At 31.7% G+C, this 71,722-nt stretch overlaps 2 protein-coding genes across 2 annotated transcripts; both read right to left on the bottom strand.

The window, feature by feature from the left end:
• Positions 1–17,571: 17,571 nt before the first annotated feature.
• Positions 17,572–40,764, bottom strand: LOC134690020 (deleted in malignant brain tumors 1 protein-like). The gene is made up of 16 exons (XM_063549990.1): positions 40,587–40,764; positions 39,369–39,507; positions 38,183–38,370; positions 37,136–37,274; positions 36,202–36,389; positions 33,747–33,885; positions 32,849–33,039; positions 31,780–31,918; positions 30,531–30,721; positions 29,080–29,218; positions 28,234–28,424; positions 27,503–27,641; positions 26,641–26,831; positions 25,593–25,731; positions 24,174–24,361; positions 17,572–18,936 (listed from the first exon to the last, which is right to left on the bottom strand). The coding sequence occupies exons 1-16, from the start codon at positions 40,762–40,764 to the stop codon at positions 18,602–18,604; spliced, it is 2,814 nt and encodes a 937-aa protein (XP_063406060.1). The 3' UTR covers positions 17,572–18,601.
• Positions 40,765–41,229: 465 nt separating this feature from the next.
• LOC134690021 (neurotrypsin-like) lies at positions 41,230–46,534 on the bottom strand. Its single transcript, XM_063549991.1, has 4 exons — positions 46,462–46,534; positions 45,923–46,061; positions 43,003–43,190; positions 41,230–41,471 (listed from the first exon to the last, which is right to left on the bottom strand). The coding sequence occupies exons 1-4, from the start codon at positions 46,532–46,534 to the stop codon at positions 41,230–41,232; spliced, it is 642 nt and encodes a 213-aa protein (XP_063406061.1).
• Between the last annotated feature and the right edge of the window lie 25,188 nt (positions 46,535–71,722).

Consider the following 71,722-nt stretch of genomic DNA (forward strand, 5'->3'; position numbering starts at 1 on the left):
GTAAAAAAAAATACTAATTTGCGATTCATGACATTGCTATTCACAACATTATAAAAATCATCAATGATATTGAAAAGAATAATGTAACATTTTCTGTTTTAGTCTGTAAGTATCAAGTTGATGTTTGATGTAGAGAAGTATTTGTAATTTAAATTGCAATGCAATACACATAATAACTTTTTGGTCATTTATATTAATTTCCGGTTTACAAAACTTTTATAATTTCGTGAAACTAGGGATTATCTTGTCCCAGTAATAGATTACCTTAGCCATATTTGGCACAACGTTTTGGAACATTTGATCATCAATGCTCTTAAACTTTGTACTTGTCTACCTTTATAAATATTAAGACATGAGCGTCACTGGAGAGTCTAATGTAGACTAAACGGGCGTCTGGTGTACTTATTTATAATATATTTCCCCTCTTAATATCGCAATCATTATTCATTACTCTTTGGCCGTTGACCACCAGGAAAACGAACTGCAAATTGACACTAGATGCATGAAACCAGTTTAGTAAAATATACCAACGAGCTACATTTATGATGTTTTGAGTAAATGGCTCTATATGGTGTTGTTGTACTAGATAGATATGTAATTTGCAGTTCAAACATCCAAGGCATCACCAACGACTGCGTCATGGAAACTCTATATGTTTGATGCAAATATGAATAGTTGGACATGTATATATTAAAGACATTTCGTTATCATTATCACACATCAACATTGCTTTTTAAAAGACAATTTATTTCCGATAAACTGTATAAAATGGCATTTCAGTTATTACTTTAACCATTTAACAATATCTATAAAATTGAATACGGTTACATACAGAAATAAATTCCCTTATAATATATTAAGATTTCTTATTGACTAGTCGGCTGTTGACCACGAGTAAAACGAACCGAAAATTTAAAACATATTGGAAGCACCACAAATGTCTTTGTCAAACACAAATAAGATACACAATATAATATAAAAAACAAGCATCAACTGTTCTATAAAGTTGCAAAGTAAACAAAAAAAAAATACTTATTTTGCGATTCATGACATAGCTATACACAATTTAAAAATAATAAAAATCAATGACTATGAAAAGAATAAGGCAACTTATAAACCATTTTTTTTTCAGTCTAAACGTACCAAGTTGATGTTTGATGCACAGAAGTATTTGAAATTTAAATTATAAATAATTTGACATGTATCAAGTGTATTTAAGACATTTCGTAATCATTATCACACATCAACATTACTATTTTAAGAGACAATTTATCCCCGATTAACTGTATAATATGGCCATAATGGTATAACTTAAACTGTGAGGCAATATCTATAACAGTATATATGGTTACACACAGACATTTTAATTCATCGGGCGTTCAAAATAAACGAAAAAACTGAAAATTGACACATTATTTGAAGCATAACACATGCGTTTGTCACGCATACATACACTGTAAGAACAAATATCGTTATGTTCATCGTCATTCGTTAATGATAGTTTTAAACGACACATATGTTGCTATTCCAGTCGTCTATTTAAATCTAAACAAATGCTTGCTTCATCAAAACTTCATATGTATTTGCATTGCATATACACTTTGTTTGAATTTCATTAAAGATATTTCGGAATCTTTATAACTAACAAGCATAACTTATTAATTAGGAGACGAACATATACATGAATTAGCATAACCTGTTCTATGCCTTAATATCAAAAGTGAAATACCTTTTTGCATGTCATGACAAGTCAGACACAAAATTATAAAATTCACCAGTGATGGTGAACACACTAAAATAATAATTGTTTTTTTCTCTCAGTTAGTTAGTATCAAGTTTGAATAAGAGGAATATTTATAATTCTAACTGCAATGCAATACTCGGAAAAGCTGTTAAATCAAGAAATTGATTCCCCTTAAAAGTATTTCTATCATTATAGTTGACTCATTGGATGTTGACCGCTAGCAAAATAAACAGAAAGTTGAAACCATATTTGAAATTTAAAACCGTTCTGGTCAAGTATACGCAAGCTCAAGTACTATATTGTCTACAACAAAGGACTCAATATAGTTTTTCTCTGCATTACACATGCATTTATTTTCCTTTTCCAGCTCTCGAGGCAACACAAATGATTGATTCGTCTAAACATCATATTAACTTATTAAGTGCCAGTCTTTGTAAGAATCAGGCAATTTAGGTAAAAATTTAAACATGATCAGAAAAAAACCACTTAGCTAATCATGCTATTTAATACTAACCATCATCCTGAGTTAAAAAAGTAGTAGTCTTTCGTTTGTGTGTGTCTGGTAATATCAAACAACTTGGTTACAAAATTGGTTAAAATGATAGCAAATTACAGAGTTATCTCCCCTTATTCATTAATTTCTAGTGCATTTCAATCAACTTGTATCTATGAAGTTTTTGATGACATTTGACTACTTAGCATGAATGTTCAGTTTGTCGATGCATGCACTCTATGTTTCCTGCTCCTAAAACTGACTGAAATCCAGCCGAGTTTGTCAAATATCGCCAAAATCTCTTATTTTGACCTATTTGGAATGTAAAAATCTATGCGTTAGAATACAACTTTGACAGTTATAGTTCTATTAAACTTTCCCACATGTATTCAAGTCAATTTAAAACCTTTCTCGTTTTTTGCAACATTAGATTTTATAATCGGGCGAAATATGGCCTTTATTTTCTTTATTTTTTTATTTTTCTGTCAACCATCTAGAAAAAGATCTAGTCGTTTGGAACAAATAAGGTAACTTCACTTATAAAGTACGTGATAACACTAGATTAATAGAAAAAAAATCTTATTTTTTTAGCAGCTTTCCGTGCGGCAAGTGCAATGGGTAAGTGCCTTAGATATGCAACGAAAATGTTTTGTATCAAATACTAACAAATTATATTATCATATTACTAAGATGTAATCTCTCGTTGTGAAAAGCTTTTTCATGCAACGTAAACAATGTTTAAAAAATAATATATCAACAAGGTTTTAGGGAATTACCAATAAAACAAAATCAAATATTAAGCAGAGTAATTTCAATTAAAAAAAAACATTAACTTTTTCGTTCATTTGCATTTTTATATTTTCCGTGGTATATTTATTATCTGAAAAATATCCGCTCCGAAGTACTGAAAACCGTGTCACACATTTTTTTTGTTTTTGCTGAAAGTTTGTAAACAGTATGTGCTGTAATTAACACGCTTAAACAAACAAAAAGCGAATAATTTACATTTTTGTAGTATGAATTAAGATTAAAAAATGAAATACTAGAATATTTCCAATATAATTTCATTTTATAAAACGAGGATAATTATACATTACAGATGGATGTTATATACCAAAGATGTTTGAAAGAGTAAGGGCAACAGTACGACATTTATCCGAAATATAACCACAGTTTACAATGTTTTGTCGACTTACTGAATAAACTGGTATTAAAATTTAAATGATTAACATAATACTTTTGCGTATATGCAACTTTTAATTTTGCATTGAATATGTTGAATATGATAGCTATTCTAATATTGGCCTTTTGTTTAAATGTTGTTTGTTTAATATGTTTAAATTGTATGTCTATAATTACTGAAGAGTTTGAATTTAAAAGGGATATGTTTATGTTATAACAAAAGATTACTGAAATCCATATTTCATACATAATAAAAGATACATCATATTGAACATTTGTTCTGATTTTCTGCTAAATCAATCCAGAATTGATGATTTTCAAAAAGAAAAAAAAAGTGTACTTGTTTATAATCTGTGTCTCTTATCTTGCATATTATCATATACTCGATCAATATCAGATAACATACACCATGAATAAAAATTCAACATAGAAAAATCGTCGAAAGTCTTAATTTGAAGCAGATTATGATAAATAAATAAGATGTAAATTACTGCTTAATATACTTTAAATAGTAATACAAATTCCATGACTAAGGGAATTCTAGAAAAAAAATATACTAACATGTTAAATATGGACTAAATATTGCAATGCATGTGTAACTCACTATTGTCTAATAACAGCTTCAAATTGCTTTTGAGCATTTCCATATGCTCAAGTCAATGGGTGTTTCGGATAAGCGAGATTTCTGAAATAAGAATGTTTGAAGGCAACACTTTTTTAAAGATGAACTAAATACAAAACTGTATTCAGACCTAATTCTGATTTTAGATAAAACATTATTTAACTGTTAAAATAGCAGTAGTTATTTTATTATCGTAGTTTGGACAATAATAATAATAAATAATTGAAGTATCATCGTTTAGACATAAGGAGAGAAACTAATAATATCGTAATTTGGATAGAATATATAATACACTATCAAGGAATAATAACTGTTCTTATCCGAATTCGGATAAGAAAAGTACATGACGCACAGAGTTTAGTATGCAGTGTGGAGATCCTTATCCAAATTCGGATAAGGACTAGTATATTTAATTTCAAAATAACTTCGCCTTGGTCGTTATCCGAATTAAACAAATTGTTCAGGAGATTTATTTTTTTGATTTTCTTTTCCGAAATAATGTTACCAAACAAATCAATCATTGGGTTCTACAAGTATTTCATTTGTCATTGGTAAAGGCGAGTTTGTTACACTGCAGTAGAAAAAATACCTCCAACATGCGGGCCTTTTTTAGCTGACTATGCGGTATGGGTTTTGCTCATTGTTGAAGGCCGTACCTATAGTTGTTAATGCTTGTGTCATTTTGGTCTTTTTGTAGGTAGTTGTCTTATTGGCAATCATACCACATCTCTCCATTCATTTAATCATTTTAAGTAGCCTTTGACTATGAGTATGCATCATTTGGCTGTTAGTGGTTTGCCAGTAAACACATTATATATTTTTGAAAGTTTTAATATGTTAAGAAATAGATATAATTAAAGCCGTACGATAAGAGATTTGGAAAGGGGAGGGTAGGGAGGCGTTTCACCTCCCTAGAATATGTTTGGAGTTGAATAGGTAAAAGGTGTGGATGATGCAACATTATACAAAGCATCTCAAGAAGGTGGAGGTGATGCTCCCCTGCCTTAAATCCGCCTCGGAGTTAAGAAAAGTATATATGAGCACATTTTTTTAATTGAGTTTTGAATTTGCTTGTCTTTCTGTGTGTTTTTAAACATGACGATTCGACCGAATCTAGTACTTTAGTTAAGGTGCCGCATGTTGAGCAGGATCTGCTTACCCTTCCGGAGCACCTGAGATCACCCCTAGTTTTTGGTGGGGTTCGTGTTGTTTATTCTTTAGTTTTCTATGTTGTGTCATGTGTACTATTGTTTTTCTGTTTGTCTTTTTCATTTTTAGCCATGGCGTTGTCAGTTTGTTTTAGATTTACGAGTTTGACTGTCCCTTCGGTATCTGTGGTCCCTCTTTTACAAGAGCGCAATTATTTGTTGACATTTTACAGGCAAGTTTTTTTTACCTTAAGATGGTACTCAGAATAGTAACATTGAGAATGGAAATGGGGAATGTGTCAAAGAGACAACAACCCGACCAAATGAAAAAATAACAGCAGAAGGTCACCAACAGGTCTTCAATGTAGCGAGAAATTCCCGCACCAGGAGGCGTCCTTCAGCTGGCCCCTTAACAAATATATACTAGTTCAGTGATAATGAACGCCATACTAATTTCCAAATTGTACATAAATTGTACATAAGAAACAAAAATTAAAATAATACAAGACTAACAAAGGCCAGAGGCTCCTGACTTGGCAACTGTAAGGCCTTCAACACAAATGACAAAACAAGATGATATACTATCCTCTATAGAATGCTCGACATTAAAAGTGTGAAGCAATTCAAACGAAAAAAAACTAACGCTCTAATTATACATTACAAAACAATTTACAAATATCAAATACGAGTCGAGACATGAACCAACGACAAACACTTAACTGAAGGTTCCAGACTTGGGACAATCACATAAATCAATAGGACAGGGTTAAAATAAAAACGGGAAAGTGGCACCTCTTTACAGGAGACCAAGTTACACATAAATTAACAACTATAACCATTGGATGACCTTCAGCAATTAACACAGTTCAAACCGCATAGTCAGCTGTAAAAGGCTCCTAAATTGCAATTGTAAACCAATCTTGTTTTAATGTACCAAAAAAAAATGAACAACAAATGTGAAACGTACATGTACATAGCAACAAACGACAACCACGACCATCCTGACTTGGGACAGGCAAAGACATACAGAATGTGGAGGTTTAAACATGTTAGCGGGACCACAACCCACCCCTTAAATGGGACAGTGATGTAACAGTACACCCAGCCCTCTTCGAAGCTACGAGAGTGGTATAACAGTGCAATTCATCAACAATCTTCAACAATCATTTGCAATTATATTAACTCAAAATATCGATACGTGACACACACAAAAAAAAACATAGTCTGACAAACGTCTGGTATACATTGTATACTTGCACATAGATCCATATACAATAAAAGTTTTTGAAATGAGGTTGATCCAAAGGTTTCGGCCATCGAAATTTTGCAACAGTAATACTATTTTGGACCAGGAGATTTTTTTCGAGGACCGCAAGAGAAAATGATTCTGATATCTTTCCGATAACTGAATTACTTTATTTCAAAGAAATCCAGTTTGGTTGCTTAAAAACAAATTTGGATAGACACGATGTCCTTATTTATCATATTCCAGATAAACATTGACGAAATCGTATGCAGTTTATTATTCTTAAAAATCAAATTTTTGTTTAGGGGGGGGGGGGTAACCTGATTGGTTTAGCAAAATTGAGTTACAGGAATTCACAAAGAAATAATTACGAACACTTTTAACAGTCATTTCTAATGGACGTATCTTCCTTTTCTAAAAAAAATATTACCGTAAACTTCATTAATGACATTCAAAATAACAAAAATCCGCTTATATTCGACGGCAAAATAAATTTTGTTTTATTGATCTTCCGTAGATTTTTCCAGAAGAGGTGTAAAGATGCATTATATGTACTTCTTTTAACTCTTCACTAGAAGACATTCTAGAAATGTAAAGAAGAGACCAATAAAACACGCCCCAGTTATTCTACACAATTATTGGTGCATAGAGATACATGGTTAATACAAATATTTATATAAGTCTGAAAACTACTCCAAACAGTGTTAGAGTTAGATTTTCTACTGACATTTTTTTTTTGTTCGTCCCACAGCTGGATTCGAACTCACACCATTGATACACTACAGCATCAATCCCTTAACCTCATGTCCAGCGCTCTAGACCACTCGACCACTATATACATATATATACAATGCTGTTTGTAAAACTCTTTTTGTGTGTTTAATTTTTAATATATATATATATATGTTATATATCATGTACTGTAGTACGCCGCTAGATTAAAACTGACGAGGAAAGGTAACATATGGCCACCGAAAGCTCTTTTTTTGAGAGCCCAGGTGGTCGTGTGGTCTAGCGGGACGGCTGCAGTGCAGGCGATTTGGTGTCACGATATCACAGTAGCATGGGTTCGAATCCCGGCGAGGGAAGAACCAAAAATTTGCGAAAGCAAATTTACAGATCTAACATTGTTGGGTTGATGTTTAGACGAGTTATATATATATATATATATATATAGAGAACTCGTCTAAACATCAACCCATAAATATAAGATCTGTAAATTTACTTTTGCAAATTTTGGATTCTTCCCTCGCCGGGATTCGAACCCATGCTACTGTGATATCGTGACACCAAATCGCCTGCACTGCAGCCGTCCCGCTAGACCACACGACCACCTGGGCTCTACACATAATAGAGCTGTCGCCTGCCGTGTGTTACCTTTCCACGTCAGTTTTAATCTAAGGGCGTACTGCAGTACATGATATATAAGGCATGAAGATGTTATTGTTACAGATCAGCTAAAATATCTATAGTAAAGGATCCTACAAATTAATGTAAGATACAGTCACAGAAAAAAAATATATTTATAAGAACGTCTGAGTCAGTGACAACTCTACAACAGATGTATCCATCGGATCGCCATCAATGATGGTGATACATGGCTGTGTACATAATGTTTGTACAACTCGTCTAAACATCAACCCAACAATGTTAGATCTGTTAGTTTGCTTTCGTCAAATTTTGGTTCTTCTCTCGCCGGGATTTGAACCCATGCTACTGTGATATCGTGAAACCAAATCGCCTGCACTGCAGCCGTCCCGCTAGACCACACGACCACCTTGGCTCTTCAAATTATAGAGCTTTCGCTGGCCGTATGTTACCTTTCAACGTCAATTTTAATCTAGCGGCGTACTGCAGTACATGATATATAAGGCATGAAGATGCTATTGTTACAGATCAACTAAATTATCTATAGTGAAGGATCCTACAAATTAATGTAAGATACAGTCACAGAAAATAATTATATTTATAAGTACGTCTGAGTCAATGATAACTCTATAACAGATGTATCCATGGGATCGCCATCAATGATGGTGATACATGGCTGTGTACATAATGTATCTGCAACTCGTCTAAACATCAACCCAACAATGTTAGATCTGTAAATTTGCTTTTGCAATGACAATGAAACAACAACCCGACCATAAAGCAGACAACAGCTAAAGGTCACCAACAGGTCTTTAATGGAGCGAGAAATTACCACATCCGGAGGCGTCCTTCAGCTGGCCCTGAAACACATATATATACACTAGTTCAGTGATAATGAACGCCATACTAAACTCTAAATTGTACACAAGACACAAAAAGTTAAAATTATACAATACTTACAAGGGCCAGAGGCTCCTTACTTAAGACAGGCACAAACATATGGCGAGATTAAACATGTTTATGTGATCTCAACTCTCCCCTATACCTCTAGCCAATGCAGAAAATTAAACGCATAACCATACGCACATTAACATTCAGTTCAAGAGAAGTCCGAGTCTGATGTCAGAAGATGCAATCAAAGAAAATAAACAAAATGACAATCATTTATAAATAACATCAGACTACTATAAGTTAACTGACATACCAACTCCTGACCTCAATTAAACTGATTGGAAGATTATGGCTTTATCATATGACAGGGACAATGCTTTCCGTGAGGGTTTTAGTATCATTCCATCATAACATATATGAGAAAAACACAACCCATGTCATGCCAACAACTGGTTATAAAAACATGTGTTTAGTTCCGATGAAAAGACCCTATACTTGAATCGACATAAACGCCAACACATGCACTCTTTAATGAACTGACAACAGTATCGTAACTATATCCCTTCTTAATATGTCTATTTAAGGGTTTTGTTAGCTTCTGAGGTGAGTACTTAAATTTTTGTGCTTTTAAAGAATATTTTCATAAAATATTGAATGTGAAATACCTAAACGTATACATGTAGTTAAAATCTAAAACATTGTTACATACACTAGCGAATCTGTTCTTATCTATACCATCATACTTTGAACGACTAAATTATTTTATTTATTAATTTTTCTTTTACTTATGTATTTTGTCATACTTTGAATGACAAAACTATTTTATTTATTAATACTACTTTACGGTTAAGTTTGTGTTTTGATATATCTACTTTACGTGACTCTATTTATGTATCCCGTCATAATCTGAACGATACAATTTCTTGATGTCTACCTGTGCTTATTTCAAACGCGCAATTGTACACTAGTACTTTTAAAACCTATCATATTTTCTGAGTGGACATTTCACAGATTAATTATATCGTATTATAAAAGCAAAATGAGGATGTTAAATTTGATGTCTGCCTCTTTGCCAAATACGGCTAAGGCAGTTTATACTTGGGATAAGATTATTAATCCATAGATTGAATCTTTGCTAAGTACAATAATGCTGAAATGAACGATATTAAATATTCTAATGCAACAACTTTTGTACTGTTCATTATGGTTGGTTAACGTCACTTTTTTACATGACATTGACCTATATTGGTTTACTATTATAAATTGTTACTTGTATGGAGAATTGTCTCATTGGCACTCATACCACATATTCATATATCTAATTATTATATGACAGGTTCTTTTGGTTCATATAAGTAGGTCTTTCACCTTTCGGATGAAAGACCTATTGTTCTTGTTCTGATTATTTATTTGTTTTCCTTCCGCCTAATTTCTTTCTTGCGTAGTATTGTTGTTTCACAAGATGTGGCTTAGATATTTGGAACATGATATCCTAAAGTGTATACTGACAACTGCGTAACCAAATACTTTACGTTGCAAGAGTTACCTCCCCAAACACTGTGTTTCTTGTGGCCACTACTTCTCCGTAACCGTAAAAGATTACGACAAATTTGTTTTACCAATTTGCTTATTACGTCTTCAGGATTAGGATCTTAAATTGACCGAAGCTATCCGGAGACTCCATATGAGAGTTATTTCCCCTTTTGCATTTGAGATAAGTGATATGCATATGAACTCAATAACCTTTTGGCGTATAAACCTAGAACCGCTTTATTTGCTGTCCTTGGGTCCCAACTTAAAAAAAGAGGTCAAGGTCAAAGGTCAAAGTCATGATCTAAATTTTGACATTCACTTCAAACTGCTTTTCTTTGAAAAAAGTTAGGGGTAAATTTGAAAAAAAATGTGAGAAAAATGTTAGTCGCTTAATTATTTATGTCGTGAAATTTTGTCGACAAAATACGCGTAGTATTTTGGGTGTTTTCATGCCATTGAAATGGGAAAATCAACAAATTGACTAATTATAGCTCCAAACTTTACAGCTCTCATGATGCGTACATGCAATTTGTCTTTGTAAATCATACAATCATGCAATGCCCAGACACAACTACCCATCTGGCCCCTCCCGCCTTTTTTATGAATCTCATTTCTATTCTATTATAAAAATGCTAATCCATCTTTTTTATGAATAAATTACTTTCCGAAATGCAAATCTTATCCTGCAAAATGAATTATCTGCTCCATATCATGTACATGTATTTCTGAAAATTAATCGATAAACGTTTTGTTAAAGTACTATATAACACCAGCATTATTTTTGTGTGCATGCAATGAATGAGTCGACCAGTGGTCAGCGGTCAGTGATTGGACACTAGTCTACCTGTAGAATAAATCGAGAACATATATTTTCCGTTAGCAGTATAATTCACGTGCAGTCCGCTTAACGTTTCAATCTGGATTGAGAAATTAAAATCAATGACGTAGAAATCAACCCAAAGTTCGTAAATAGTAGTAAAATCCTAGATTCAAACTTCTAAACAAAAAGTCATGTATTAAAAATCCAAAATCTGTGGTCCCGTTGATACGTGTACGAAAAAAGCATGCATGATCCGACATCAATGACCTGTAAGTGAAGAAAATTAAATCCGTTTGCACATTCTGCATACACAGTTGTGATCAGGACGACGTTTCTCTCTGCAAAGGATTATAATAATCTGTTTGACTATATCAGCTTGGTGACGTAAAATCGCTGCATCCGGTACTACCTAAAATGAAAAAGGGGTTTTCCCCTTTTTGAAAAAAATTAAAATGTGCACGTACATTTCAAACCATGTAGGTCAGGTTCGATTTACTTTAAATACAAAATTGAATACAATGCACACACACTAAGATTAATAAGAAAAATAAGACACATATCCTGGGAAACCCTATAAAAAAAACATGTACAAAGGAAGATGCAAGGATTTTTTTTTTATAGTCGTGTATATATCCTTGCGTGTTCCTAAAAATATCATAATTTCAATACAAACTAAAATGTTGCACGAACCCGTTTTCACGTGTTTCTAGAGGCTAGGTATTAAGTGTTTAAACACGGACACTAGGCTCTCAACGCCGTTTTCAAGTGTTCACAGAGGCTAGGTCTCAAGTGTTTAAACACGGGCACTGGGCTCTCAATGCCGTTTTCAAGTGTTCACAGAGGCTAGGTCTCAAGTGTTTACACACGGGCACTGGGCTTTCAATGCCGTTTTCAAGTGTTCACAGAGGCTAGGTCTCAAGTGTTTAAACACGGGCTATGGGCTCTCAATGCCGTTTTCAAGTGTTCAAAGAGGCTAGGTCTCAAGTGTTTAAACACGGACACTGGGCTGTCAATGCCGTTTTCAAGTGTTCACATAGGCTAGGTCTCAAGTGTTTAAACACGGGCACGGGGCTCTCAATGTCGTTTTCAAGTGTTCACAGAGGCTAGGTCTCAAGTGTTTAAACACGGGCTATGGGCTCTCAATGCCGTTTTCAAGTGTTCACAGAGGCAACTCAAGTGTTTAAACCTCTCTCTGGCGCGCGCGATGTACTTAAAATAAGTTAAAAACTTTCCAAACAAAACATATAATCAATTTCAAAGGGGGAAATACCGTGTACAATTGCTTTTTGAAAGCAATTGATTTATATTTTATTACTTGATTTTGCTTGGTCTTATGGATTTTTTCTTTAAATAAGCTTGATATTTTTGTTAATATTTTTTTTGGCATCTCACATGACTGAAGTACAAAGTGAAAGGGTCAGCGCTAAAGAAAAGCAGGTTGAATCCACCATTTTTTACATGTGAAAACACCTGTACCAAGTAAGGAATACGACCGTTGTTGTCCATTCGTTTTTGATGTGTTTTGTTATTTTAACGTCACGTATTTACATGACATCTATTGACAGTTGATGCTACGGGACGTACGCGCAGGCGCAGACGGCATATGGCAGATTTTGAATACATTTTTTAAGGTTGTTTTCTGTCAGTTTCATTATAATGGAGATAACGATATTGCATTTTAAGCTCAGACAGCATCAATTGGGGATTTGATGGTGGCAAACTAAGTTTTCTGGTGACGCGTAATAGGTAAATACATTACAGTTATCTCCTAAATATCAATTGAAATTAGTGTTATTGTGGAAGAATTTAACAAGTGCTGGACTTTAGTTCATACAACTGTGTGTGTTCTCAGAACTCGCATGGCATATGTATTTAATACATTTTACTCTTATTACTTTTATGAATTGTTACTTGGATGGAGAGTTCTCTCAATGGCACTCATACCACATATTCCTTTATCTTATTATTATATGACAGGTTCTTTATTGTTCATATAGTTAAGTACTTGATTTTGCTTGGTCGTATGGATTTCATTTGTCTTTTAATAAGCGGAGTTTGATATTTTTGATAAAAAAAGAACTACAAATTTAAGAGACAACAGACACGGCTTCCACCGCCTTTTCTTTTAGACTTATACCTCTAATTTGACACAGACAGTCATCTCAGTGCCAGCATCTATGACAGACAGGATGGTTTTAATTTTGAAATTGCCAATGAGACAACTATCCACTAGTCAACAAACCGTCTTTTTACGGATTTACGGAAATTGTAATCGCATCGGTTTTGATTAATATTAAAAAGAAGATGTGGTATGATTGCCAATGAGACAAATATCCACAAAAGACCAAACTGACACAAACATTAACAATTATAAGTCATCGTACGGCCTTCAACAATGAACAAAGCCCATACCGCATATAGTCAGCTATGAAAGGCCCCGATAAGACAATGTAAAACCATTCAAGCTAAAAACTAACGGCCTGATTTATGTAAAAAAATGAACGAAAAACGAATAAGTAACACACAAAAACATACGACAACCACTGAATTACAGGCTCCTGACTTGGGACAGGCATATACATAAATACTGTTGCGGGGTACATGTGATTATTGACTTTCCAAATTGATTTTCCTCTGAGTTCAGTATTTTTGTGATTTTACTTTTAAACATGTTTGCGGTATCCCAACCCTCCCCTAACCTGGGACAGTGATATAACAGTACAACATAAGAAAGAACTATACAAATCAGTTGAAAAAGGATTAACTCATCAAATAGACAAACAAATAAAAGTGGACGTGGCCGGGTACTTATACATCCCGACACAAAAAAGACACAATGAACAGATCTGAGAGTACTCGCAGTTATCTGACAGCTAGTTCAAAGCCATTAACATGATTAACAACTAATAAAAAAAATGCCTCTAAGACTAAGCAATCAATCCGTACACATCTAACATGCAATGGATTTAGTATAAAGACGTCATAAACAGCCAGAGAAAAAAATGTGTCTGTTTGTGTTGTGCAAGTTGACAATTTGATGAAATTTGATGCGACTGTCATACAAGTGGGAGTTTAGCTAGCTATCAAACCAGGCTTTAATAACTTAAAACAATGTCAAGATCATACCAAATTGGAAGTCTTCGCCTTTACTTTGATATGTACTGCTGAATTATTGTTCTATTTATTTTCCTAATTATTTTAATTCTTTTTTCTATCATCAATGTATGCATATAAAACCTATCAGTTGTCATAACACAGATTCAATCCATGCAGATCATTACAAACAATCATAATAACAAACACTCTTTTTCTTTATACGTTCTAGTTTAAAACTTAAAGTAAAACATATATATACATTACATGTAAAATAGAGCCAATGAAACCATAGGCAAAATAATTCGTTGTTTCAGAATCTGAAGAACTATGGGTACTCTCAAATGTACATTTTGTACACCAAAAGGAAAATAACGTCATGTCATTGGTTGAATATCAATAATTTAGAACGTGTTTAACCAATTGCAACATTTTGATGTACATTTTTGAAAATATTACCCAGAATACTTTAGATTCTAATACGGCGAAATAAAACTGAGCACTTGAAGAGAAACCGTCACCCTACTAACTTCTTTATTTTATATTTGATTAATTTACGGACCTCAACAAATTTGAATAACTTGCATTCCAATTGTGCCCTATTCTTGCAGACTTGTTTCTTTATTTACAAGAGGCTGATTTCATACATGAACTTCTTAGGAAGAAAGATAAGAAGTAAGCAACATCCATTAAATGTCCGCTATATACATGTGTAGTATGGCTCTCACTAAATAGTTCAAAATTTGGTGACTATGTTGAACGCATCTATCCTCTCGAACTAGAGATAAAGGATACAACAGACACAGTTAAGTCGGACTCATATTTGACTTACATTTTGAAAATGACAATGAGGGTCGGTTGAAATAAGAAAATTAACGACAAAAGAGATGACTTCAGCTTTCCAATTGTGAACTTTTAATTTGTAAGTAGCAATATTCTGCATCACCTGCATACGGGGTATATATCTCCCAATTGATACAATATTCCCGTGCTTGTATTTCTTATCACGATTTTCTTGATAACGGATTGCTGCTCACAAAGAACTATCAAACGAAGAGTTTTATATGGTAAAGTTAAAATCATCCATTCGTAAATTTTACTGACGCCATCACGAATTGGTTGACCGTTATGGAATAACCGTTTCACAGATGATGTCGAATTGTTTGCTTACGTTGTAACTACAATCCCCTTCCCTTTCATGAATGTGACTTACACCACTTACTGAATTACACTATTTACCGGATTTGTTATAACAGGAACCCCCAAGGGTGATTGGGGTATAGACATATGGTCACTTGGTCTTCTCCCAGCCGGCAGTAAACAGTTTGCCGAAGTGGGGCGTCCGTTTGGCTGAGCGGGATGTATCAAGATCGCAGTCACGTCCGGTAAGAAGGTGGACTTTAAATCCGATGCCTCGTGTAAGGAGAGTGTCACGCTCTTTGCACGTTAAAAACCCTTGCAACAACTCTTTTGATGGGTCCGTAGGTGGCCTGTTGCAAGGCAAAATGTCTGTCCCTATCCAAGATACCTTAATTTTCAAGTGGCAGTCCGAATTTTCCCGACCATCATCCCATATGGTCTATATTGTATCAACCTACCTATTGTATTTATTGTGAACTTGTTCTCGTCCTGAATATGAATGAGATATTTGCCACTGGACGTTTAGCAACCAACAATCAATCAATCAATCAAGTTATTATAACAGGATCAACACATCGGGTGCCACATGTGAAGCGGGATCTAGATACCTGTCCGGAGCACCTGAGATCACACCTAGTTTTTTGTGGTGTTCTTGTTGCTTACCCTTCAGTTTTCCATGCTGTGTCAAGAGTATTTTTGTTTGTCTGTTTGTCTTTTTAATTTTTAGCCATAGTGTTGTCAGTTTATTTTCGATTTATGAGTTTGACTGTCCCTCTGGTATCTTTCGTTCCTCTTTTGCAAAAATTGGCTATGCTAAGAAAACTCATACTGGATACGTTACGTGATAGGTTCTGTCAGGATTATCCCTTCAAAGTCTTCGTGTACACATTAGTGAAGTATTACCAATATCTTGTAGCAGCAAGACTTTGCATTGAAAAGAAGCATTAACAAATTTAATTTACTGTTGTTGGTATTGTATGAAAATGGTAACCGTCATTATCCGTAAAAGGGGTTTCTATGGGAAATTGCATTGTCAATACCTTCAGATATGCAACCTCATGGACAAATTTTAAATGTAACGTACCCCTCCCCCCCAAAACGGAAAACCATTTTCACGAAACCGAATAAGCAATAACTGCAACATTCCCGACTCGGCACAGACATTATCCGATGACAACGACGAATTCAACCATTCGGTACCAAGTTAAACATCCTACACACATGACTGTCACACATAGTTCCACGATATCGACTACTATGTGTGAAAAACGAAAATATGAAACACGTCAAAAATGTCAAAACGGGTACATCAGTCAACATTATGTAGTAATCATTATCACTAAAACAATACACACTAAACACAATCAACGTTGAAAGACAAATAAAACAAATAAGTACCAAAGTACAACAACCTTATCCCAGGATGAATAGTACCATGTCATGTACAATAGATAGTATTACAAGAATCTTAACCAAAACACTTATATTCACAAAGGCAAATATAGGATAACTCTAACACGTAAGTTAGATGATAAACCTAGTCAGTAATTTGATTCTATACTTGAAGATCATCTTGTATTATTTGTGAAGTTGTTACAGAACAGTTATTAAAAAGGGGTTGGTGTTTAAGATTGAATTTAAAAAAAAAGGTCTAAACAAAATGTTTCATGCTTGTTGTTCCTCAACTGTCTACGTATACAGTGGTGATGTTTAACAAAGTCTAAGAACAGCTGCAAACTCATTAATACTAAATTGAATTGCGTTTTGGGCTTAACATAATGCGATTACGGTTTTTAAAATTAAAATCGTCTCGATTGTCATGGATTAGGTTACTAAGCTGACTTATTGTGTCAAATTCGAGGAATGGGTCTGAAAATGAGACAAAAGAAGTCGTTTCTGTAGTTTCAATAATGTTTAGATCCAGAGGATATATCATTGGAACCCAATCGTTAAAGTTTGGATTGGTAAAAAATAAAGCATCATCAACCTCGATCAGAACTCAAAACAATTAATCACCAGCAAATGCCTTCCAAAACTGAGTAAGGTATCACAGAATTGTATAAATAATTACTTTATCTACCGTAGCAGAAACAGTTGAATGGTATATGCTGGAATTTGCAAATTAGAGAAAAAGTTAAATTAAAAACAAAGACATGCAATCTGTTTTTGAACGTCTAATGATATATTACTGTAACGAAATATTCGACACAAAACATGTTTATTAGCTAAAAAACTTTAGTAGAAGATATATGTTAATAGAAATTTTGACAGGCATATTGTCTACTGTACACTACAGGCAAAATACACATTGCTATCCTTAAATAATTAAAATCGTATAAACAATTCTTATTTACAGTTTAAAAAAATAATTGATTGCAAAAAGTACCAATGCGAAATGTTGGATAACAAGAAAAAATAATTGTATTTGTTAACATTGCGAACAGTATTTTAGTATCTTTTTCTGATACATGTATTCGTCTGGTCTTATGAATGAAAACCTATCATGCTGTATAATAAAGAAAAACAATCGAGGCATTGTGACTCTTACATTAAAAAAAAAAACTTTTTAATAACTAACCCAGAGGCATTGGAAACGTCATATTGATATGGTTGTTATCAAAACCAGGCAGATTTGTATTTTGAAACACTGTGAATTAACTATCAGTAATTGATCTATAATATGTATACAATCATTCACTGGTCATGTTCTTGTAAAGAAGCTACGCCGAAGATTGCAAGTACTGCATACTACAACATTTGTGTCGATAATTTCAGCTGAAGGAATTATGATCTACAGAAATATATGTTCAAGGATAGCTGCATCACGCCAATTTCATTTAATTGTCATTTGAAAATATAACACTCCCCTTTCCATCACAAAAAAAAAATGGCAACAAACATACATTAAAATGATAGGACAGTTATACTTGTCACTGTTCAAACACACGTATAGCCTTTCGATGTTCAAATAAAAGATCAACATGATCAACAACTGACAGTGTATCATGGAAATCGCACTTTAATATGTTACGACACTTATTATGATGAAATGCATAACAACCACAACAACAGATACATGTAGTACTTAGCATGATGGAACTTTCTTATTTACAAATATTTGACACAACATAACCTATTTGGCAATGTTTGACAATGTTTGCGTTTCAAAACTAAGAGGAGTACGTCAAAGCTAGTTTCTCAGGTGTCAATGGTAATTGGACGTACGAAGTCACTGTTTTGATATGTTAACTAGGACAATACATGTAGTTATCGACAATTTCATATTCGTCTTGATTTGACAACGATTGCAAGCTGTTTTGATCATGTATATGTATCAAGATTAGGATCGCTGATAACATATGTTGGTTCTCCCCTAGAAGCATTTAGCTCCAAATAATCTGAACTTGTATTAATTATATTTATTGTATTTATAGCATTCTGGTCTATATAGGCATATTCATGTTCCTGTTCTGTGTCTTGATGGTCAGGTTCTTCAAGGTATATTCCGGATCTTGAAGAACAGTAGCGACGTCGACCCAAGACGATAAGTATCACGACTACAGCAACAATTATAACAACAACAACACCAATTATAACAAAAACAACAGCATCCGCACCATTAGTTAGACTTCTGATGTTCTCATTCGGTGTGACACCTGAGGATTAAAAAGAAAATATTGTATGTTGAACTACCCTAAATAAGTTAAACCCACACCCTTCTTTCAGAAATGACACTCTTGATTTTGAGGACAAGCATCTTCGCTTGTCCGAGGTTACGGCCCCTTTCCTCCTCTCCAATCTTGGCGGATTCAGATAAAATTTTGGAGACACAAGGTAATAATTTTCATTGGTTGCAGTCGAAACTCGCTGCACTCAATCAAAAACGCTCAAAAGATGATCAGGTGTAAATGTAGAAAGTGTATATAAACAATTGCCACGTGCTTATTGTACAACAGGTCTTTACATCCCTAAACACACGACTATATTAAGTAAAAAATTGAATCTTTTTGATAAATTAATTTTAAAAGTAAGAATGCACAAATCTTGTGATTTAAAAAAAAATGCTTTGTTCCAGGTTATTTATCTGGTCATAGCTATGCTGGTGTACTGAGCATACTCGTGGGATGATTATAAAGCTCAAAATATTCCAAATATGTAGAAAGTGCTCACAAGGAACTAGCCATTTTTTTTTAAAACGTTGTCACAGCATTTAGCATTCAGAAAATCAATCAAATGCAAATTGTTTATGATGAGGATATTATCCATCAACAATTTGCCCAATTCATGTACATTATTATAGAAAGTAAAACGATACTATGATACATACATTAATATTAAGAATAATGTATTCTTTGGAAATCGACCATCGATTCCCATTTCAAGCATTTAATTCGATTTAATATTGTCACTTTATCTTCATCATTTTATTATTCTCATACCAAAATGAATTTGCTACATTCGGCATGTTCAGTGTCATAAGACATCTTATATACCTATATGGAGTTATTTTCTTTCAGAACGACAGGTCATTCTTTTTCAGAATCAACCCGGACGATACCATGTTTCAATGAAATATGTTCAGGGGCATAAAATAATGACCTGTGTGAGGTCATGATTTTCCTTGATAAAAATGCAATCTATAATTTACTTCAAAATTTTATTCGTCTGATAGTTTTTTGTTGCCGATTTGGAAATTTATATTTAAAAGTTCAATTGATGATAGATGTAAAAAAAATCCTTCATTGCCCGCATTTTAATTTTAAAAACAAATCGTGTGAAGATTTGTCAATCTATCGCTAAAATAAAGAAACATTATCATATATGTGAGATGAATTTTAAATATAGACTTTCATAAAGAAAAAGCCAGATTTAACATATTCGTGTGTAAGATTTTGAAAATCTTATTGAGTCACACTGAATAGGTTGGTTGATTTTTGGTTGCTTGCTTAACGCCCAGTGGCAAATATTTCATGCATGTTCAGGACGATAAACGCTGAAAAGGAAATCATACTGTGACCTACATGTATTTATATTCGTCTTCGTGTCAGTTCTTAACTTTTTTAAATTTATGTACACCTTTTACCCTATCAAATGGTCAGCTAATAAGATAATCTAATATTCTATTGAATAACATAAACGTAACTCAGAAAAGGGTCGGGTGCTGACGGTATACAATTATATCCTGATTATGTGTTAATAAAATGTATTGCTACTCAAAAGATAATCTTTCTGAATTTTTCATACTATTCAATTAAAATTGTTAATAAAAAAATAACCACTTTTCCGAGACAGAAATGAGATTACAAATAGAAAATAAACATACCCTCCCCCTTTTCCATAAACTAAGTGGTTCAATAAATTGTGTATGGATAATATTTTTTAAAAGGTTTATATTGAGATTAATTAGTGAGTTTTATTTCACATTCTAAATGAGCCATAGGGCGTATTAAAACATGAACGCATTAGAAAGGAATATCCCATTTAGTGTTGTTGGTAATATATGATACTATTTTTGCAAATCTTTATAAAAAAAAAAAATTTGACGGTATATAAGTCAGATAATGCATATCTTTAGGTTTTTCTTTTTTTTTTTTTATTTATTATTTAACTCTTTATTAAACAAAATTTATAAGTTTACGAACCTGGTGAATAAAACAAAGATGTCAATATATGTTTATTTCGAGTCCAACCATACGAGGAAATTAATGTTTGATTCCTTAGGGTTTCCTATTTTAAACCCTAAAAACACGTTTTGGTTGGACTTGTTTTATTCACCAATCAAAATGACTTTTAGAATACTTATTTTTTATAAGGACAGTTTCTTTTTTTTTAACACTTGAATATAAATTTATTGCACTAAAGCTGTTAACAATGACCTTACCGCTACAGCTTTAACTGTAAGGTACCCTGAAATTGTTAGTATCTATAAGAACAGGGTTTCATATAGATAAGTATTTTTTTTCTTAAATTTTATATAAGTATATTACAATTTAATACAATGTTCAATAATAATGTAATACAATTCAGTACCCTGATCTGAAATAAATGATGTATTTTCTTCTATACATGTAATCAAATTAAATAACTCCCATATAATACTCTTGTCCGAAATTGATTGTTTGGTGTCAATTATCTCGTTTAAAAATTACATGATTTAAGAGTGTGTGACATCGATTTTCTTGATCGGATGGTTTACTTTGTTTAAAGGTGAGAGAGAGCATGATTTTTAATTGATGTAAGTTGAATTTGGCTACTTTACTTCTTTTTTATTTGGATTTTAAACATTTTCGGTGAGTCTTTTCTTTATTTTTATTTATTTAGTTGAAGTGTTCCAGAGATATCTTCTTTAAGAGTGTTTTATTTTGGAGAAATTAAAGTTTGAAGCACTTGGACTGTAGTATATTCTTGTAGATTGTAGGATCTTAAGTATTCGTCCAGTTCAAATTTAAACAGATTGAATACATTAGTAGATTTATTTCTTTGATCGGATACATAGTATGATTTGTAGATAGCAAATCCTATAAGTGCCAGAATTATATTGAATCCGATATACTCATTATCTGTTATTTTGTAGCCTATTACAATGTCTTTTAAGTTAATGTTTTTATTAAAATTCATTTGAGATAAGATTTTATTAATGATTTCCCAAAATTGTTTTAAACATTTACATTCGATAAAAAAAAGTGTTGATACGCGTCTTTAAGTTGACAAAGTTGACAAAACGGACTAGTTACGATTTTCAATTTGTAGAGATTTTCTCTATTCGGTAAAATGCAAGTTATTAGTTTTCACCTAAACATTTTAAGTTTATTAAGTTTTAAATGTTGGTGTATAAACTTAAACATATATTTGGTAAAGTCATAATTTATTTCTAATTCATTTTTCCATTTATTTATGCCAATGTTTGGAGAATTTTTTTTTGAACGAGCAATTGTTACACGTTTTTGTTGCTTAAATTTTCAATTTTAATGTTTTCTTTGTTTATAATGATAAATAATCTGTTAAAATTTACTTCTGATTTGATGGATTCTTCCGTAGCTAAAATTGTTAGCCATGAGGTTGGAATTGAGTTTTTTACTTTTGAAATTTCTGCTATCCAATTTTTAGTGTTTCGCAGTTTTCTAAATATTTTATCTTGAGCAATTTTTCCCTTATCGTCAATAATATCGTTAATGTAAATAAAATCACTGTGTATCCAGTTATGCATAATAGGCGGCTTGTTTTGAACTTTTATAAATTTATTACCCCAAATAACTTGCTTTCTTATTTCGACAAAGTTTTTCAATTCTGTTATGTTCGTTTCATGAAATAAAATCCAATTTTTTATTATTTCTAAGTAAAATTCTGGAATGTCCTTAGTTATGTTATCTAGTTTTTTTAAAGTTTGGTTGTTTAAATTCATTCTAAAAATGAGGAAATTAGAACCTAATTTACTTAAAAATAATTTTGGTATCAATGTCCAATTTTCTTGTTTTGCCTGTAGCAATCTAGAGACCCATCTTATTTGAAGAGAGGAGAACTAGCTTTTTATGTCGGTCATTTTAAGCCCTCCCTGGTTATAATCTGCTACCAAAGTATGTCTTTTAACTTTGTCTTTCTTATTATTCCATATGAAACCAAAAATTTCTCTTTCTATATCAACTATTTTTGAGTAACTTAAAGCGGTAACATTTGCTAAAAAAGTAAATTGTGGTATAATGAGAGTTTTAACTATTAGAATTTTGCCTAAAATGGTTAAGTTTATTTTTTTCCACGATGTTATCAGGTTTCGACTCTTTTCAAATCTAGTATCCCAATTTAATTTTTCGCAATCTTTTTTATTAATGCCGAAATATATACCTAGCACTTTTACAGGTTTGTCCGTGTTCTCGGGGTGTCAGGATTGCTCAAAGAAACACCTCCCTACGGTCGGTCTTTCATTTGATCAATCCTGACACCCCTCGGTGTGTTCTACAACAAGAAAAACCTTAAAATATGCATTATCTATAACATAACATATTTTATTAGAGTTTATAGTTTTATACACGTTCCAACATTTATTGTTGATAACCAGATGTGTGTGTGTGTGTGTGTGCTAACTATTTCATACCATATCTTCCTATATCTATCGTGTTTTGTTAAAAAAAAAAGGCCAAGTGAACTTTTCCTTAAACTTGGTCGTCTCTCGTCGATATTTTTTATAACAATCTGCTCACCTAAAACTAATGGCCAACATGTAACCAAACGTAGGGTGTCTTTTTTCAAAAGTGTTCTTGATGACCTCCTTGCCTGTTTATTTACAAGCCATTATGACCAAAGATGCAAGAGGTGTTGAAATAGATATGAATAGAGTAAATTTGTCAGGTATTTTTACTATTAAGATCTACCTTTCATTTATATCGAAACAGACGACATCTGTAAGGCTGTATTACCCTTTAATGTCATGTTTTTTTTTTAATTTCTTAATTTTATCATTTCAGTTCTCAAACTAAAATGCATATGAAGAATATCTCAATAACACTATTTATTTGACTAACAGGATATACAAATATATATAATCCCTGTAATATGATCCCTTAAAACATACAGATTTTTTTTTATCAAAAGTATCAGGATTATAATTAAGTACGCCAGATGAGCGTTTCATCTACATAGGACTCATCTGTGATGCTTTCACCAAATAGTAATTCAATAATGAATAAATGGTTTGCCCCCCGTATAGACAATAAAAATAAGGTTTTGGTTTTAAATGTAAAAAAAAACCCAGAACATTTCAAAATGCCATTTCATTTATTCTTGAGTTTGTTGGATATTTTATTTGTTATTATACGACCATTGGTAACTTAAATGCATAATCCGATATTTACTAGTCATCTCACAATTGTTTGAACGTTTGTTTTGACCAAATGCATACCTGCATGTTCCGTTGAACAGTTGAGAAAGCAATGGATGCCAACATCATGATAATGACTACATGTTGATGTGTCTGTATTGAAGTTACAATGCAGTAGTTCACTTTCAGAGCCAGAACATTTGACATCATTCAACCAAATTGGACCGACACCATCCCGTATTAGAGATCTGGGTTGCATGATTCCAGAACTGTTAACAAATGAACGATACATTGGATTATATATTTTCTACTTTCCGGTCAGAGATAATGTTATTTCAGCAAATTTGAATACTACGCTGAATACAGAATAACAGTTATAGACCTGTTCGTCACTAGTATATGTTTGTAAAACATAAATGGTCATTTAAAACTGTATAACTCTTACATGCTTGAATGTACAACAACAAACTACGTCACGATCTGTTCCAATTATTAAGTATAGGTTCAGTACAATAGCAATCGCAAGCGATTAACTACTACAAATATATTCAGTTCTGGGTAAGGGAATTAGAAAAAAAACGCCTAGTAGTTTCCAGTTCTTTTCGTTGTATAAAAAACAAGGTTAGCATTGCATCCATTTCATTCGTAGTGGAAACGAAATCAAAGAACCACATATGACATATTGTAAAGAAATTCATAACTATAAAGAGATATAATCTGTATTTCATAAAATACGTGTGATCAACAAAGATTGACATAGTTAACAAACCTATCAAAACCACATCACAACTTAAAGCTTCTTCTGAGCATGTGAAGCTCCATGCTTTGCATTGGCTTAATAAACTACAGAAGATACAACAACAGTAAAACATCTATAAACTTGGCTTCTAGGAAGTGCTTTTCAGCTTTTCTCTCACTTAATTTTAACTAGTTGCTAAATTACTACCATAAAACTTAATATTACCTTTAAAATAACGTACGTGAAAATAGAAAAAAAAAAATACATTACCTGGACGGGTCTGCATGGATTAGGTTCACATTGTTATAAAGAAACTCATCGTTATTAAATTGAGAATGGAAATGAGGAAATTGTCAGAGACAACAACCTAACCATAAAAAAACAGCAACAGAAGGTCACCAACAGGTCTTCAATGTAGCGAGACATTCCCGCACCCGGAGGCGTCCTTTAAGCTGGACCCTTAACAAATATATCCTGGTTCAGTGTTGTTAATTGTTTTGAAATATAAAGGCTTTTCTACATCAGGCATATATTACCTGAGCTGTTTTTGTCAAAACTTTTAGAAATTTTATTCTTGAATACTCTAGAACTTCGTAATTTATTTGACCTTTTTAACTTTTTTGGATTCGAGAGTCAATGATTGGTCTTTTATAGACGAAACGCGCGTCTGGCGTTTATACTAAATTTAGTATTGGGTTTCTATTATGAGTTTATTAAAATGAATTGTGCATTTGATATCTCTCACTTAACGTAATACAAACCAATATCCAAGCTGTCTACATGCTATCTCTGCATCGATATTCTCAAATTGATTATCACAAACAGTTCCCCATTCACCTTTATATTTCATTTCCAGTCGTCCTTGATGCAGAGCGTAACCAGCAGCAATACGCAAACGACCTGTAGAGAAAGGTAATGAATAATTATAAATGTAATTTTTGTGAGAGGTGGTTAAAAGTGTGTTCATATTTTCTTTTTTTTCTTTTTTGACAAGGTTTTTTGAAAGCATTCAGATTAGATTATTTTGTGTTGCTAAGTCTTCAGTTTTTGATGTTATGTTGTCTGTACTATTATTTTTCTGTTTGTCTTTTTTGTTGTTAACAATGTTGTTCTCAGTTTATTTTCAATATATGAGTTTGACTGTCCCTCTAGTATCTTTTGTATCTTTTTTCTATAATAGTCGCACTCAATTCCATATTATACTGACATTGATGTGTAAAAAAAGTTAAAATATACATAAAAGGTTATATTATATAAAATGGGTATACAAGTCAACATTGTGTTATGATCTTCCGCACTACAAAAACAAATTACGTTCATAAAAAACAAGTTGTGCAATATTTTGTTGTAAAATAACTCATGTTTTGAATCGATTTTTATTTGCATATGTACAAATTCTTCAAATATGTAAAAAAAAAATAAAAAATAGAAAAACAATCTTAAGATTTTATTTGTAAACTATGAAATTAAAGTTCACTGTTACACAGCGTTGATTAATTAGACATAGAGTAAAAAAAGAATATACATGTTGCTTAATGTTTCAGTATACATGGTATACGAAAAAAACAAACAAAAAACATTGAACTTTTTGTAGCTGAGACTTGCGTCAGTTCATTTAATCAACACATATTGTATCCTTCATTGAAGGCATACTAATTCCATTCGATCAACATCGAGATAAAATGCAAGGAAAATGCAATATTTATACAAAACGCATAGTTTGTTGATGTGTTTTATGCCTTAATGAATTACTAAACCAAAGAGTATTCTTGTTTTCATTGCTTAAACAGTTTTATCTGAAATTCATACCTTCATCTTCTGTTGAACAGCTGAGAAAACAATGCACACCAACATCATGCCAGTAGTGTTCACATTGTAATGTTACATTATTGAAATTACAATCCAGTAATCTGCTTTCTGAACCAGAACAATTTAAGTCGTTTAACCAAATGGCACCTTTACCATGACGTATCAGATTTGCGGGCTGCATGATTCCAGAACTATGGACAAATGAAAGACGTAAAGATTCATATACTTTGCATTAGGTTCCATTCAGCAATCTATGTTTTAAACTCTTAATTTTCTGTAGATTGCAGAAGAAAGCTTTTAACACATGTTGATATAAAGAAAATGTTGTCAAGATATTAGACATGTCCACGCTATAACCAAATTATTCTTGTATGCTTGATATATTTCATATATTATTAATCGACTTTAACCTTTTCATTTAGTGTGTATGAGTAATGGAATAAAGGTGATTAACAAACAATGTTTTAAATTATGTGATATGGAAACAAAACTTGCATCACAGTAAAACAATGCGTTAATAATGGAATCAAACATATTATGTCATTTCTTTTTTATTACAAGAATATGCATTATTGAGATGACATTTTTTTGTTTTGTTTTAATTTGATATCAACGGCTTTTATATCTCCACTTGCTCTCTGCTGACTACATGTTTTCAGTGTATACTTTCACAACTAAACAACTGTAGTGGAATATCAAAATATTTTTTTTAAATGCGGCTATCCAATAGAACCATCTAATAATTTGATATTTCTTTATTACTTTCTGAATTCTAATCCGGTTCATTTGGACCAAAATGAAAGGAAGGGAGTTATTATAAATACACTGTATACATAGTATTCTTTTTAAACGTGATATATACCAATATCCGAGCTGTTTACATGCAACTTCTGCATCAACATTCCCAAAGTGATGTCCACAAACTGTTCCCCATTCACCTCTATACTTAATTTCCAGTCGACCTTGATGCTTAGCGTAGCCCGCAACTATGCGCAAACTACCTGCAAAATAAATGTTTTATATTCCGATGTTAGTGTTGGATAAACTTTTCTGTCTTCCTCATTTAACGAAAACGCATACATTTTCCAGACAGTTCACTTATATATGGACATATAATTGAAACATAATGCTATCATTATCGCCTATAGATGAGTAAACAAAAAAATAAACATGTATCATTTGTAGCAAAAGAGGAACACAATATACCAGAGGGACAGTCAAACTCATGAATCGAAGGAAAAACTGACAACGCTAGGCTAAATATGAAAAAAAGACAAACATACAAACATCAGTACACATGCAACAACATAGAAAACTAAAGAAAAAGCAACGCGAACCCGACGTCATTTTTATCGACAAACACATAGTAACATCAGTAAACAATTTTCTTGAATTACCAATTTGTAATATTTCTACTTCTAACATTGTATTCAAACCAAAAGCACGGAATTTTGCAAAGACAAATAAAATATAGATACATGACAATACTGCATGTTTTTTTAAGGTAGTTATGTTGCATCATAATGTCTATTTTTACAAAAAAGTATTCGATAAATATTTAACATGGATCAAACGTTTGATCAGCCTTCATACCTTCATCTTCTGTTGAGCAGTTGAGAAAACAATGGACACCAACATCATGCCAGTAGTGCTCACATTGTAATGTTACATTATTGAAATTACAATCTAGTAATGTACTCTCTGAACCAGAGCAATTTACGTCGTTTAACCAAATGGCACCTGTACCATGACGTATGAGATTGGCAGGCTGCATGATTCCAGAACTATGAATAAATGAAAAAAATACAGATTCAGGTACTATGCATTACGTTCCATTCAATGATTTATGTTCTGAACTCTTAATTTGCTGAAAATTCAGAATAAACAATTTTACGCATGTTGATATAAAGAAAATGTTGTCAAGATATACAAATGTCCACGTTATTACCAAAGTATTTCTCCAAGCTTAATATATGTTATATGTTATTGTTCGACTACAATAATTCAATTTAGTATGTTTGTGTCATGGAATATAAGTGATTTCTAAATTTTTTGTTTAAAATTGTTTAATGCGGGGAAAAAATTGAATAACATTCCCAAAATTCGTTAATGATGTAATCAAAATTATTATTTCATTTCTTTGTGATAACAAAAAATAGTGTTTAGAATGAATTTATAGAAACAAATCAAGACATTGTGTTGTTTCGTTTTAATTTGATTTCAACGAATTCACATTTCAATTATTCTGTTATTTCAAAACTGAACAACTCTAGTTCAATATGAAATCTTTTTTTGTTTAAATCATCTGTCAAATAAGACCATCGAATGGTTGAATATTACTTCTTGAATTTGAATCCGGTGCAATTGGACCAAATAGAAATGAAGAAAATTATTAAAATACACTGTCTTAATGGTTTTATGTTTAAACGTAATATATACCAATATCCGAGCTGTTTGCATGCTACTTCTGCATCAACATTTCCAAAGCGATTTCCACAAACTGTTCCCCATTCACCTCTATACTTAATTTCCAGTCGTCCTTGATGCTTAGCGTAACCCGCAGATATACGCAAACTACCTGCAATAAAACATATTTTATATTCAGAGGTTGGTGTTTGGGAGACCTTTCTTTATTACATTACTTAACGAAAATGCATATATGTTTCAGATTTTAATCCTATATATGGAGATTATAATCCTATATATGGACTCAGATTTGGAACATAATGCTACCATTATCGCCTATGATAAATTAATATCGCATACAGAGCCATATTTATAGATTTTCGTTGGTTATTTAAATGAAATCGAGTTGAGCTGACCACTGACAATCTGTTTATCGCTAATTTACATATTACGACGTTGATTGTTTCATTGAGAAATGTACGTGTGCCCCGAGTTTCTAGTAATGACTTTCATATTACTCAATGGTTTTAAGAATGAAAACAAATCAGTAAATAAAATCAAAGGAAGTTTAAGTAAAATAACGATAAACTGTTTTTAATTATGTTTACATGAAACATGTCAATGTAATTAAAAAAAATCACAAGAGCAGTTCTATAAAACTGTAAGTTTATGTGATCATCGGACTAACCGATAATCTTATCCAAGAATTAAGAAAAAACATATATATTTTTGCTTTTATTTGTAAAACAAAAACATGAAAGACATTTTTTTCAACACAAATCTACCTTATTGATTATTTAAATTCATATGAAACAAGTAACTAGTGAACAATTATGTTAAATAAATGTTGGAACCATTTTTTTGAAAATCTAAGTCTTCTGCGGAAATTTTAATCATTGTGTACGGATCACTAACGCATCCATATCGCATAATCGTCATTTTATTTTTGCACATGACTTTCAACAAAGAGTAAACGCGACTAATAACAAGTTTTATTTATTTCTTAGTTAAGTAAAAAAAAAACATTGATCATTTGTAGCAAAAGCGCGACGAAAGATACCAGAGGGACGAAATATACCATAGGAACCAAAGTTACCAGCGGTACAGTCAAATTCATGCATCGAAAAAAAAAATGACGACGCCATGGCTAAATATGAAAAAGACAAGCAGACAAACAGTAGTACACATGACACAACATTGAAAAATAAAGAATAAGCAACATGAACCCGACGTCATTTTAATCGACAAACACATAGTAACATCAGTAAACAATTTTCTTGAATACACATTTTGATATATTTCTACTTTTTACCACTGTGTTCAAATCAGAAGCCGGGAATTTTGCTAAGACAAATCAAATAAAGATACACGACATAACTGGAGGTTTTTGTTAGGTAGTTTTGATGTATCCTAATGAACAAATTTTACAAGAAAGTATTCGGTAAATATTGAACATGGATCAAACGTTTGATCTGCCTTCATACCTTCATCTTCTGTTGAGCAGTTGAGAAAACAATGGACACCAACATCATGCCAGTAGTGCTCACATTGTAATGTTACATTATTGAAATTACAATCTAGTAATTTACTCTCTGAACCAGAACAATTTACGTCATTTAACCAAATGGCACCTTTACCATGACGTATACGATTTACGGGCTGCATGATTCCAGAACTATGAATAAATGAAAGACATATATATTAATATGCTATGCATTAGATTCCATTCAAGAATCTATGTTCTGAACTCTTCATGTTCCATAAAATGCAGACCAAATACATGTCTTATTACATATGTTATCGATTGACTTCAATCACTCCATTTAGCATGTTTAGTGTGTCTGTGTTATGGAATATAAGTGATTACTAAATTATTTGTTTTGATTTTTTTTTATGCGGAAACAGAAATGTTATAACATTCCCAAATGTTTTAATAATGGAACCAAAAATATTATATCATGTCTTTGTCATAACAAGAATTTATGTTAGTCTTAATCATGTTTAGAAAAAATTTATAGAAACACACTAAGATATTTTGATGGTTCGTTTTCATATCAACGGCTTTAATATCTCATTTGCTCACTGCTAACTAAATGTTTTCAGTGTGTGATTTCACAATTTAACAACTACAAATGTATAGTTGAATATCAATCTTTTTTTTCATTCAGCTGTCGAATGGTTTGATATTATTTTTTTTAAATTTTAACCCGGTGCATTTGAATCAAATAGAAATAAAAAAAAACTGTCTACATATTATTCTATTAAAACGTAATATTATTAGTTACATAGTGTGTCAGTGATCTAGTCCGGCATTTATGGGGTCAGTCAATTCGATACGGGGTTCGCGCAAAGCTCCAATCCCCATATGAAATTTACTGACCCCATATATATCGTATAATGTCACTCGCACACTATGTAACGAATTTATCTTACAGACTATTTTAACGTGTGAAGATTTACAAAAGTGACCTATCGAAATGAGCAAGTCCTAAATACTGTCAGCATAAAGAAACTATATCTCAGTACCGTTTTGTTTTTATTATGGGACGCAACACCACTACAATCGTGTATGGAGTAAGCCCTGCCTCCCGTCTCACTAATATGGAACATAAAGGGACGCGGGTGCAATAAATCCGGCATCCCTACATACCTTATATGAAATATACACGGTCTCCACGCAGACACCTTTAATCAATTGTATTGCTAGAAGTGTAAAGGAGGTAAGATAAATACCAATATCCGAGCTGTTTGCATGCTACTGCTGCATCAACATTCCCAAAGTGATGTCCACAAACAGTTCCCCATTCACCTCGATAATTAATTTCCAGTCGACCTTGATGCTTAGCGTAACCCGCAGCAATACGCAAACTACCTGTAAAACACAATATTTTATTTTTCGATGTTGGTCTTGTGTAGACCTTTCTTAAGTTCACCAATTAACGAGACCGCTCGTATATTTTTTTCCGACAGTTATCCTATATGTGGAAACAGAATTAGAACACAATGATACGAATATATCGTCTGTAATAAATGAGTGGCGAACATAGAGCCATATTAATATATGATCGTTAGTTATCTAAACGCAATTGCCTTTCTCGCTTGAGCTGTGACCAATGATAATCTTGTTATCGCTATTTTATATATGACGACGTAGATAGTTTCATTGATGAATGAACTTTTGACTGACTGCTGAACAATAATGTTTAAAAAATTATTGAACTGATGGATTTATATACGCAAACCTTAATCTTATATGGAAGACTTGATAATTTGTTACGCATCCATACCGCATAATCGTCATTTATTTGTTTTAATGACTTTATAATAAAGTAATCGCGACTACTACACATATTTTGTTTAGTTCTAAGTAAACAAAACAAAACAAAACAGTTATCATTTGTAGCTAACATGTACGTCATTTTACTCGACAAACATATAGTACACACTTTTTCTTGAATACTCATTTTGTATATTTCTAATTTAACCATTGTGTTCAACTGAAAGCGAGGAGTTTTACGAAGACAAATAAAATATAGATACATGCCATCACATAGGGTAATTATTTTGCATCCTAATTTATATTTGTACAGAAAATTATTCGTTCAACATTAAACATAAATCAAACATATGATAAACCTTTTTATCATCATCTTCTATTGACTAAATGATAAAACAATTGATACTAACACCATCCCATACACGACGCACGTTTTGTTGATGTGTTTTGCACCTTTATAAATTACCTTACCAAAGAGTATTTGCATATGTTTATATTGCTAAAAAAATGATTTGACCTCCATACCTTCATCTTCCGTTGAACAGTTGAGGAAACAATGGATACCAACATCATGCCAGTAGTGTTCACATTGAATTGTTACGTTATTGAAATTACAATCAAGTAATTTACTCTCAGAACCAGAGCAATTTACGTCATTTAACCAAATGGCACCTTTACCACGATTTATAAGATTTGCGGGCTGCATGATTCCAGAACTATGAATATATGAAAAAACATACATACTTAGATACTATGCATTGTATCCCGATAAGGGATCTATGTTCTAAACTCTTCATTTTCTGTGGAATGCAGAAAGAACATTCTTACACATGTTCGTTAAAAAAAGTCTTTGATATCAAAAGTTCCACGCTATTACCAAACTATATCTGTATGATTGACTTATTTTATACGCGTTTAATCGGCTATCAATTATTTCATTTGTGTTTTTTCTATTCTGGAATATAAATTATTACTAAACTATTTGTTTTGAAATTTTATTGATGCGAAAAAACAAAACTAGAATAATATTCCCGAAAAAAAACGTTAATGATGATTTCACGACTAGTATATCATTCTATTGTGATTACAGTAATGTGTGTTATTCTTCATCATGTTTATAAATAATTTATAGAAACCAAATCAGACATTGTGTTGTTTACTTTGTATTTGAAATAAGAGGCTCTCCTATCTTCACTTGTTCACTCACTGCTGACTAAATGTTTTCAATGTGTAATTTAAAAAAATAACTATAGTCAGAAAATTAAATCTTTGTTTTTATAATTCAGCTGTCAGAAAAACATTTCATTGTTGGATATTACTTTTTGAATTTGATTGCGGTGCATTTGGACCATATATATATTCAAAAAGGAAATTATTATAAATACACTGTCTAACTGGAATTTCGTTTAAACACGATATATACCAATAGCCAAGCTGTTTACATGCTACTTCTGCATCAACATTCCCGAAGTGATTTCCACAAACTGTTCCCCATTCACCTCTATAATTAATTTCCAGTCGACCTTGATTCTTAGCATAGCCCGCAGTAATACGCAAATTTCCTACAAAAAAATAATATATTCGGATGTTTATCTTGGGTAGACCTTTCTTTATTTCATTACTTTATTCATCATTTAACGAAAAATCACATATTTTTCCGACAGTTATTCAATTTATGGACACACAATTGTAATTAATCGCTACCATTATCGCCTAGTATAAATGAATGCACATACAGAGCCATATTTATAGATTATCGTTGGTCATCGCAACACAATTGACTTTCTCGTTTAAGCTTGAACGACGAAAAGAAAAGAAAACAGATGGAGTTGAGATGACCAATGATAATCTGTTAATCGCTATTTTACGTATGAGGACGTTGTTTTTTTTTTGGACAATTGCTGGTGCTCTTAGTTTTTGGTAATACTTTATATCACTCAACTGTTTTGAGAAATGAAATAATCATTCAAGAAAATCAATGTTAATATCAGTAATATAACGATTTAAATAACTATGTGAAGCAGCCAACTATGCCATTTCAATTGAAAGAAAAATCATCGGAGCAGTTCTATGAAAACTGTAATTTTTTGTGAACATCAGGTAACATACAATTTGATAAAAGAATTAAGAAAAAAAAAAACAATAATGCATGTGTGTTTGTGTGCTTTTATTTGTGAAAAAAAATTAATAAAGTCATGTTTACAACACACATCAACCTTATTGATGATTTGAAGTCATATGCGAGTGACTCGTGAACTATTATGTTTACCAAATCAAAATTGAGAAAAAAATACCCGATTTTGCAGTATAATGATTACACTTTGAAAGCATCCAACATGCATTACCAACATTTATCACTGATAAGGAAAATTAATACTGTCATCAGGAACATATAGTTTGTTAGATATATTATTTCTGGCTGTCACATTGTATGACCTTTAAATTTGTCAAAAGGTAATTTTGAGTTTTTTGTACACAAAATTTTCTGCTTTTTCTTTCTTTTACATATATCTTTCTAATATATTAATTCTAGTGTTTATATTTATTAACCATGCATCGATGTATTTTGTCACCTGCCTGATTTTTTTTTTATTTGATCGTCAAAACCCTAAATTATCCTTATCCGCTTCCGGCATCGCATCCGATATTGTATTAGTCTGGCATGCGTTTTGTTTGCAATGTTGTTTTTGTCAGATACGATTTAACTCGAATTTACACATTATTTGTCGTCAATTTTCTGTATAAAGCTAGCGGTTGAACAACATGAACATCGCTGTCATGAATAATAATGTTGAAAATAAGTTTTGAGGTCGTTAATTAGGGGACTTTTGTAAAAAAAGGTTTGCAAAGTTATTTTTTTATTTTCTTTAAAGTGGAATGTTCGTCAGGCATATTGGGTGTAGCTAAAAACCATGTCGAAGGTTCAACGGCAAAACGTCTCCAGATTTGAAATTGCCGCCAACAGCATGAACAGTTGAATTTATATAATTGAATACTGACGTAGTTGACTACGTATTGACGACACACAAAATTCCTACGACTTTGGCCATTTATAAAATCTAAAATACTTGTCTTTAGAAATTTTCGGCGATTAAATATTCCATACATTTGTTCCTTGATATTTGATTCAAAAGCTCAGGGGATATGAATGAACGAATGAATATTTTATTTGCGAAAGCATCAATAATATGCTATAGCAATACATAAACAAGTATATACAATGTGACAATAATAAACAATATAAGGATTCATAATGTGGTCTACTTCCTATGTGCAACTTCTAAGCTTTTTGGTGATTCGACGATCTTTTAAGGTTTTTCTGGTTATACGTTTTGTAATCCAGAATTAAAAGTATGAGACAACTGTTCAATTAGTTATAAATAACATAATATCCAGCTAGATAATAACAATAGCACGTGTTTCAGCAATTATTGGGTAAAACACAAAACTAGGGCACTAGCATAAAGCAGCGTAACTGCCTAATGAAAACGTATTATAAAAAAAAACATATGCATCGTTTTGCTTTTTAATTTGAAGTTTCATATGACTCTAAACATAGAGTAAACGCGACCAATAAACATTTTCTATTTATCTTTTGGAAAAGAAAAAAAAAATAAACATTGATAATTTGTTGGAAGCATGTGTGTAATTTTACTCGACAAACAGACAGTAAACACTTGTTTTCTTGAATACACATTTTGTAATATTTCTACATTTTCAATTGTGTACAACCAATAGCGAAAAAATTTGCATAGACATATAGAATTAAGATTAAAGACAATGACGGAGGTTTTGGGAAAAATAATTATTTTGCATCCTAACATATATGTTTTCGTCGAATATTAAACATGCATCAAACGTTTGTTTTGTCTTCATACCTTCATCTTCTGTTGAACAGTTGAGAAAACAATGAATACCAACATCATCCCTATGATCACATTGTAAAGTCATATTATTGAAATTACAATCGAGTAATTTACTTTCAGAACCAGAACAATTTACGTCATTTAACCAAACGGCGCCATGACCATTCCGTATAAGTTTTGCGGGCTGCATTATTCCAGAACTATAAATAAATGAAAGACAACCAGAATAGTGAATATAAATAACGATTCAATTAAATATAAACATTTAAAAAAGAACATCAGATGTTAGTTCAATTCAGTAGAACATTCCAACATCTGCTCAATCAAATAGCAAGCACAAAGTTGCCCATATACATATATACAGTCCTTATGTGGTTTACTCAACTAGTAAATACTCTGTTAAGCAGGTGAACTATGATATAAAGATATTTGGTAAATAATTGTGCTAGCCATAAACTTACTTATCTTATGCAGAATCCCGGGTATAACACATTTTTTTTTGCGTTGGAGTGTGCATCTATCATGTCTATAAATTATTCATTATTTTTTTTATATGTATTGGTTTTGATATTATATTTGTTATTCTCATCCAATTGTGTCTAATATTCAGTCGGTTTCTGCGTGTGTTACATTTTAATGTTGTGTCATTGTTCTCCTTTTATATTTAATGTTTTTAGCCCCGATTTTGGTTTTTGTCCATGGATTTACGAGTTTTGAACAGCGATATACTACTGCCTTTTTTATATCATTTCATTATATAGAATATATAGGTTTTATCATGAAGGTATGTTTTTCTTAATCATTTTATGAAAGAGTTTAAAGAGTCAATCTTAAACAATTAATTTGTTTCGTTGCAATATTCCAGTCAAAGGCTTTCATATTTCCACTATCTCGAGGCTTTTTTTATTGCTATATATGTGTTATTCTGTTTTAACGTGCTACATACCAATATCCGAGTTGTCTACATGCTACCTCTGCATCGACGTTCCCAAAATGATTATCACAAACCGTTCCCCATTCACCTCTATACTTAATTTCCAGTCGTCCTTGATGCTTAGCGTAACCAGCGGCTATACGCAAATCACCTTAAACAAAAATTGCTACATGCAGCTGTTTGTCCCTGAGATATTTTTTTCATCCATTAATTAGCGAACACACACACTTTTAGTTGGCCATACTAAAAAGAAACACAGAACAATATTTGGACAAAAACAAAACAAAACCAATGTTGTCACTATGGGTATCATAGTAGGCTATTCAAGTATAAATAAAATTAAAAAAATGTATGCAATAGTATTTGTCATGATACTTTTTTAGTAATTGACTTAGCCTCGTCATTTGTGAGCTGAAACACGTACAACAAAGAACTCCCCACAACAAGAAGCTCTTTTGTCGAAATGTGGAAATAAGGACTTGTTGTATACTGAAACGGAATCAAGTTGGTTTATTGAAATCGAAGAAGATTAAAACCCTGACAATCAAATATATCAATATGTTTCTGCTTTGCTATACATAAATTAGTCCTGGTATCTATGATGAGTTTTTTTGCAACCACTGTTTATTTCTCCCACACGTAATCAGCATTTTTTGTGCTGAAATGAATTATCATTGATTGGTTATATTTATAAATTGCATGTTTACAAAATTTAAGTTTTTTGAAAGACTAAAGCTTTTCTATCTCAGGCATTGATTACATTAGCTGTATTTTGCAAAACCTTTAGTAATTTTGGTCATCAATGCTCTTAAACTTCGTATTTATTTGGCCTTTTTACTTTTTGTTGATTCGAGCGTCACTGATGAGTCTGTTTACAAAATTTTAGTTTTTTGAAAGACTAAGGCTTTTCTACCTCAGGCATAGATAACCTTAGCTGTACTTGGCAAAACATTTAGTAATGCATATCAAGTCATATGGTAATTTATTTATTTTCTACGACATTAGTATAGCATTTTGTTAACTCTTACATTGCTTCGAACGTTTGATCAATCTTCATACCTTCATCTTCTGTCGAACAGTTGAGAAAACAATGGATACCGACATCATCCCTATGATCACATTGCAATGTCACGTTATTGAAGTTACAATCCAGTAATCTACTTTCTGATCCATTGCAATATACGTCATTTAACCAAATGGCACCGCCACCATTCGAAATAAGATTTGCAGGTTGCATGATTCCAGAACTATGAATTAATGCAAACAAAGAGGGTTAGATATTCGTTAGGATTCATGAAGAATTATATATTCTTTCAAGAAACTTACAATTTTCAGCTGAATATAGAAGATTATTTTAAAACATGTCTGTGTAAATAACATGGTGCAATTTACGTCATTAAACCAAATGGCACCACGACCGATCCGTATAAGATTTGAAGGCTGCATGATTCCAAAACTATCAACAATTTTAAGACATACAGGGTTAGATAGTATGAAAGAGGGACGATAAATACAAGAGGGACAGTCTACTTTCAATGCAGGGATCAATATTATGTTAATAACTGTCAAGGTTAGGTTAAATGCAGATGACAATTTTGACACCTGTTTGTATTAAAAACATGGTGTCGATCTACCCAAAAAATTATAAAATCAGAAAAGTTATTCAATTTTACATAGTGATAGTTCATTTGTGTTTTAATCGACTTGCAAACCCAGCCTATAATGTGTTTTTTTATGGTAAATACATGTTCACTAAATAGTTGTAAATGTCTTTAAGTTGTCAGATGATGAACCCCGACAACCATCAACATAAAAAGGCTGATATGAAACGTTCACAAATTCTGCATGATGACATTTTATAGTATTTCATTGTATATACCATACGATTTATACCATACGAATTTTTTTTAAGAAAGTATGTTATCTATTATCATTTTCAAAAAGACTTGATAGATACCAAATCAAACAATAAATATATGTATTTAAAAGGCTTTCATATCTTCACTAGCTCACTCATAAATAAATGCTTTAGAATAAATTATTTCTAAATTTTTTAATTTTGTTTTTTGAAATCCTGATTTCATTTTATTTAAGCTGTCGAATGGAACCATAAAATCGTTAACTATTTTATTCTGTTTGAATATTATACACAACACTATCCGAGCTATTATTGAATATATAGATAAAAAGAAAAGATTTATGAAAACGCTGTCTAAGTGGTGTTTTGTTTAAACGATATATATACCAATATCCAAGCTGTTTACAGGCTACTTCTGCATCAATATTCCCAAAATGATTATCACAAACTGTTCCCCATTCACCTCTATACTTTATTTCCAGTCGACCTTGATGCTTAGCGTACCCCGGAACTATACGCAAAGTACCTGCAGAAAAAAGGAGAAATACAGCAGTTTTTCCATATTAAGGAATGATTGAAGACTTGTTCAGAAAGTCATATTTTAGATCTCCTAACTATTTGAAGAACAAAACAAAGGTTTTCAACATGGGGATAACAGTAAGGTTGTCAATTATCAAAAAAAAAATATAATAACAATAAAAGTGTATGCAATAGTCGTTGACATGATACTACTGTTAGTAATTGACTGAGCTCAACCATATGAAAACTGTACAATAAAGATCTTACAACTTTGTACTTGTTTGGGTTTATAAAAAGATTTGATTTGAGAGTCACTGATGAGTCTTATGTAGACGACACACGCGTCTGGCGTACTAAATTATAATCCTGGTACCTTTGATAACTATTATCAGTTATCAAAAGATTGTAAAATACTGAATTTTAACAAAATGTAGCAATTAAATAGACATAAGGACTTTGTGTTTGCTAGAACAGAATCACATTGAGTCTTGTGGGGTTGCCCAATATGTGGAGTAAAACTTACACTCTGCCAAATGAAACAGATCAAAATGTTTCAGCTTCAAAACGAGCTACCATATGTATCCAAACGTATGAGTTGAACAGGGGAACAGAACAAATAGCTACCATTGTTGCCTATTGCGTAATTTATTGTATCTATTTTTTTTAATCCGCCACATTAAGTAAAAGTAAAGATGTTTTCTAATCTATTTCTTGTGATCATCGGGGTTCCCGATAATTTTTTATCAGCCTGGGTTTGTAACATATAAAATTGAAATCCACTTTTACATGAAAAAACTAATAAATTGATGACGTAACTCGAAAAGCTAAATTGTATCTGTAGGTACCTTAAAAATGACGCTAGTAGTAAATACATGCGTCAGTTTACTAAATAAACTCCTAGTAAACACTTGTGTTTATTAGTAAGCATTGATGACTTCTTCTTTGACCCTGCGTTCAATGGAAAACGAGAAAATGGTTCGAAGGCAAATTCAATATGTAGACATATAATATAATATATGTATCTTTTCCAGAAATATTTTGTTAATGCTAACAGTGCTTCAAACGTTGATTTTTTTATCTTCATACCTTCATCTTCTGTCGAACAGTTGAGAAAACAATGGATACCGACATCATCCCCATGATCACATTGCAATGTCACGTTATTGAAGTTACAATCCAGTAATCTACTTTCTGATCCATTGCAATATACGTCATTTAACCAAATGGCACCGCCACCATTCGAAATAAGATTTGCAGGTTGCATGATTCCAGAACTATTAATTAATGCAAGACAAAGGGGGTTAGATATTCGTTAGGATAATGATGAGTTACATATTCCTTAAAGAAACTTACAATTTTGAGCTGAATGTAGAATATCATTTTAACACAGGTCTGTGTAAAGAACTTTGTGCCTGTATATCAAAATATTCACGCATTTATAAACCAAACCTGTATTATTTTAACTTACTCACAAATGCTCCTTATATTGTGTAAATGTGTTTTTGGAAATACGTGTTTAATGAATACGTGTTCTTATCCTAAAGTTGTATAATGCTGACACTCTACTGACAATCGATTTTAAAAATGCGTATACATTTGTATGACGCATTCACAAATTATGCATCATAATTTTTTATCTCATTTCATTGTTCATATACTATATGGGTTTTATCATAAATCAAACAATTATGAATTTTTATTCGAACGTTGAATCCTATGATTTATTAAATTAAACTGTGTGTGTTTGCAAGTGTATGTGGTCCAAATTGTAATGAATAAAATGGTTCGAATTGCTTGGCGCATTTGATATTCTGTTAGAACTGAATACACACCAGTAGCCGAGCTGCCTACATGCTACATCTGCATCGATATTACCAAAGTGATTATCACAAACTGTTCCCCATTCACCTTTATATTTAATTTCCAGTCGTCCTTGATGCTTAGCATAGCCCCGAATTATACGCAAATCATCTGCAGAAAAAAAAATGATGAAATTCATAAATTTGTCTTCGAGAGGTATTTCTTTATTCAGAAATTAGGGAAAATGCATATATTTGTTAAAAAAATCATATTAAATACTGTCGTTTAAGACTATTTGAAAAAGAATAAAACAGTTATGCTGAGAGTAACCAGTGGTTTTCCATACACCACCCATAGAAAAAAAATATTATTTATGAAAATCAGATGCTGGTCTTTGAGTGATTTTTTTGTATGCAGACATTAACAAAAATGCATAGATTTGTTTAGAAAGATATATTTAAGAAGATCGTTTAAGACTATTTAAAAAAGAACTGAATCGATATTGTAGTATAGTTCTCAAAAGAAGGTAGTGAAATATAAGCTAAAAAAGAAAAATCCATGTATTTGTAGTAAATGAGTTTAACCATTTGTGAGCATAAAACTGTTCAAAAAGATGTCACAGATTGAAGTAAACTAACATAACTTTATCCAGTTGTGCAGGGTTTGTTTTATTGACAGGTTTCGAAAGGCATTTGATAAGACAATATTTTAAGGAAAGCTTTGCAATCTATCACTTTTATCCAAGCAATTTTCTTATAAAATAAACCTATGTGGAATGAATGTAAAAACACTTTCAATAACTTTTTTGTTTTTATAAATTTAGCCAAAACAAATAAATCACAAAACAAACCCCCAGAAAATTCAAAACGGAAAGTTTCTAATTATATTTATTAAATAAAATCATCAAACGGATATACAACAACTGTCATATTTTAGACTTGGTACTTTCATTTTCAAATGAAGAATATGTCGATTGAACCTAGTTTATTACATGTAGCTGCAGATCTCTCACTTGTATGCCAGTTGCATCAAATTATATTGTATTTACAACGATGCGTGAACAAACCAGACAAAATAGATAAGATTGCCAAAAAAGGGGTACATTAGTTATCACTGTATCAGAATCTGAATTCGAACAAATATTTAAGAAAGAAGCACAAAAAGCATATGTCAAATTAAGCAACTACATTCATTGCTAATAATCTCGTGTTTAGGGGCGTCATGATTTCCGTTCCCATGTTGAGCGATTGGTTGGAAAACAATAATGCTATATCGCCTGAACGATTTTTTGGGCAAATTGAGTTATTGATATTCAGCACTTACTACATGACAGAATTGTAATTAAGTTCCTAAAGAACAAACAGTACTGCTAGTTTATCCTGCACCATAACTATCACTGAGATCACTTGATGAACGTTAATAGTGCATTTATACAGACGATCCTTTCAATCTGGCTAATGACATCATAATGGCGTGCATAATTGACGATTATTTTTCCGGTGACGGGCAGACTCAAACGTGGTCTATTGATTTGTTTTCGAACAAAAATCTTGTTAATTCCTTTAAAAAGTAATTATATTTAATAAGATTTTAACGGGATTATTTCCTAAAAACAGTTATCATATTAAATGCAAACGATTGTCAAATAAAAGCAAAAATAATCGAAACATATGAATGTTAATTTGATTAAAAGAAAACATACCATCATCCTCTGATAAACAGCTGAGAAAACAATGGACGCCTACATCATTATAGTGACGACATCGCGTTGAATCGGGATTGTATGTACAATGCAGTAATTTACTTTCTGAACCAGTGCAATTTACGTCATTTAACCAAATGGCACCCTTGCCATCACGTATACGATTTGCTGGATGCATAAGTCCTGAACTATAGATAAATTAATAATACATGTGGTAAGTAATTAATAATGCATCAAAAACTAATTCGAATCTCTTTAAAAATGATAAAGTAAATAATTTTATCATCAATGGCTTAATATTGGTCAAACGGTTACTAGAAGAAGAAATAATGTTGTTATAATTTTTATTAGATTATAGTGTTTGCAATAATATAAACCACGACTGAGGGCCCTGGTGAAGTACAATACCATAAATTTTGGTATAACACTTTCCGTTAGTGATATAGATATCAAGATCGAGGAAATGGCAGTGGTCATTGCTAGTATTAACTTTAATTAAAGTAAGTTCAACAGGATAAATGTCTTTAATATACATACTGAAGTGGCATTATTGAGAGCTAAAATATCATCCAAATATCTAAAAGTATTATTAGATTTGCTTATCAGATGTTGTTTCGACGGGTCTTTGCTGATTTTCGTCATCAATTGTAACTCAAAGCAATACAAAAACAGGTCCGAAATAAGTGATGCACAGTTACTCCCCATTGGAATTCCGATAACCTGACGATATACGGAATCTCTAAAGCAAACACAAATTGTATCTAGTAATTCAAGGGCAGATATGGTATCAAAGCATGTCCAATTGGTATAGTTTTTTGTTGTTTATTGCTCCTAAAATATGACCTAAATGAGTTTGAACTTATATATTCACATTCTGACTTTTTTAAGACCAATTTATTTAGGAGTGTGAATGTTTTCTTTATGAGAATATGAGGCAATGTGGTATACAGGGTAGACAAAATAAAAACTTTAAACAGATGAAAAATCACCAATAGAAGCATGCAATTTATCAAGTACTTCCAACGAGTTCTTGACACTCCAAAATGAATTAATTCCAATACTTTCGAAGGCCTTATTTGAACAGTTTATAATCAGGTTTTTGATTGTACTAAGTGTACGTGTAAGAAGAACAGACAATTTAGTAGTGGAACAATGGCTTGAAGACAAAATAAAACTATATTTGTAAGGTGTTTTGTGTGTCTTCGGGAGCCAATACATAGTTTGGAGGTTCATTGTTTTTTGGGGGTTCTGCTTGTAAAGTGATAGCTAAAAGTTTATTTTTGTTACAGTCGTCGTTTTCTAAACAAGGGGTCAGTTTGAATGTAGATAAATAGTTGATTTATTTTTTCAGAACCTCGATGTAAAATTTACGTCAGACAATAATTATATTGTAAGCAGCTTTATCAGCCGGGACAACGACAAATTCCTTGGCTAGCTCTTTCAGTTTATGTTTGATATGCTAAATTGGTTTATTGTGGTTAGTGTTAATAGGAAAGTGTTCTAAAACACGTATATCAACTATGTTTATTACTAAATTAAAAAAAGGGTCCAATGATGTTTGTCAGCTTTTTCCCATTTTATCCATCTAAACAGTAAATACGGAGTGAGTCGTGGATGATATTACGACACACATTCCAACTAATAATTGACATGAGACGGTATTTAAGTCCTTTATTGAGGAAGGATTTTATTTTTCGGTCTTGAACAATGTGAATATCTCCTGTTATAAAACGGAAAATAGGTCCATAAACGATTCGGAACTACAACAACTACATGAAGCAGTTGATTTTGACTGATGTTAACATCTTTACACAAGTGGCTATAATTAAACACACATTTCCGGGTAGATTTCTTGTAAATATAAGAAATAGGAGGAAGTTTAGTATTGTCAAAATATCCAGGAATTTGTTCTTTAACAGAATGGTCGTTGAATATACAGGCAGTATTTACAAAATCAACACCTTTATTGAAATGCTTTATTTTAAAAGAATGTTTTTTATGATCATCAGGGCGATCAATTTTGGGAAATAGTTTAGAATAACAATATACCTAAATAATATAAACAATTTCATACTTATGAATGCTATTTGAAAATGAGTTGCAATCCTCAAATATTGTATTTAACTTATCAATCGGTAATGAACAGAGCTTTGATAACAGATAATGTCTGCCGTTGGTTTTTTTAAGAAAAAAAGTCTTTGATTGCGATTTTTATTTACGACCGTGAGAACGTTTTTTTACGAACAGCTTTATAAGACATATCTCAAATGTTAACGGAATCGGTTCTTGATATATTACCAATTCCCATGATATTATCATTAAGATCGATTAATCCAATGTATTTCAATTATATTCCATGATCATACACTCTTTGAATGAGATTCACCAGGCTGCTTAATTTGCTTATCTTCTACTTCCAAAGGTTGAATTGCTAAATATTTAATAGGATGATTGTGCTTCTTTTAAGGTGTTGATAAAAAGGACTTTTGAATTTATTTGGGTCTTTTAAAACGATACAGATGTTCTTGAGTGCGTTTAGATAAATGTCATCCAGTTTCACCTACGGACTGAATACTACATCCCGGTTTGTTTCATGTGAGTAAATAAATTAAACTGTTTGTTTTTTCAAGTAATATCAGTTTCAAAATTAAGAAAAAAATATGCGACCATTAAACATGGACCTTTCCGTATTGTTTTCTGTGAAAGACGGGGAAGTTCACTTCAAAACTTATGTGTGTCAACAACAGTCTTATGATGTAAACCGATGCTTGGTAGCCAATTTTAAGATTGTTTCCCATATACTGTAGATCAAACGTCATTGACACAAAAAGCCAGTGACTTTTCAAACAGATCGAATCATTTCCCACGACCAATACACTACTCCAACTATCGAATATGTATTTTTAAACATAATACACACCAATATCCGAGCTGTCTACAAGCTACTATTGCATCAACATTATCAAAGTGGTCATCGCAAACTGTTCCCCATTCACCGTGATGAAATATTTCCAGTCGTCCTTCTTGCGCAGCATAACCTGCAGTTATACGCAAACCACCTGCCAAATGGGATTAAAGAGGTGATTCTTAGTATGATGTATTATTCACAAAATGTAATAAAAAGTGTTAAATACTAGTTTTGAGTACTAGTATGAAAAAGAACAACATGTTCAGATTAACAGCATACCGGTTGGTTGATTTTGACATACATGTATCGTATTTTTTCGATTAGGTTAAAACCCAATCATAATCTGAAATATTTATTATTTGTTAAATATTTCTAGAAGCGTTGTTAATTTTATATCTTCAAATACTCATCTGCTAATCGAAGAATTAGTGAAACATTTTGTATTATTCAATTACATAATAATTCTATCAAATATGCATTTTTACGTAAATGTGTGCTGGAAAGACAGTTAGAGTAAGAGGTCAAGTGAATTTCAAATAAATGTAACTAACCTGAAATCTGACCACTGACCAATAATGCCAATTTCATCTTAGTAAGGACAATGATCAATATCAGTTGATTCATTTTGCCTAAAAAATAAGAAATTGCATGTATAGCAGTGACAGGCTAGCAATTTTATTGATGTACCAGTCTTTTACACTAGAGTAAGATTGGTGTGTATATCTTTCAAATATTAAATGAAAACCCGATGCAAAAGTAGTAGTCATTGAATTAAACAGTGATAATGACTGATTATCTCGAACTTTTCTTCACAACAAGGTGATCCAAAGTACATAAATGGGGAGACAAACCCCGCTTAACATGTTGCACTAGTGAAAACAAATTTAGAAAAAAAAAATTCAGAACAAATTGTTATTTTTTTAAAAATAAAAATAAGAAAGTTCGCCACTCATTTTCAAAATTACAAGCTTTTCATAACACTAGTATATATTGATAGAAGTTGAATGGAGGAAGCGAAAAAGCAAAGAAAAAAATATAGGTCAATGCACTTGTTTTAATGATGTTAGCAATTTAAATTTAGGCGGGAAAATGTTCGCTCTTGTTTTTTTATAGCTTGATCATTGACAAGTTAAAGTTATCAAAAACTATTTTAAAGCTAACACAAAATTAATAAGACTTTTACAGATGGCTTATAACAATACATATAAAAGATTTATAAAAAGAAAAAAAGGGGTCAATGGGCAACATTTTAATTTCAATGGATGAGGGATTCTGAAAATCTGACAAAATTCATAAAACATGGCAAGCAAACATCCTTAAACAAAAACATAGCAGATATATGTTTGTAATATTGTAAAATTCTTAATATTTAAGACTTGTATTTATTAATATAGAAGTAATGATGTTTGAATCGAATATTGAAACTTTAAGCAACGTTTACTCATATAAGAATATTTATTATTATACCGACTCAATGAAACCACACTGCAGTAGTGCAGGTATTACAAAATGTTTTAAGAATACTATGTATGTCAATCAATCCATTTTTCATACTTAGTTTTCAATTCCCCCCCAAAAAAGATAGCAATATTGACTATTTTAAAGAATGAACTTTCTTTAGAAATCTTAAATGAGATACACATGTAAAAGAAAGATGTCCCCATTGACAACAACTTTGTTTTAATAATGATTCATCCTAAAGATAGCCATTCTTACGGTGTAATGGAACGAATGCACCCAAAACTTAGAGGTGAACTGTGAACACTGTAAAATCAAACAAAAAGTAAATAAAAAATCGGTGTAATTTAATGAGAATAATTGATTATAAGGTATTCATAATACATCTATAAACGCTTGTATTGACGTTTTTTTCTAAAACAACAAAACTGTACTTTTGTATGTTTAATTTCATAGTGTATATGATTTTATATAATGTTATTAAATTATTATATAGAATGGAATCAATTTGTAAAGATTAGTTCCTGAAGTGGGTCACGATTGCATGGGGATTTTAGGTTCAACCGGAAAAAAGTGATTTTGTTATTCGACTTGATAATCTATTTGATTGGACAAAATACATAACTTCAAACACATGGCGAATTGGTTATCGTTTGACCTTTTATTAGCACAAAACATTGTTTATGTCTCGAAAATGACTACATATATATGTGTATTTTAAAGTCCTGAACAGCATATATAGTTTAACATGATGTTCAACTGCATGATAGGTGCTTTGAAAACAAACGCCAATGTGGAAATAATGATTCTTTACGCACTCAAACTGTGTATGCATATTGTATAAAGTGCACCTTTTCAGTAGTATTTACTTGATATTACTAATGTGTTAATTTTTATTTAAATTTATTTGATTTCACAGTTCACCTCTAAGTTTTGGGTGCATTAGTTCCATTACACCGTAAGAATGGCTATCTTTAGGATGAATCATTATTAAAACAATTATTGAATTAATATTTGCGTATACACTTGTACATAAAAACAGATCAACACAAACAATCGGTGTAATTTAATTGTTCTATATATAAATATATAATTCTTATATTTGTTTAAGACTTTTGAAGGAGCGTTGATAATAATGAAGTTATATAACGTCATTCCGTCCAAACAAAGGTTCAATTACAAATTTTAAAAACGGAATACGAAACAGATGTTTAATTGATTAAAAACCTCAAATCAAACACAACACACGGCTTTTGAGCGTATCTTTTAACAAATTTGTATAGCATGCAATTAATTTTGTAACTATACGTGATAATGATGATACAATTGTTCGCAGACATGTAAATAAAGTCACAAGAGCATCATTCTTCAACATGAAATGTAACATTTATGATGGCTATCAAGTGCACTTGTACATGCACAAATATAAACTGAATAACAATCGTGTTTTCATTATCTAATGCAACATGTAGTTGCAAGTATTCAATGCTTTTCTCAGTTATTTTGTTGACCGCTTACATTGTTCTCATATTCAATACATTTACAATGAGAAATATTTAATTCCTAAATATAACAACATCGTGTTATAATCGGAAACAAGTAAAACCCCATTTATTTCAATCTGACACCGACCGGATGAAATACGTGATTTAAAAGAAAAACTTGTGTTATGAAGTGTTTATTTAGCTATACCATAATGCTTCAAAAACAAGTCAAGGTCTTTAAAGATATATCTTTTAACGGTTCAAGTTACACAGCAATAAAACTATAAAAACAGACCAAAATACGTTCAATAGAATTTAAAATTGAGCCGTTAGATCTACTTATTGACAAACGGAGTATATCGGTCATCTAAAAACAATGGGCAAACTTACTGTGACTTTGGTCTGTTCAATATCTACGTTTACAACAAACGAACAAAATATTATTTGCTGATTGAAATATGATATAATTCACATGTTTTCGGTTTGGATATAATCTCCCAATATCGTGACTGAGGTTGTATAAGTAGATAATACAAAGGTGACAATTTATGCTATTCAATGGAGCAATGAAGACACGTGCTAGTGCAGACAATACCAAATATTCATATATAGAACAACGAACTGAATTGACTTCAATAATTGTAAAAAAATTGGGCATGTTTAATTCAATAACGCATGGCAGATAAGGCAGCAAAGAAGATTGCAACCCCTATAATAAACAATGTCAATCTGAGCTTTGACGCAGGTGGCCATGTTTATCTCAAAAGTAACAATGTGTTATTTCCTCCTTTAAAAGAGGGACGAAAGATATCAAAGGGACAGTCAAAATTATGTTTTTTCTTCTTCTAAGAACAGTAATGTGTCGTACCACATTAGTATCAATGTGATGTTATATGTAATAGTTACCATACTGTTGATATCCGGAGATATCTATTGATGTCTATTGACGATTCCAATATCAAAAGTCTATGTCGTTACTATGACCAAAAGGTTTACCCATGTTTAAGTCTATTAAAAATGACGGTTAATTCGATAGTCATGTATGACTACTTTTCTTTATTAGGTACATTTCGCATGCATTTTTTTTAAGTTTGAGTCATGATGTGTCATTTATGTATTTTATAGAGCATTTATAATATTTAACAATATTTATCTCTCAATTCAGTTAACAACCTTTGAGACAATTTAAATATATCCGTGCAACGGAAAGATTATAGTGTAATTGTTATTTATCTAGCTACGTTTTATTAATGCTTAAATAGGCAATACTGTTTTCTAAACCGTTAACTATTAATTTGTCTTGTTCTCTATCTTGTGACATATGTTTCCAAAAGGGAAATTTCAACAAATCGTTTGCTAAATATTACAACTGTGATTGTGTAAATTTAATTGGCAAAAAATAAAGATACAATTCATTATTCAGAATGAATCGATGATTAGTGAAGGCATCCTCGTGTTACTGCATGCTGACTGTTGCTTAGTTTTCTTAAAACGTGCCAAATATAGTTTATTATTTATCTAACTAACAATAAGCATCTTGATACATGTAGCTGACGCCATTGTTTGCTTTTCCCTGCACTTAAAGAGATGTAATCTTTATATACTTAATAATTTTATATTATGATATAATGAAAAAAGTATATTTAAACTTATCAGTTGAACAGGAAGAAACAATGCCATTTTAAAATACCATAAACGCCTGATAGACAAACAATACATAAACAACTAGCAAATAGAAGTTCATCTGAAAAATAGGAGTGAACTCAGATGCTCAAGAAGAGTATTCACATATGTCACCCGTCGTGTTGATCATGCAAGTGATGTACAACTCAGTAATAATAATAATTTGGTAGGTAACATTTAGTAAAAACATAATGTAGTTATGATTGCAACAATGGAACAATGGAACATTATCACCTGTCAAAACAGTCATCCAAATTATGATATCAATCTTAAAATACTTTCAGCAATCGGAACTCTTTGTTTAATAGCTTCCTTCTAAAAAGTAGCAACATCACCAAAGGAAATCATGATGGAACGTGCAAGTTATTATATATTGTTACAACTAGGAGATATATATTCCTCTGCAGAATCTACACGAATGTAGCTACAAAAAAAATGTAGGTTCAAAATTAAAACTGTGTTTTAAACCGACAAAATGTGTTGTTATTCATAAACTTTGATTGACTGGATTAATATCCTTTTTCCTCGACAACGCGTGGAATTATAATCGAATTATATCGCTATTGGGTCCGGAACTAAACATAACTTGTATTTACTATCCCCTTTTTATGATGTTCATTTAATAAACAGGTCGAGATTTCATATTTTGACGGCAGCAAATAGATTCAGTGAGTGAACTTTATTCCGTATTTCCGCGAAGATGAATTAATAACAATTGTCCTTAAGTCTTACACGACTGACTCGAAACACTGATATCAATCTATTTCCGATAACCCGGACTTTAAACATTATGCTAAACAAAAACGACGACGATTTGTTTTCTGTCAAGCATGTTTCTTCTTGTTGATCTCGTCCCTAAATAACGAGAGTATATTCCCATCTTCCTCCATCTTGGATTGTAAAAACAGAGAACCAAAGGTCCAGAATTTTTTTTCAAGTCACCAAAATGTGATGCAGATATGCAGATAATTAATGTGAATTTTCATTTAAGAGACCAATTTATAAGAATATAACTTAAAAATATCAACATTTTTGCAAATGCTGATTAATTTTGGTTGTTTTTTTTATTTTAAATTGACGTTGCGGTATGGGCTTTGCTCATTGTTGAAGGTCGTACGGTGACCTTTAGTTGTAAATGTTTGTCATTTTGGTATTTTGTGGATAGTTGTCTCATTGGCAATCATACCACATCTTCTTTTTTATATTTTAAGGGGAGGTAACTCTAAAACAGTGCATTTTCTGAAGGAATCTACATGGAATTTTCCTATTTTGTATTTTAGCCGGGAAAAACGTACGGTGACCCTATCTTTTCTTTTGATGTTCTTAAAGCATTGTCTGAAAGCTATCTTACACCTCAGTATTTAACAATTCTATCATTGTGTTTAGTTTCTAATCCCAAAATTGTGTTTTTTTTTCTGTATAATCCACACAAAATGTTTCATTTTGTCACGTTCTGTAGCTTGAGAAAATGAGCGGTGACCTATCATTTTTATTATATTTTTCAACATATAAATAGATGCTACGCTTTGGCAAAGTATGAACAAATTCTATCATTTTTTTTTTAGACTCCCATACCACCTTAAATCAGATATTCAATGCATATTTTTGGATCAATGCTATTTATCAGTGCAAAGACATATTTAGTTAAGCAATCATTGACTATGCACATTAACTTCAAATGTGATGTAGTTTTTTTTTACAATAAATGTTTATCAAATCAATGCTATAATATTTATGTGTAATATGAATCACACACATGTTAAAAATATGAAGAAAAAAAACATTGTATCTAAAATAAACTTACGTTTCAAGTCGCTATCTTTTGGAAAATGTGTATTTTAAAAAAGAATCTTTGTTGAAAAAAGTCGACGAACTATTAATACAACGGGTGTAATGTTTTGTGTTTATTTTAGAAATTATTAATTCTGGTTAAACCGGGTAAAACTTCCTTTAACAATATATCGTGTTTTTAAACACGCCTACGCACTGGAGTGTAACATAGAAAGCGGATGGCATCTGGGTTTAAAAGAATATGACGTTGAACACATTTAATTCATTTTAAAAAAGTCGAAATGTTATTTATTATGAAATCTACCAAAAATACGATAATGTATATGCTAACAATTCATTCGGTGATGAGTTTCTTTTGAGATTGGTATTTTTTTATATTTTACTTTTTTTTTTCTAAACATGCCTTTATTTTCAAAGTAAATAAAAAAATAAAAGCAGTGGAAGGATACCTATGTTGATTTAATTTAAGTGTACATTACCATCGTTCTAACTACTATCCTAAACTATTATATTTTATTTCATGACTGACACATCAACAACAATACATTTGAAACACGTGTTTTCATGAGTAGCCTTCTTATTCTCTTTACATCAATTTTATAATTTAATAATTGATTAGTCTACCTTTAAATATTCTTTAAATATTTGTATTAATTATGAGGAAAAACTATGTCAATACAACTTCACCTGTTCCTATTTCAAAAATTTAACTCTTGAAGATCGATTTAAAACAACTTTGTTTTCCTTTGAAATATGAAGTTCGTTAACAAGTTTTTATTTACAATTTCATGATTTTTGTTTCTTAGCCTTATGTTCAATGTGGCGTCCACCTGGTTAAGATTATAGTACTACCGATAACTAAACGGGTTCCTAATGTATAAAATCTTATTTATACAATTTGAGCCTTTGGTGAGTTTTTAAATACAAAAATATTCTGGTTTTGGTAGTAGTTGTGGTAGTTGGGCATTGGCTTTAATTGTTGTGTGATGTGTACTAAACAAATGGGAAAAGCAAGGAAAACACATGCGGGTGATATCAAGAGTTAAGGTAAACATACACACACATTTTGAATGAATGAATGAATGCATTCTTTATTTGCAAAGCAGTAGTTATTTTAGTATGATAATGATGTTATATAGGTGTTAATGACAAATTCAAATTAACAATAGAATCAAATTCATAACAGTGTGGTCGACGGTAAAACATTTTTTTTATTAATAGAACTGAAAAATTTACCTATAACTAGTTTGTCATTGGCGATGTTTTTATGCTTGATAAGGCTATCAGAAGTCTTCTAGTCGGGATTTAAATACTCACTTGTCAACCATTTCGATACATACTGGGATGCTGTCTCATTAAGGGAAACTCACATCTCTTTCTAACGTCCAACTTGCACATGTCTTTTGGTTATTGGTATCGCTAGGTGATGGCTTATTGACGTTTACGCCACACTTGTTTTTGATAGACATTGTAAATTTTAAAAAATGCAATTAAAGTGTAAATTCATATCTCACACAGGATGAAGAAAAGATAAAAGGACCCAAGAGAAAAAAGAAGAAATAATTTTATTTAAAACAAAAATGACCTGTTTGGTCGCTCGTATTTCGGTTGTCTATAAATATAGTTCCTGTCATTTTGATGACTGTAAACTATAAGTACTGTGTCTTTAAGGGGGCATCAATGGCTTACACTGATTAGTTATGCTATTTCTTTTATCGGGAAGATTATCTTCATTTTTAAACATAATGCTTTCTTCATATGCATTGTGGATTCATGCGTCATATTTGTATGGATGGCAAATCTGTCTATTTAACAAATGAAATAAAAAATCGGAGGTTAAAAGAAGCAACTTTTCCAATGTGTCTATTGACTTCATTTAAATATATAAGCAGTTCCAATATTTTAACAATCGAATATATGTCAAGATGTTCTATAGAATTTCAACCTTTTTCTTTATGCAGCAACTGTATACCTCAAAGGTGTGAAGCCAAACAAAATGTCTTCACTGGGAACTCAAAAGCTGAAACATGAAGACCTCAGTTTAGCGGGGACGTAACTCTAAAGCTAGTTTTTGGTCATTTTTGGACATAGAAACTTTGCAGAAACAGTAAATGTAAAACAGTTGTGCATAACGAAGACATGTAGTATAAACTACAGAATGATGCATTAAAATAGAGAATGCGTGATACATTTACAGAATGTTTGAAATTCTTCTACATATAAATCACCCTTTCATTTTGAAAATAAAAATTCTATAACTAATGGTGTCGACCTAAAGTTGCAAGACGAGTGTTACTTAAACTTTGAACAGTTTAACTTGGTATATACTAAGAAACAAAAGGTCACCACACATACAATGTGATGGACACAAGAACCTTAAAAAGCAGGTCCTACCTATATTGTTTAGTCCTGCCTACCTTTTATTCCTCTTTTTTAACTCCTTTTTTTTTTCTTTGAACTAACTTGATTGGTGTTTTCCTCATACTCTAGGATTTAAAGTCTCTTTTCTAAGAGGAATAGAAGAAATCATTAATTTCGCTGAAACTGTTTCAATACCAGTGGCAACTATTACAGTCATAATACAAAATTGATAGCAACAATATTGTGATACAGAACATTGCTCTAGTGAAATAACGATTCAAGTTAATTCATTCTTGCTTACAAAACAAATGATCGATGTAGAACACGTCTTAAATATACAATGATGGATTTATCAATTTTTGTGTTTAATGCCACTTTCATATGTATTAACTATTGCATACGAACAGTAATGTTTATTATCGGAAAATACCCCAAAAATCGAGAAAACATAAATATTTGGTAGCATGAGCCAAGTGAATAGTTCATTTACACATATATTTTGTCGCTGGGATGCTGTCTCATTAAGGGAAACTCACATCTCTTTCTAACGTCCAACTTGCACATGTCTTTTGGTTATTGGTATCGCTAGGTGATGGCTTATTGACGTTTACGCCACACTTGTTTTTGATAGACATTGTAAATTTTAAAAAATGCAATTAAAGTGTAAATTCATATCTCACACAGGATGAAGAAAAGATAAAAGGACCCAAGAGAAAAAAGAAGAAATAATTTTATTTAAAACAAAAATGACCTGTTTGGTCGCTCGTATTTCGGTTGTCTATAAATATAGTTCCTGTCATTTTGATGACTGTAAACTATAAGTACTGTGTCTTTAAGGGGGCATCAATGGCTTACACTGATTAGTTATGCTATTTCTTTTATCGGGAAGATTATCTTCATTTTTAAACATAATGCTTTCTTCATATGCATTGTGGATTCATGCGTCATATTTGTATGGATGGCAAATCTGTCTATTTAACAAATGAAATAAAAAATCGGAGGTTAAAAGAAGCAACTTTTCCAATGTGTCTATTGACTTCATTTAAATATATAAGCAGTTCCAATATTTTAACAATCGAATATATGTCAAGATGTTCTATAGAATTTCAACCTTTTTCTTTATGCAGCAACTGTATACCTCAAAGGTGTGAAGCCAAACAAAATGTCTTCACTGGGAACTCAAAAGCTGAAACATGAAGACCTCAGTTTAGCGGGGACGTAACTCTAAAGCTAGTTTTTGGTCATTTTTGGACATAGAAACTTTGCAGAAACAGTAAATGTAAAACAGTTGTGCATAACGAAGACATGTAGTATAAACTACAGAATGATGCATTAAAATAGAGAATGCGTGATACATTTACAGAATGTTTGAAATTCTTCTACATATAAATCACCCTTTCATTTTGAAAATAAAAATTCTATAACTAATGGTGTCGACCTAAAGTTGCAAGACGAGTGTTACTTAAACTTTGAACAGTTTAACTTGGTATATACTAAGAAACAAAAGGTCACCACACATACAATGTGATGGACACAAGAACCTTAAAAAGCAGGTCCTACCTATATTGTTTAGTCCTGCCTACCTTTTATTCCTCTTTTTTAACTCCTTTTTTTTTCTTTGAACTAACTTGATTGGTGTTTTCCTCATACTCTAGGATTTAAAGTCTCTTTTCTAAGAGGAATAGAAGAAATCATTAATTTCGCTGAAACTGTTTCAATACCAGTGGCAACTATTACAGTCATAATACAAAATTGATAGCAACAATATTGTGATACAGAACATTGCTCTAGTGAAATAACGATTCAAGTTAATTCATTCTTGCTTACAAAACAAATGATCGATGTAGAACACGTCTTAAATATACAATGATGGATTTATCAATTTTTGTGTTTAATGCCACTTTCATATGTATTAACTATTGCATACGAACAGTAATGTTTATTATCGGAAAATACCCCAAAAATCGAGAAAACATAAATATTTGGTAGCATGAGCCAAGTGAATAGTTCATTTACACATATATTTTGTCGCTGGGATGCTGTCTCATTAAGGGAAACTCACATCTCTTTCTAACGTCCAACTTGCACATGTCTTTTGGTTATTGGTATCGCTAGGTGATGGCTTATTGACGTTTACGCCACACTTGTTTTTGATAGACATTGTAAATTTTAAAAAATGCAATTAAAGTGTAAATTCATATCTCACACAGGATGAAGAAAAGATAAAAGGACCCAAGAGAAAAAAGAAGAAATAATTTTATTTAAAACAAAAATGACCTGTTTGGTCGCTCGTATTTCGGTTGTCTATAAATATAGTTCCTGTCATTTTGATGACTGTAAACTATAAGTACTGTGTCTTTAAGGGGGCATCAATGGCTTACACTGATTAGTTATGCTATTTCTTTTATCGGGAAGATTATCTTCATTTTTAAACATAATGCTTTCTTCATATGCATTGTGGATTCATGCGTCATATTTGTATGGATGGCAAATCTGTCTATTTAACAAATGAAATAAAAAATCGGAGGTTAAAAGAAGCAACTTTTCCAATGTGTCTATTGACTTCATTTAAATATATAAGCAGTTCCAATATTTTAACAATCGAATATATGTCAAGATGTTCTATAGAATTTCAACCTTTTTCTTTATGCAGCAACTGTATACCTCAAAGGTGTGAAGCCAAACAAAATGTCTTCACTGGGAACTCAAAAGCTGAAACATGAAGACCTCAGTTTAGCGGGGACGTAACTCTAAAGCTAGTTTTTGGTCATTTTTGGACATAGAAACTTTGCAGAAACAGTAAATGTAAAACAGTTGTGCATAACGAAGACATGTAGTATAAACTACAGAATGATGCATTAAAATAGAGAATGCGTGATACATTTACAGAATGTTTGAAATTCTTCTACATATAAATCACCCTTTCATTTTGAAAATAAAAATTCTATAACTAAAGTTGCAAGACGAGTGTTACTTAAACTTTGAACAGTTTAACTTGGTATATACTAAGAAACAAAAGGTCACCACACATACAATGTGATGGACACAAGAACCTTAAAAAGCAGGTCCTACCTATATTGTTTAGTCCTGCCTACCTTTTATTCCTCTTTTTTAACTCCTTTTTTTTTTCTTTGAACTAACTTGATTGGTGTTTTCCTCATACTCTAGGATTTAAAGTCTCTTTTCTAAGAGGAATAGAAGAAATCATTAATTTCGCTGAAACTGTTTCAATACCAGTGGCAACTATTACAGTCATAATACAAAATTGATAGCAACAATATTGTGATACAGAACATTGCTCTAGTGAAATAACGATTCAAGTTAATTCATTCTTGCTTACAAAACAAATGATCGATGTAGAACACGTCTTAAATATACAATGATGGATTTATCAATTTTTGTGTTTAATGCCACTTTCATATGTATTAACTATTGCATACGAACAGTAATGTTTATTATCGGAAAATACCCCAAAAATCGAGAAAACATAAATATTTGGTAGCATGAACCAAGTGAATAGTTCATTTACACATATATTTTGTCGCTGGGATGCTGTCTCATTAAGGGAAACTCACATCTCTTTCTAACGTCCAACTTGCACATGTCTTTTGGTTATTGGTATCGCTAGGTGATGGCTTATTGACGTTTACGCCACACTTGTTTTTGATAGACATTGTAAATTTTAAAAAATGCAATTAAAGTGTAAATTCATATCTCACACAGGATGAAGAAAAGATAAAAGGACCCAAGAGAAAAAAGAAGAAATAATTTTATTTAAAACAAAAATGACCTGTTTGGTCGCTCGTATTTCGGTTGTCTATAAATATAGTTCCTGTCATTTTGATGACTGTAAACTATAAGTACTGTGTCTTTAAGGGGGCATCAATGGCTTACAATGATTAGTTATGCTATTTCTTTTATCGGGAAGATTATCTTCATTTTTAAACATAATGCTTTCTTCATATGCATTGTGGATTCATGCGTCATATTTGTATGGATGGCAAATCTGTCTATTTAACAAATGAAATAAAAAATCGGAGGTTAAAAGAAGCAACTTTTCCAATGTGTCTATTGACTTCATTTAAATATATAAGCAGTTCCAATATTTTAACAATCGAATATATGTCAAGATGTTCTATAGAATTTCAACTTTTTTCTTTATGCAGCAACTGTATACCTCAAAGGTGTGAAGCCAAACAAAATGTCTTCACTGGGAACTCCAAAGCTGAAACATGAAGACCTCAGTTTAGCGGGGACGTAACTCTAAAGCTAGTTTTTGGTCATTTTTTGGACATAGAAACTTTGCAGAAACAGTAAATGTAAAACAGTTGTGCATAACGAAGACATGTAGTATAAACTACAGAATGATGCATTAACATAGAGAATGCGTGATACATTTACAGAATGTTTGAAATTCTTCTACATATAAATCACCCTTTCATTTTGAAAATAAAAATTCTATAACTAATGGTGTCGACCTAAAGTTGCAAGACGAGTGTTACTTAAACTTTGAACAGTTTAACTTGGTATATACTAAGAAACAAAAGATCACCACACATACAATGTGATGGACACAAGAACCTTAAAAAGCAGGTCCTACCTATATTGTTTAGTCCTGCCTACCTTTTATTCCTCTTTTTTAACTCCTTTTTTTTTCTTTGAACTAACTTGATTGGTGTTTTCCTCATACTCTAGGATTTAAAGTCTCTTTTCTAAGAGGAATAGAAGAAATCATTAATTTCTCTGAAACTGTTTCAATACCAGTGGCAACTATTACAGTCATAATACAAAATTGATAGCAACAATATTGTGATACAGAACATTGCTCTAGTGAAATAACGATTCAAGTTAATTCATTCTTGCTTACAAAACAAATGATCGATGTAGAACACGTCTTAAATATACAATGATGGATTTATCAATTTTTGTGTTTAATGCCACTTTCATATGTTTTAACTATTGCATACGAACAGTAATGTTTATTATCGGAAAATACCCCAAAAATCTAGAAAACATAAATATTTGGTAGCATGAGCCAAGTGAATAGTTCATTTGCACATATATTTTGTCGCTGGGATGCTGTCTCATTAAGGGAAACTCACATCTCTTTCTAACGTCCAACTTGCACATGTCTTTTGGTTATTGGTATCGCTAGGTGATGGCTTATTGACGTTTACGCCACACTTGTTTTTGATAGACATTGTAAATTTTAAAAAATGCAATTAAAGTGTACATTCATATTTCACACAGGATGAAGAAAAGATAAAAGGACCCAAGAGAAAAAAGAAGAAATAATTTTATTTAAAACAAAAATGACCTGTTTGGTCGCTCGTATTTCGGTTGTCTATAAATATAGTTCCTGTCATTTTGATGACTGTAAACTATAAGTACTGTGCCTTTAAGGGGGCACCAATGGCTTACAATGATTAGTTATGCTATTTCTTTTATCGGTAAGATTATCTTCATTTTTAAACATAATGCTTTCTTCATATGCATTGTGGATTCATGCGTCATATTTGTATGGATGGCAAATCTGTCTATTTAACAAATGAAATAAAAAATCGGAGGTTAAAAGATGCAACTTTTCCAATGTGTCTATTGACTTCATTTAAATATATAAGCAGTTCCAATATTTTAACAATCGAATATATGTCAAGATGTTCTATAGAATTTCAACCTTTTTCTTTATGCAGCAACTGTATACCTCAAAGGTGTGAAGCCAAACAAAATGTCTTCACTGGGAACTCCAAAGCTGAAACATGAAGACCTCAGTTTAGCGGGGACGTAACTCTAAAGCTAGTTTTTGGTCATTTTTGGACATAGAAACTTTGCAGAAACAGTAAATGTAAAACAGTTGTGCATAACGAAGACATGTAGTATAAACTACAGAATGATGCATTGAAATAGAGAATGCGTGATACATTTACAGAATGTTTGAAATTCTTCTACATATAAATCACCCTTTCATTTTGAAAATAAAAATTCTATAACTAATGGTGTCGACCTAAAGTTGCAAGACGAGTGTTACTTAAACTTTGAACAGTTTAACTTGGTATATACTAAGAAACAAAAGGTCACCACACATACAATGTGATGGACACAAGAACCTTAAAAAGCAGGTCCTACCTATATTGTTTAGTCCTGCCTACCTTTTATTCCTCTTTTTTAACTCCTTTATTTTTTCTTTGAACTAACTTGATTGGTGTTTTCCTCATACTCTAGGATTTAAAGTCTGTTTTCTAAGAGGAATAGAAGAAATCATTAATTTCTCTGAAACTGTTTCAATACCAGTGGCAACTATTACAGTCATAATACAAAATTGATAGCAACAATATTGTGTTACAGAACATTGCTCTAGTAAAATAACGATTCAAGTTAATTCATTCTTGCTTACAAAACAAATGATCGATGTAGAACACGTCTTAAATATACAATGATGGATTAATCAATTTTTGTATTTAATGCCACTTTCATATGTATTAACTATTGCATACGAATAGTAATGTTTATTATCGGAAAATACCCCAAAAATCGAGAAAACATAAATATTTGGTAGCATGAGCCAAGTGAATAGTTCATTTACACATATATTTTGTCGCTGGGATGCTGTCTCATTAAGGGAAACTCACATCTCTTTCTAACGTCCAACTTGCACATGTCTTTTGGTTATTGGTATCGCTAGGTGATGGCTTATTGACGTTTACGCCACACTTGTTTTTGATAGACATTGTAAATTTTAAAAAATGCAATTAAAGTGTAAATTCATATCTCACACAGGATGAAGAAAAGATAAAAGGACCCAAGAGAAAAAAGAAGAAATAATTTTATTTAAAACAAAAATGACCTGTTTGGTCGCTCGTATTTCGGTTGTCTATAAATATAGTTCCTGTCATTTTGATGACTGTAAACTATAAGTACTGTGTCTTTAAGGGGGCACCAATGGCTTACAATGATTAGTTATGCTATTTCTTTTATCGGGAAGATTATCTTCATTTTTAAACATAATGCTTTCTTCATATGCATTGTGGATTCATGCGTCATATTTGTATGGATGGCAAATCTGTCTATTTAACAAATGAAATAAAAAATCGGAGGTTAAAAGATGCAACTTTTCCAATGTGTCTATTGACTTCATTTAAATATATAAGCAGTTCCAATATTTTAACAATCGAATATATGTCAAGATGTTCTATAGAATTTCAACCTTTTTCTTTATGCAGCAACTGTATACCTCAAAGGTGTGAAGCCAAACAAAATGTCTTCACTGGGAACTCCAAAGCTGAAACATGAAGACCTCAGTTTAGCGGGGACGTAACTTTAAAGCTAGTTTTTGGTCATTTTTGGACATAGAAACTTTGCAGAAACAGTAAATGTAAAACAGTTGTGCATAACGAAGACATGTAGTATAAACTACAGAATGATGCATTGAAATAGAGAATGCGTGATACATTTACAGAATGTTTGAAATTCTTCTACATATAAATCACCCTTTCATTTTGAAAATAAAAATTCTATAACTAATGGTGTCGACCTAAAGTTGCAAGACGAGTGTTACTTAAACTTTGAACAGTTTAACTTGGTATATACTAAGAAACAAAAGGTCACCACACATACAATGTGATGGACACAAGAACCTTAAAAAGCAGGTCCTACCTATATTGTTTAGTCCTGCCTACCTTTTATTCCTCTTTTTTAACTCCTTTTTTTTTCTTTGAACTAACTTGATTGGTGTTTTCCTCATACTCTAGGATTTAAAGTCTCGTTTCTAAGAGGAATAGAAGAAATCATTAATTTCTCTGAAACTGTTTCAATACCAGCGGCAACTATTACAGTCATAATACAAAATTGATAGCAACAATATTGTGATACAGAACATTGCTCTAGTGAAATAACGATTCAAGTTAATTCATTCTTGCTTACAAAACAAATGATCGATGTAGAACACGTCTTAAATATACAATGATGGATTTATCAATTTTTGTGTTTAATGCCACTTTCATATGTATTAACTATTGCATACGAACAGTAATGTTTATTATCGGAAAATACCCCAAAAATCGAGAAAACATAAATATTTGGTAGCATGAGCCAAGTGAATAGTTCATTTACACATATATTTTGTCGCTGGGATGCTGTCTCATTAAGGGAAACTCACATCTCTTTCTAACGTCCAACTTGCACATGTCTTTTGGTTATTGGTATCGCTAGGTGATGGCTTATTGACGTTTACGCCACACTTGTTTTTGATAGACATTGTAAATTTTAAAAAATGCAATTAAAGTGTAAATTCATATCTCACACAGGATGAAGAAAAGATAAAAGGACCCAAGAGAAAAAAGAAGAAATAATTTTATTTAAAACAAAAATGACCTGTTTGGTCGCTCGTATTTCGGTTGTCTATAAATATAGTTCCTGTCATTTTGATGACTGTAAACTATAAGTACTGTGTCTTTAAGGGGGCATCAATGGCTTACAATGATTAGTTATGCTATTCTTTTATCGGGAAGATTATCTTCATTTTTAAACATAATGCTTTCTTCATATGCATTGTGGATTCATGCGTCATATTTGTATGGATGGCAAATCTGTCTATTTAACAATTGAAATAAAAAATCGGAGGTTAAAAGATGCAACTTTTCCAATGTGTCTATTGACTTCATTTAAATATATAAGCAGTTCCAATATTTTAACAATCGAATATATGTCAAGATGTTCTATAGAATTCCAACCTTTTTCTTTATGCAGCAACTGTATACCTCAAAGGTGTGAAGCCAAACAAAATGTCTTCACTGGGAACTCCAAAGCTGAAACATGAAGACCTCAGTTTAGTGGGGACGTAACTCTAAAGCTAGTTTTTGGTCATTTTTGGACATAGAAACTTTGCAGAAACAGTAAATGTAAAACAGTTGTGCATAACGAAGACATGTAGTATAAACTACAACATTTGTCCAACTTAGCATTACGTTTTATGCATCGTACAGCAGAAAAACAACTGACCATGACATTCCTGACTTTAGCATAGTCATATTCCTAAGCAAATGATGATATTATACTCGCTTTCTTTCTAGGACATTTATTTGTCTAAAAGTTAAGCAGGAAAATACATATGATTATTCACAGAAACGGTTAATGATCTTCAACATTCGCTACGTGAAGCAATTAAAATGCCTTGAACACAGGTTGTCAGGGGTTCTTTCGTGTATGCAAAACATGGTGCAGCACTTCTAAATTTAGTTGTGATAATCTAAAATATGCATTAGCAAACGTTATTTACTCTAATGACTAGTGTTGTTTTATAAACAAAATGTGGTATGATTGTTAATGAGACAAATCTCCACAAGCGACCAAGCTGACACAGAAATTAACAAATAGAGGTCACCATAGGGCCTTCACCAATGAGCAAAGCCCATACCACGTAGTCAGTTATAGATTGCCCCTAATTGACAATGATAAACAATTCACACGTACAAACTAATGACCTTATTTAAAAAGGTAAACGTAAAGCAAATATGTAACACATTCATAAACGACAACCAGTGACATACAGGCTCCTGACTTGGGACAGGCACATACAAACATAATGTATCGTGGTAACTTAATATGTAAGTGAGATCCGAACCCTCCCCCTAACCCGGGACAGTGGTGTTACAGTACAACACAAGAGCGACCAATAAAAATTCGTAGAAAAAGGCTTAACGCATCAAAAGGACAAACATTCAAGTTTACGTGTACAGGTACCTGCCTGAGAGGTTGAAAAATAGGATAAGTGATTTAAAACGGAATCATTATTTTCAACTGTTCCAAAATACAAACTTGTTAAAATTATCTAAACTGATATATTTGTTTGTTTTTAACTTGATTGATTGATCAACCTAATGTTGGTTGTTCAATATCCAGTGGGAAATAGTTCATGCATGTTAAGAACAGAACGGAAACACACTAATAATAAATACAATGGTAGTAGAGTCCGTAAAACGAGGGTATATTGAATATTAAATATGGACGTAAATGTATCCTTGCATACTGCCATCTACGCATGCAGACCCCTCACATAGTTGTTTTAAGGTGTTGATAACCTCTCTACACGAAGCATCGAATTCAACGTCTCCGTTTTAAAAGAATGTAACTCTTGCTTGTACATCATGCATTGCCAAACGGACGCAACCTTTGAAAAAGGTTTACCGTGGTTCCGAAAAAGAACTGCAACTGCGTACTATAAGAATACAGTCACCTATGGTGGAAGGGCGTATGATTGAAACTTAAAAATCATTAAGAAAATATACACTATTAATTCAGTAATTTATGTACTTTAAAATTTCCCAAATCCTGCATAAATATGTGTGTGAGCATCGGAAAAATCGTTGATGCATTCGAATAATATCATGCATGTGTGATGTACATTTCATCATTCTTACGACAACAATAAGCACATGGTATCGTAGAATTAAAACTGATAATTCTGATATAACAATGCACACAATATATACTTCCTTGTAGGTTTCAATGATCCATAATAAATGTAGACATATATAACTTACAGAAAATTTAAAAATATTTTTATGTTTGAACCATATTTAAAAATGAATTAAAAAAAAGACAGGCAAATAATCACAAGATTTAGAACTAGCTGTCATGATCTTGCAATCGAAAGAGGAAGGTATATTGGGATTAAAGCTGAAGACAGAAAGTGTAAGCTATGTAAGAACGCAGTTGAAGACGAACTACATTTTCTTTTAAAATGTCCTGTTCTAAAAGATACTCGATCTCACATCTATCTAATTCAAATTCCAAATTCAAAATTTTTTCAAGATTATCTGATGAATGAAATTTGTTTGGATTCTTTCATCTGAAGATTTGTTTGTAACTTCAAACTTATCTAATTTATTGCACTCCCTTTTTGAAGAACGAAAGAAATTTATAGAAAATATTGTTTTATAAAAAAGAAAAAAAATAGAAGAAAAATATAGATAAATATATATAGGAAATAAAATTGATCAGGTCACAGTGCCACCCATAACAACTATTTTTTTGTCAATAACTTGGTTTATATCAGGTTAATTAGTGTAAATGTCTATTCATGTGTTGATTTTTTAAAAAAAAATTTTGTTGTCTAAATGTACTTTAATAATTCTAATCATTTTCTGTGCTTTATTTTGTAATTCATTCATTTGATTGTATAGTTCAAATTTTGGGCACCATGATTGGTTAATAATAATTATCTTATCTTATCTTATATCATTCTGCTGGTTTTCATATGATAATGCTGTACTATATAATTCCTTATTCCTTTACTTGTGTTTTTTTTTTATTTCACATGTATCATGCAAGAATATTCCTATATATTCATGTAAAATGTTGTGAATTACAATATATATATATACCATTAAGTACATGCAGGTACCAAATATGATGTTTGAATTATAATTACCACTTAGTTCACAGTTTTATGTATATATCCAAAATTATCTTAACTACTGCACATGATGCATAATGATATGAAAATTTCCTTTTGTGTGTTGATCCTTCAAGACAGAAGTGCACAGTCATTTCCTCTGATGTAAAACCTTTATTTCTCTGTCTTCAATGTTCAAGTGTCAGTTTTAACAGTAATGAAATCCTTCCTTTTAGTGTAATACTGAAAACTGCTGCATTCCAAAGTTACCTGTGATATGGCATGGGGTTTTCATAATCAGCACTGTTATATTTTTGTTATATGTCATCAAGATTTTATCTTAAAAAACATTGATTTCACTTTCTTTTCATGTATATATATCTAAAGCTATACTCATACATGGTTACAAAATGTCTGGCAATTTCCTTGTATATCTTCATAAGACAGAAGTGGTCACTATTTTTCTTTGATTACTTTTTTCAAATTTCAGTTAGGCTATCATAGTTAAAACTAACTTGTATGACACCATTTCCTCCAAGTAATCTTCATGCATGTACTGAAAAAAATATGTAAACCATTAATGGCATTTAAAAGTTATTGGTAAAAGTAATTTTCATTTGCTACATGTATAATTAACTCATTAGTTACTCTACTTTTAATGACTATATGGTAATCTTGTTATATTTCCTTAATTTGTTAAGTACATTTTAATTCTTGACAAATAGTAATAAATATCCAACTGCACCGTTTGAGTTTCGGGTAGCCCAGAACAACGTGATCATTCTAGTACATGCAGTCAGCCGTGCGAAAGGCAGTGATATGTCGACGTCAGCATATGCCTTTTTTAGAAGGTGAGATCCACAGCTCAAGAATTCAAGAACGAAAGTTATGACCTGCATGCAAGCACCGATCCGTTTCGGACTGTCGGATATTTAATCAAAAAGTTCGTAATACAAACGCTAGACTTGTGTTATCAATCATGTCACCATTGCCTTACATATCTTCTGCACTGATAGCGCTGCTTATACGATCTTTCGACAAGCTTGATACACTGTCACTTCGACAATCAAACACCTCTAGCTCACCACGTCACATCTTTATCATGCTCCACCGAACGAAATGTCAGTATTGTTGCTTATACACCCCTTAAGAGAGTGTTCAGACTGGAACGCAATCTTCGTACAGTGTGAATGCCCCTTTTATTCCAAAATTTTAAACCGGGTTTGGTGGGTGTAGTTAGTGGGTAAGTACAAACATATCTAGATATGTTCACACTCATGAAGTTGCGTTTGATACTAACCAAATGAAATATGTATGTATGTTGCACAATTTATGTTTCAACGAAGAGTTTGATTTGTTAACATGTTGTATTCCTTATAAACGGTCCGAGATACACTATGAAATTAGTTGATTTATGAATTCGTTTGATAGCCTTTAATTTTAAGTTTTACAGAAATATCGACATATACAGTTTACAAAACAACAAATCAATATCAAATAGAATAAAAGCCGTATAAGGTAGTAAGGCCGACAATTACAGGTAAACCTAATACTAGTATATCAAAATGAGGACACAGGAAAGAAGTATGGATTTAAAATTTCCTCATTTCACCTTCGAAATCCTTAGATAGTTGTAGCTTGACACTATGTCACCAGCGATGTTCAATTTAGTTATGTAAAAATACATAAACACAGATTGGGATCAGGAAGAGGTAACATATGTGGGCCGAATTCATTCAATGAATATTTTGAAAGAATAGATGAACATATCCAACCAACTGCAACCAGTATATAACAAGAAAAAAATGTTAACACGCTTTCGAATTCATCTTATGTTGGCAATTCGTGTCGATTTTTAGCGAATTTTTTACTTTACATTCTGTTGAAGTTCAAATACTATTCTATTGGCAAGTAAAACCATTGAATATTACTTCGATATATTTAATATATTGCTTTGATTAGTTTTTGATGTGTATAAATGGCAAGGCATTACGAGTCCAAAGTAAAATCTTACGATACTGATGATAGGCAATGTCGCAGTTGTCAACTTGTCAATCTGTGGTAGGCTTCGTGTTGCTTACTTTTCTATGTTGTTTCATGTATACTATTATTTGTCTGTTTGTCTCTTTGTCTCTTTCATGTTTGACCATGTCGTTGTCAGTCTCTTCTCAATTTATGAGTTTGAAAGTCCCTCTGACATTTTTCGCATTAGTTTTAGATAATACTTTGGTCATGGTAGTTGTCACACACCCAGCAATGGTGAATTTATATTTCAAGATGGATCATTTGAGTTTAATTTACAGAGTTATATTACAACAAATGTACTTTATATGGCAAATTAACAATAAATGCAGGTTTGAATACTAATCGAAGTAAAAAAGAATGCGTTAAATGCGTTGCTGTCTTTAAATCCAAGGTACATTAAAATGACAAAACTCAAAAGAACTAATAAAACCAGTAAAATAGTAATTTGCAAAATACAACTATATATACTTTAATTTCCTAGTTGAAGGCGTTTCTCAAATCATGTCGTCAACAAAGATTGGTGGCACTTTTTTAACTCGTAAAACATACATTTAAAATCTCCAATAGTTGAATTTAATACCAAAGGACTATATTTTTTGCCTAAAAAACCTATGCTTGTAGAAATCTTTCGACATTAAGTCAATAGTATATAACTAACAAAGTAAAGGATTCAATCATGTATGTTGCTAGCTTTTTCTTCCAATATTACATATACATAATTGCAAATGAAGGAAGGGATATGATTGATTAAGGGTATTTGTTTTTGTGTATGCTCATTATAAGAAAATGTGAGTTATAAATAAGTCAAGGTGGATCTGGATCATAAGACTGTGCAAAATTGTAATCATGAATTACCATGCACACTAAAAGTTTGTGTCGTAAATTAACTGTTACTTTCTTTTAGATATGTTGATAAATTAAAAACTTTCAATTATTGTACATATGTCACTTTAAGAATCTTATCGCTAGTATGTGTATGTGTGAAAGACTAACAATGATAATTAACAAAATTTTAACATTTTCCGGCCAAATTTTGGGTTTTAAGGCAACATCTATTGTTTTCCTTATCGGTAATATATGTTTTAAGTTGCTTATTCTTAAAGCTATATTTCAGCTTTTTTTATTACAATTTTGGAACAAGTGTCAAAAAACGTGCTTTTGATATTCCGATAAAAATATATTAACGCCTCTTAATCCCTTATCATTTCATTGAAAAACGGTCCCATTTACAAACCTCTTTAAAAGTAATATTTTGAGCTTAAATGGTCCGGGAGTTTTTTTCAAATGCATAGAAAACAATACATCTGAATATCATAGGCAACGATTAGTCAAGGTCACTCATTACAATCAATGAACACTGAACAATGTTCAATTGGCATGTTACAACAATATTTAGATTGCATAATATCTCAATATAGACATGGGGTGTGTAGTCGGAGATAGGTAAACCCTTTTTTTTAATTTCTGTCAAATGGTAAATTGAATAGTATTTACTTTGCATTGTTTTGGTATAGAACTAATTTTCTTGTTAAACACTCAATTATCTTTACGTTATAAAGAACTGAATCTGATGATGTATCCACACCACAAGGCACACTTACCGAAACAAACTGTATAGTGTGACGACAGACTAAACCAATGTAAAGATATTCAGCGATTCACTGCTTTATCTGGAATTCTGTAGCACTGAAGGAAAAATAAATAAAACATTAAGTCTATACAAAAGAGGGTATGCAGAAGACTTATGATGATAAGCTACAACCTTTAATATTTTGCTATATAACTTTACACAATTCGACCATCTAAGAGAACCTCATTAGATGCATATACATTATTTACAATGCTTTATGACGGTGTGCTGTCAAACTTAGTTTCATAGTTAGAGGAGGAATGTGCGCTCCAAAAAATGTATTCCCGAACTACATCATACACGTATGTTCCTCTTCTCTGGAAGTAGCGTTTTTGGTTATTGATGCCTGTCATATTTGTTTTGGTGATTCTTGTTTTGATTTGTGTAAAGATGCAGCCGTTATATTTGAACCAACAGTTGCCTTTTTTCTCAATTGGGTATATATATATATATGCATGATACTAGAGAAGAGGTTTTTTTGTGGATTTGTTTTGGGGTATAAAACCTCAGATAAACTAGTTGTTATTCTAGCGGAACCACGGACTTATGTGATAATGACTTGATATATAACTTCAACGTCTCGATATTCAGTTCATGAACAGATCTAGTTCCAGGAAAATAACTACTAATATCAATCGCATCCAGCAAAATTCAACATATTTGTTTGACATAATAACAGAATCACAAATCAAGTGCTTTAAAAAGACAAACTACTTGATTCAAAGCTCAAGGCTTTATTATATTGTTGTAAATTAATGTATTTTCTAACTCATTTTCAAATGACACTGGTTGTTTATTTAGGCATTTTTTAGGCATGTGCTGTGCAGTGTTCTAATACTATATCTTCACAACTATATCATTACATGTTTATGATACATATATACTACAAATTACTCAATGGGGTTGAAATTTATTTGTCAGTCTTTCTATATACTATCAATCTAGCAATTATGAACTTTTATATAACTATATAATAGAGTATAAATATAGATTATATTTGATGTAATTTTTGATTACAAGATTTGTTTCTTAAAGAGACGTTTTAGTTGCAAATTGACAATTTTTTTCCGAGTATGTACTTACAAAAGTGTATACAAATACAAATGAAGAATTTAACACTTGGTCCTTACTATCAACACTTGCATATGTCGTGTGGTGCTGAGTTTCGCGCTGACTGTTACCAGTATCAAACGTAACTAGAAAATTTACTGATAACTGAAAAAGAAATAAAAAAGAGTTGACACAATACATATAACGCCTTACTTATATTTCATGCTAATCGTACATGTATGTGTACTTGTATAAATATCGCCAGTTATTTGTAAGTGTATCCATGTATGTTTTTTGTTGATCACACTACACATTGTAGGACCTCAATATACAGGAATAAGATATAAGTCCCTGTTTATGAAAAGAAAGACACAACTCGTCCAGTTTTTATCTTCTGTCAAAGTCATTGATTGCATGAACATATAAAGTCACACTACACATTTTAGGATCTCAATATACAGGAATAAGATATGAGTCCCTGTTAATGAAAAGAAAGACACAACTCGTCCAGTTTTTATCTTCTGTCAAAGTCATTGATTGCATGAACATATAAATTCAAAGATTGATTAAATTATCTAATATTGATTTGAATCGTTTTCGCAGATCACCTGAATGATGGCAATGATATAAAACAAAGTTTTAAGGGCATATCCAACAGTTTATTTCTGACGGTGAGAATTTTTTCCCTTTAAGATATATTATTCTTCAATTGACAGAGAATCGAATTTTGCCCCAAAAAATATATGTTGTCGATTTCGTTTTTGCAAAAAATGCTGCTGAAAATTGAACATTTTTGGAATTTTGGAGTAAAAATCGTTTTTTATTTTAAAAAATTAAATATGATTTTTTAATCAAAATATACTTATATAATTGGGCTCAAATTGAAGCAAAATAATTCAAGATGGTTAGAAAAATCTAACTTGACCATTTAAATAATT

This window comes from Mytilus trossulus, chromosome 11 (assembly GCF_036588685.1).
Source record: "Mytilus trossulus isolate FHL-02 chromosome 11, PNRI_Mtr1.1.1.hap1, whole genome shotgun sequence".
Classification (NCBI taxonomy): Eukaryota; Metazoa; Mollusca; class Bivalvia; order Mytilida; family Mytilidae; genus Mytilus; species Mytilus trossulus.

What these genes read in the sequence shown, in the direction of transcription:
- LOC134690021 (XM_063549991.1), bottom strand. Translation starts at nt 46,534, where the DNA reads ATGAATCAACTGATATTGATCATTGTCCTTACTAAGATGAAATTGGCA. An exon ending in GGTCAGTGGTCAGATTTCAG is followed by an intron (nt 46,062 to 46,461) that starts GTTAGTTACATT and finishes CCCATTTGGCAG; the next exon opens with GTGGTTTGCGTATAACTGCA. An exon ending in TGTAGACAGCTCGGATATTG is followed by an intron (nt 43,191 to 45,922) that starts GTGTGTATTATG and finishes ATTTATCTATAG; the next exon opens with TTCAGGACTTATGCATCCAG.
- LOC134690020 (XM_063549990.1), bottom strand. Translation starts at nt 40,764, where the DNA reads ATGCAACCTGCAAATCTTATTTCGAATGGTGGCGGTGCCATTTGGTTA. An exon ending in CTGTTCAACGGAAGATGAAG is followed by an intron (nt 31,919 to 32,848) that starts GTATGGAGGTCA and finishes TGTGTTTTACAG; the next exon opens with GTAGTTTGCGTATTGCTGCG. An exon ending in CTGTTCAACAGAAGATGAAG is followed by an intron (nt 25,732 to 26,640) that starts GTATGAATTTCA and finishes CTTTCTCTACAG; the next exon opens with GTCGTTTGCGTATTGCTGCT.